This window comes from Notolepis coatsorum (genome assembly GCF_963971535.1).
Source record: "Notolepis coatsorum genome assembly, chromosome: 1".
In the NCBI taxonomy this organism is placed as follows: domain Eukaryota; kingdom Metazoa; phylum Chordata; class Actinopteri; order Aulopiformes; family Paralepididae; genus Notolepis; species Notolepis coatsorum.
This window is the reverse complement of record NC_140165.1, coordinates 153,955,857-154,016,804: the sequence shown is the minus strand read 5'-3', so window position 1 is coordinate 154,016,804 and position 60,948 is coordinate 153,955,857. Positions and strand designations below refer to the sequence as shown.

General features: G+C 44.8%; 1 protein-coding gene across 1 annotated transcript; it reads left to right on the top strand.

Moving 5' to 3' along the window:
- The first annotated feature begins 473 nt into the window (after positions 1-473).
- LOC311244956 (intraflagellar transport protein 81 homolog) lies at positions 474-59,355 on the top strand. Its single transcript, XM_084334670.1, has 18 exons — positions 474-927; positions 1,080-1,183; positions 1,304-1,484; positions 2,600-2,689; positions 3,136-3,201; positions 3,509-3,619; positions 5,064-5,148; positions 25,307-25,470; positions 25,626-25,721; positions 26,793-26,939; positions 43,219-43,368; positions 47,116-47,244; positions 48,902-48,991; positions 49,649-49,735; positions 55,515-55,586; positions 55,669-55,754; positions 55,997-56,042; positions 56,236-59,355. Exons 1-18 carry the CDS (start codon positions 769-771, stop codon positions 56,416-56,418), a joined length of 2,046 nt encoding a protein of 681 aa, XP_084190796.1. The 5' UTR covers positions 474-768; the 3' UTR covers positions 56,419-59,355.
- Positions 59,356-60,948: the final 1,593 nt, after the last annotated feature.

Genomic DNA, 60,948 nt, shown 5'->3' with positions numbered 1-60,948 from the left:
AAATGGGGGACCCTGATGGAAACAAGACAAACGTCTTTCTCAGGTCTGCATCCCCTTAACAATTGTATGTATTGAGCCGTACTGTATTGTACCCATTCTGCAATCTGTTAAATAAAGTTTTCATTCATTCATTCATTCATTCATGCAAGAGTCACTTGAAAGTGTCGCCATCAAGTGGACGACGTCCAAACTGGTACAAAGGGGTGCGAGGAATATACACATCATACATCTATGTGTGTGTGTAGTTGCGCTTTAAAATTCAGTTGGAGATTCATATCGATAGGGCTTGGCTAATGGTTGTGATTTTGTACGTGATTTTACCCCACCCCAGGCCAGAGACCATGTTTTGGCCAATAAATGTGGGAATCTGCGCATCTGTGGCGCAAAAGTGCACCCGTGAAACATATCGACATTTCGGCTATTTCCTGTTAGCAACCAGCGCGCTTGTGTCTGGTTACCAAGACAGACGGAGTTTCACACCAGCGAACCACTCTCCGGTTACAAAATGTTAGTTAGCTAAAGTTATTTTAATATTGTGGTGTATTTTCGTTTGATATACTCCAGCCAGGTGCTTAGTGTACCAAAGTAGAATGCATCCATTTAAACGTATGTCCACATTTGAGCTAACCTTGGCTTAATAACCAACACGGTACTGCTGCCCTGTCAGACGGCTTGCTAGCTAACGTAACGATACCAGTGCTGGCTAATCATCCAACTAGCTAGCACAGAGGAAAACGACAACTATTTACATAAACCGCGCAAGTACATATGAACGTTTCCAAGATGAGTGAACAACTTAAATTTATTGTTGAGCAACTCAACAAAGACCCGTTCAAGAAAAACTTCAACCTCATCACGTTTGACTCCCTCGAACCTATGCAACTGCTGCAGATTCTTAATGATGTCCTGGCTGAAATAGATCCAAAGGTGGGCCAACCTCTTTACCCCTCTAACTAGTGAATATGTAGTCTTACGTGTGATATTCACAATCAATGTCTGATAGCCAAAGTACATGATTCACACTTCTGAAATACAGATACACTACAGTGTGTCCGAATCATTTCCCTATCTCTTTTCAGCAAAGCATTGATATCCGAGAAGAGATGTCTGAGCAGACTGCAAAGAGAATGTTTAATTTGCTGGGGATGCTGAAATATAAACCCCCTGGGAGTCATTCTGATGTGTAAGTATATTGATTAGTAAGTTGTTGAGACCTCAGGCATTCCCAAAGCATTTGATCGTACCCATGCTAAAGCAGAAGCTTATTTTTGTTTTTCTTTCTTTTATCACTCATCTCATACAGGAGCAGTTTCAGACAAGGTTTGGTTATAGGTAATAAACCTGTGATCCACCCTATCCTCCACTGGTTGCTACAGAGGGTCACAGAGCTAAAGAAGAGAGCTTACCTGGCCCGTTTTCTTGTTAAACTGGAGGTGCCTGCAGAGTTCTTACAGGACGATGTCATCATTGACACTCATAACCAGGTTTGTTAGCATCTTACCCGACACTTGCAATGGGCCTGGTCTACAAGATGCACTACACGACCAAGGTACCCATGTACATGTCAAAATACTTCCCAAAGGTCAGTGATTACCACGATGGAGCTCCACAAATCATGTTAAACCCAGATTCGGCTCAAACAAGGGACTAAACACGTTTCGCAATTATGCAACATCAATGTGGAACGCCCTACCTAAAGCTGTAAAGGAATGTGAATCACTACCCACTTTCAAAACCACTCTCAAAGAACACCTACGGGAGACTGCAATTCGAAACTGGCCCCTGTAAATGTCCTAACCCAACCCCCTCCAATGTACTGTAATTTACCTAGTATGGTTTTGTCAATATTCCAATGTACAGTTTTGCTTGTACAGTTGTAAAGTGCCCCCCCCCCCCCAATCCCTCCTACCCACCCAACCCCACCCAACCTCCTCCAATGTACAGTTTTTACGTCAAATGTATATACTCCCTTTTCTGGACTCTTTGTATCACAAACAGTACTGTATTTGCAAATCTGGTATGTCATAAATGTATAGATGTAGCAGTACTGTCTATCTGTATGTCATGTATGTGATATATGTCCTGATGAATTGAAAATGGGGGACCCTGATGTAAACAAGACGAAAGTCTTTCTCTGGTCTGCATCCCCTTAACAATTGTGTGTATTGAGCTGTACTGTATTGTACCCATTCTGCAATCTGTTAATAAAGTTTTCAATCAATCAATCAAACCCATCATGTTGTTTCTCTGCCAATAAATGAATTAGGTATGCACCGACACCAGTACTGGTATATGGGATATTGGGGAGATAATAGGGCGGCTATGCACTTTTGGCACATTGAATCTCTATTTGAGAAACATTTATTAAATCGGAATAATCTCTGTCCAGCGACCCCAAACCAATGGTCTTAAACTGTCCAATAAGAGCATTGGAATGGATCGGCACTTGGTATCACCACGTAAAGTTTAGGATTCACAATCGGTATCGTCAAAAAGTGGTATGGGTGCATCCCTACTTTGAATAGTACATGGTACATTGTAACAACAATATGAAATGGAAATTGTATAACAGACTAAAGAATAATATTGTGCATTACAGTATGAAGAGCTGGTGGATGGATTTAAGACCTATCACAAGGAGTGTGAGCAGCTGAGGACATCAGGCTTCTCCACAGCAGAAATCAGAAGGGTACAAATTAATAGAAGAAGATTACTTTATTGTCAATTAACACCAGGCAGTTGACATTTGGCTTTTCGCATGTCTCCTAGATACACGGCCCCTACACATATATTTACCAAAATGTTTGTGTGAGCTCTTACACCCAAATGAGGTTTATAGTATTACTACAAGGTCTGAACAAGAATTAAAACCAAATTTGGGTGTAAGAGCTCATACAATAATTTTATGGCCTTGTAATGTCCAGAGTCCCATTCATTGTCTATGGTTTAGCCCCAGATTTTACATCCCAGTGACATCATTGATTGGAGGGTTCTCTCTGTTTTCTAGCTTTAGGAGAGAGTGTAATCAATCATCTTTTATATTTTATTTTGTAAGCTAGGTTGTTGCAATACCCAGAAAATGCTCATACCAGCAAAAATGTTCCCTGAAGCTATCCGTCTTCTCCCCAACCATAGGACATAAGTGCAATGGAGGAGGAGAAAGATCAGCTCATCAAACGAGTGGAGAGGCTGAAGAAGAGGGTAAGTCAAACTGTCTGAGACTCTCATAATTCCCGGGAGTCCTTGGGATTCACTGAGGAATGAAAACATGACCTCTAATATATTTTAACAACTTCCTAACGTAATGAGAGCAGCCAGCCATCTGACATACCCAAGGCTTTACCCCTTCTACCAGGGTGTAGAGTGATGGGGTGTTGAATTAGTGGGTCTTACTTTTAGGCCCTGCCAGAAGGGGAAACTTGAGTCGGTCAGAGGTGTTTCGTTATTCCTGCTAACCCTGTGTTGTGCTCTTCTAGAATGCTATCACCTTACCTTGTGTGTCCACTAGGTGGAGACGGTGGCCAACCATCAACGGATGCTGGACATGGCCAGACACCTCCGTGTGGAGAAGGAGAGAGAGGAGTCACTGACTCAGCAGAAGCAAGAACAGAAGAACCAAGTACATTTTCTCAGTTTGTTTGTTATAATTGATCATTTTCTGTCTTTGGTATGTTCTACTGGTCCGTTGGCATTCTATATACCAAACAAACAACTTTCAATCAATCAATCAATCAATCTACTGGAAATGGACCAACACCTGTGCAGCGTCTTGTATTAAATTAGCAGGTTTTTCCCAACCTCTATAGTCTTAACATCACAGTGATGCTCAAAGCATTTACCATCTTCTCTTCATGCTATAACATTGTGCTGGTTTTCCTTTGAGATAATGGAAGCAGGGTAATGTAATTGGAAGTCAGTGCCACGACGCCTTCAATTAATGTTGCAGACCGTGTTGCTGGTGCTGGTTCTGCACCCCGACCTGGAATGATCATAAACACCATTAAGTAGTTTGCAACCGCAAAATCATAGCTTTTTGGTCATGAAAGTGTATGGCGGGCAATAAAATGTTGTTTATAGAGCACCAATATGTGGTGAACAGGTATTAAAAGTCTGTGTTAGATTTTGGCTTTTATTTTTTTTTATCCACTTTTTCTCCCATTTTCTATATTTTCTCCCATCCCAATTTCGTATCATCCAATTCAACCCTCCCCTGTCACGGACGCTGTTTCTTGCCTCCCACAAGCCGGCTGCAATGTGGACTAAGTCATACATAGCACAAGTCCCCTCCGGTACTTGAGGTAACAGCAGTCGCATCTTTTCACCTGCGCAGCTCGATCTCTCAGTGGCGAGGAGTAACGCGTGGGAGGCTCACGCTGCCCCCGACACTTCCTGATTCTACTGCGCAGGCGCACCAACCGACCTGTAGGAGTCGCTGTCCACAACGCCCGATCCCCACCCATCAGTTTCCCACCCCCTAATACGGCCAATGTGTATTAGTATGAACGACCAGCTAAACTGAAAGCAATGTGGAGCGCTGGGCTCGAACAGGCAAGCCCAGCGTCTCCGTCATTCGTGGCGAGCGCCTTGCCCACTACGCCACGTAGCCGCCCGCTCGATATTGGCTTTTTTACCTATACCGATATTGTCCAACTCTTAATTTCCGATACCGATATCAACCGATACCGATATATGCAGGGTTTCCCCCCCAAAAAACTGAATAATTTCAGGTAATTAACATTACATATCTCTTGTTGTGGAATTAACACAACATTATGCATACTTTTGACAATAAATAAAATCTGAATTTGTTCTTACTTGCTTGCCTGGGTAAATAAAGGTTATAGAAATGTAAAAAAATGAAAACCGATACCGATATTTTCCGATATCACATTTTAATGCCGATATCGGCCGATAATATCTGTAGGCCGATAATATCGGACATCCCTAATTAAAACCTTTCAAACACATATTCATAAACTGAAAGTAGTATATAAAATAAATGTAGCTAGCCATTAAGTTTTATGACGCTGCACTAAAGGTGGTTGTCATTTGCATGTGCTCAGCTGTTCCAGGCAGAGCAGAGACTCCAGAGGTCCCAGAAGCAGGTGAAGGATTTGCGGCAGGCAGCAGCAGACGCCAAGCCAGAGAGTGAGTAGCCGTGTTCCACTGTCTCCGTCACTGTCTCCGTCATGGCCACAGCTGGGTGGAGGTTCAAGGACACAGTGAGGTGTTGGAGGCAATAAGCCTCTCGGTTAATTGACTCCCATCTATTAAGGCCCTATGATTATGGTGATACTTTGAAGTGCTCTAATTTTCAATTCATCATATCATCAGATATGATGAATTGAAAATGAGGGACCCTGATGTAAACAAGACGAAAGTCTTTCTCTGGTCTGCATCCCCTTAACAATTGTATGTTTTGAGCTGTACTGTACTGTACCCATTCTGCAATCTGTTAATAAAGTTTTCAATCAATCAATCAATCAGAGCTTATCCGGTGTGGAATCTGCTCTTTGTGTTCTTGTCTGGCAGTGGGCTGAGTCCCCATCCACTGGAGAGATTTACACATTACAGGTTCCAAAATGGCCTATGCTAAACTAATCAGGAGGGGGCTGTGCAAGTGAGCTTGTGTACACAAAAAAAAACTCTTAATAAACTCTGTAAACCTCAGTAAACAATAAAACTCTTAATACAACTCGGTAAAGAAACTTGCAAAGAAAAAACCGCTTTCAACCTCTTATTTATTCTCAAGAATACATTGGTTTGCAATGTTGACGAGATTACAGGTATATTAAAACACAAAATAATAATTAAAGTAGTGTAGGAAAGTAGTGTAGTACATTAACAATTAATGTTGTGCAAATTAATATGGATACATCTTGCAGTCAGTGAGTAATGTACAGGTACTAGTCCTCCTTTAGGATCCAGATGACTTGTGGGTAGTAGCTTCTCTTTAGCCTCTGAAGTGGATTTCCCAAGCTATTTCGGTTCTGCTCTGCCAGAACCGGGTTGCGTTAGTACTCTGCGTTGTGATTCAATACTTTAAAGCTCTGGGAATCACTTCTCTTCAAACTGAGCGGTGCAGGCAGAAGGAATTTAGGAGGAAAGTAGTATAACAGTTGTTTAATCAAAGTTTAAGAGTGTATACAAATTACAATAAGAAAATGCTATAGTTGTGATCACAAACACTATGCCGTGAGTGATACAACCAGACTAATATTACAGTATAAAGAATGATAGTTGATAAGTTGTTGATGGTCTTTGTTGTCTGGCTGACAAAACAAAGCAGTCTGTTTTCCCTCCAAAAGCGATGTCCTTTGTTCTCCTGCTGACCTGCCCGCCTTGAGTGTGGATGGTGGAGAGGTCTTGTCCTGTGGGTTGTTGTTTCAGAGTCCCTCTCCCCCCATCACACCCCATTCTTATAGCCAGACCTGCATAATCTTGTGATGTCATCAGAATGACGTCACCAAATTCTTTACTCCAATCCCAGGCCTGCTAAGCTGGCATTTGAAAATAGGGGTTTGGCTTATAGGCCAAACCCCCTTCACATTTACCCAGAGAATATTTTCCCTATATTTTTACTTAAACACATTACTTGACTTGTTAATACTTTGATGAACCTCAAGATATATTGATTACATAAACACAGATATATTTCTTTATCACTAAGTCTGCTGACTTTCAGAACATATCTAATCATTCTGTTAGCTTAATAGAATACAAATCAATACCATATAGAACAATATAAAACCATCAATTAATCAAATTGAACATAAATTGGAAACAGCACAGACACATTAACTAATTGTAGACATTAAGTATGATTTTAACTTACTTCAATGACTTCAGAATTTAAGAACAATATACCAGGAAATAGTTAGCTTGTTTGGAGATCTTCTCTGTGTGTGTGTGTGTGTGAATGTGTGTGTGTGTGTGTGAATGTGTGTGTGTGTGTGTGACTATGTGTGTGTGTGTGACTATGTGTGTGTGTGTCTATGTGTGTGTGTGTGTGTGTGTGTGTGTGTGTGTGTGTGTGTGTGAATGTGTGTGTGTGTGTGTGAATGTGTGTGTGTGACAGGAAACTCCAGCGAGATAACATGTTTATGTGACCTTTTGGTCTTTTGTTTCGATCTTACAGAGCCCATTGTCTTAACCTCTTCCCAGGCCATGGCAGATGGCCCTTGGGTTCCTGTCGTAGATAGAATCATTTGACCACTCACTTCATATGTAAATCGACCTGTGTGCCCACAATGGCAATCAGTCTATGTAAACACACACACAATCTATGAATTATTGTTTTGAGGGCCTAGTATTTCTACACATTAGTTAATCATGAGATCTATGGTTTGGGAATTTACCACAGTTCCCCACTTGGATAGTTTACCTATCCTTAATATGTCAAACATAGATATCAATCTCTACACACTACTATCTAGATAACACTTAAGACATTTTATTAGGAAATATATATCTGATTTGCCACACTCGGATCCTAAAATTCAAATTATCCATTTCAGTTTGTGATCATGTGCACAGTCTTTAACAACTTGTTCTCGTACCAAGATCAATTTCCATTGGTCTCAACTGTGAGTTGTCAAATTCTGACTTGGAGCATTGAGGAGGGGGGGTCTATGTTTTCTAGATTTGACCCGGCCTCCTCTTTGTTGCTCAGAGCTGATGCAGTATCACGACTGCTGGGTGTAACTCCCCATCTCTGGGAGGTGGAATTTAGAAAGCAAATTGCCTTTCTATTACACCCCATCTTCTGTCAAGAACATCTTGACTCGTGTTGACCTCTATTAGGGGGTAGAGCCCCCTGCTGTATCTTCTATTGCTGTCACAGCGGTGGGGAGGTCGTCGCTGGCTGCTCGACCCTTTCGCTGGTTGACCCCCTGGTCAATGGTTGAGGCCTTGCTTCTGTTGACAACCGGAGTTGTTGCTGAGGTCTAGCCGCCTGTCTCCTCGTTGGTTGTCTGTCGTTTCCCTCTGAAGCCTCAAGACTCGGTCACTGCGTTGGCCAAGACTCTCCCGGCCCGAGAGGTAGGCGTCTCCTGGTTCTCCGCAGTGTTGTGGCTCCCCATGGAACCGCTGGGTAGACACTAGCCAGTGTCCTGGATCAACAGTACCGATGGAGTCCTCTGTCTTCCTTGTACCACTCTCTGATGACTGCGGATCCCCCAATCTCCCATCCGTATCCTGCAGTGAATATATATCGCTTCGGGGGACAGTGCAGGTCACTTCTACCACAACAATTGATTGAGAATCCATAATTTCCATAATTTTCCTCCCTCAGACTCTCTTTACTGGTCTGAGCTTTGACAACTTTCTTTTCCAAATCATTTATCTATATATTTCATGGCTTCTAGATCATAAAATTTCAAAATTCTGAAAAATTCACATGGCTCTCATTATATTATGCTGTCAAAACAGTATACTCCTCCACCTCTCGATGTGGAATACACATTGAAACATCGTTACCGTCGTCCTCTGGACAGCTGCACCCGGACCGGACGGTCAGCACTGACACCTCCACTCTCCCAGTACTCCTGTGTGTATGGCAACAAATCACAGTCCGCCTTAAACACACCTCTTCCACACCACAAGCCAATTATCAATTGCACATGTTCACACCCTACACAAGACTAATTTGGCCAATAGCGACCAAACCTATTGAGCTTCATTAATGTACAGAGAATCATGCCTCCCAACACTTTAACCAATCACGACACACCCCCAGCCCCTAAAACTGGGTATTCAATGGGCGGAGAACAAAAATCCATAACTATCTCATGTTCCTTCACTTTGTTCCCAGTCCATTTTACAGACATATACTACCCCGTCCTGATGTGTCGAGATCACTCCCAGCTTGCCAGGTACCCTAAGAAAAAACACAGAAAGAAAGAAAACAGAAAACAAAACACAAAGAAAACGCTGCCAAACCAATAAATGAAAAAATAAACCAAACTTGTGAGCTTTTTCTTTTTTCTTCTGAGCTCATTTTTTACTAAAAAACAAAAAGGGAAATCAAATGAATAAACAAAATGTACGCTCCCGGCCTAAGTCAGGAATTGCTCGTAACACACTAGAAAAGAGAAGTAAAAATAAAAGTAAATAAACACCTATCCTATTGCTCATAACTGTTAATACGCTTCTATCAATACTATAAAATACTAGAAACAACTATGAGTCTTTTTAATTTCTTAATCATGCAGTCCACCCTTTGATCAATCTGAATGTTGACCAAGCATGGATAATTTACTGATCACTAGCTGCCGCAGTGTCACATCATCACACTGTCTAATATCGATTAACTGTTTAACATAATTTGATCCTCTTGTTAGTCTGATTAGTTCATGCATTTGTCAGTCACTCATACATCCGTTTTTAGTAACTTTCATTCATAATCTAATCACCTAACACCTCTATCCTTTTTTTTTTTTTTTTATTTATTCCTTATTTTTATTCTAATCTAATTAGGAGCATATTTTATCATTCAATATATCCCACCTCTACCCTAGTCAGTTGCATATATTTTTATTCTGCCGGTGGCCTCTGCAGACATGACCCTTGAAAATGACCGTTCACTTGGGGCGGCTAGGTGGTGTAGTGGTCTAAGGCACTCGCCACCAGTGTGGAGACGCTAGGATTCGCGTGTTCGAATCCAGCTCTCCACATTGTTTTTCAGTTTGGCTGGTCGTCCGCAGTAATACACATTGGCCGTATTACGGGGAGGGAAAACTGAAGGGTGGGGATCGAACGTTGTGAACAAGCGACTCCTACAAGTCGGTTGGTGCGCCTGCGCAGTAGAATCAGGAAGTGTCGGGGGCAGCGTGAGCCTCCCACGCGTTACTCCTCGACACTAAGAGATCGAGCTGCGCAGGTGAAAAAGATGCGACTGCTGTTACCTCAAGTACCGGAGGGGACTTGTGCTATGTATGACTTAGTCCACATTGCAGCCGGCTTGTGGGAGGCAAGAAACAGCGTTCGTGACAGGGGAGGGTTGAATTGGATGATACGAAATTGGGATGGGAGAAAATATAGAAAAATGGGAGAAAAAGTGGATCAAAAAAAAGAAAATGACCGTTCACTCCACAGATCCAACAACACTGGCGGTCTCCCCCGGGTTGTGGGACCCGGTGGGTCAGTTGCCTGTGACCGGATGACCCTGGGGTCATCGGGCCCAGAACATGTCCTGGTGGTATGCCATCATCGCCATGGTTCCCTGGAGCCTGTTCGGAGGAGAAAGCCACGTACCTATTTGGTCCAGTCACAGTTCCTTGAGAGGGGCCCGTGGTTGGGAGGGGCCCGCCACCTGTTTCTGCACAAACACGCCCTGTTGTGGATAGATGGTCCCGCTCTGCACAGTCCCGAGAAATGTGTCCGAGGGTCCCACACGTCCAACAATGCACCTGCCGCACACGGTAGCCATTCGGATTCCTGCCTCTGCCTCCACCTTTTCCTCGTGGTTGCCACCTCGTGGGTGGTCTTATTGGGGTTTGTTGTTGTTCCGGCACGGGACCCCCTTGTGGCCCCAACTGGGCCCGTTCTCCATTGGAACCTGTCTCCCCTCCGGGCTGTGTGGACTGGATTAGGCCTTGGAGATAGTCCACTACCCGTCTAGCCTCGGCTAGCTGTTGTTCGAGAGGGAGGCACGTCTTTAACTGGCAGTCATCTGCAACGGACCCTTCAGCGTGGATCGACTCGGTTAATACAGCTGTCTCTGGGTCGCTTGCTGCAACGACTCCCTGTGGCGGAGTAAAAGACATTATTTCCAGTCCCTCCGTCTCACTGGACACTAGAGGGGAGTCGATCAAATTCCAGTCAATCAAGTTAACGTCCAATTCGGTCAATGTAATGTCTGCAGAGGTTATCGGCATTATCTTGATTTGGGTACGCATTCTATACCGGCCTCCTTTAACTACAAGGTTCTGTAATGGCCTGAATATCTTTGGCCATCTTTTCGTCACTTTTATTGTGACATCTCCAGTCGTTGAAATAGACAGATTGTCTACCCTTTCTATGGTCAGTGCATCTAACCCTCCGGTTGCTCCTATCTGTGTATTTTCCATTCTCACCTTTTCTTCAAACACTCGTAACGTCACCGTTTGGAAAGCAAGTTTCTCTGTATTCAAACTATTTTTACCAAACTTGAGTTAATTTCACTCACACTTCTATATTGGTGTAAACAGGAATTGATAATCTCGGTCTTGTGATACTATACCCCCTGACTGTCAACAGTCTCTTTGATTTCCCTGTTGGGGTTCGGAATTGTCAGCGCTGGCCATCCGTCCTGGAGCAGCTGTGAAGAGAGAAGCAAAAAATACACTTAATTATCAGTGACATTTCCCATTCACAATCCATCATTTGTCTTTAAGCATGGAATGTCGGGCATCTCCTATACTAAGATCACATGAGAGCATTTGTGCAATTTTCGTTTTTGATTTATCAATGACACAGCCTTAATCTTTTTCCAGTTGTCTCCATTGGAAACCCAGACTCTCAATCCTGTTGTCAAGATCCTCCTTAATACCACTCCGGGGAACTTATTTTTCATCAGCTGTTTCCTTCTGTTGGTCAATCAGAAATTCGTTATTTACAGCCTATCATTTCTAAACATCTGTATCGGACATGGTAATTTAGGTGAATAATCTCACTTTTACTCTAATTGTTATTTGCAAATGACTATGTGTATGTGTAACTATATTTATTTCTGTCCGTGAAAGCCTAGTATGTATTTCGCTCATATTACATTATACATATCAGTAACACACATATTTTCCATTCATAACCTCTCACACAGTTACTATATATCCCCCGTAACACCTAACCCTTTAGGTGTTAAAATAACGCGCTTCTCACGGGAACAGAAATCAATTTTCAGTGCCTTATGTCACTGAAGTCCCCGTGCATTTTAGAACAGTGTCACACAACCCGTTCATAACCACCGGCGGCGACACCATCCCCACATTGAAAATCCTGCCGACCAATGACATTCCACTGGCCAACTCGTCCTGTGGCCCAAGGCATCACCCCCAGTTTGCAACCTGGAACGCGAAACCCCGGGCCCCCTACTCAAGGATAATCAAAGATCATTCCACTCACAACCACCGCCACACACATACAGCACCTCTGAAATACCCACACACAATATAATTCGACGCGCGTAGTGTGGCAGCGAGCCTTTGACGAGTGCACGCATAGCGCACCCCCGTTAATGCGCGGTGGCAGACAGCGAGCCCACCCCCGCCACGACGTTTAGCAGTCCCCGTACCCCTGGTAAAATGAAAAATGTGCGCAGTGTGACAGCGAGCACCGACGAGTTGCACACATAGCACAAAGCGTGGAGGCAGACAGTGAGCCACGACGAACTGTCTACCCACACCCCCATCGCAGGCGCAGCCGAGTAGAGTAATTATGCTCCGACTTACGGCCCACCAACATGAACTGACACGGAGCCCCTGCCTTACCAGCCGGAGCTTGTCCAAGCGCAAGGAAAGAAGTACGAGCGCCTTGTCGAACAAAGCGTAGCGCCAACGCCAGCCAACACCACTGCCAGCACTAGAAATTCCCTAAAAATAACAATAAAACTGAATTTGGAACAACAACATACGCATAATAAGTCCCAAACTCAACCTACCGCCTTTGAACCCCTACAGTAAACAGCAATAAACAATATACCTAGCACTACACCTGCGTTTGAAACCCATAAAAAAAACCTCTATATACAGGCCCTAAACTAGGAGAGAAAGAGAAAGCGTTTCGGGGGGGCCGAGGGGGGGGGGGGAAACATATGGAAGAGAGGCGGTGTGGGAATGAGGGGAGTGAGTGAGAGGGGGGGGGTAAGAGAGAGAGAGAGAGAGAGGGAGGGAGAGGGAAAGAGGGGGGAGGTGAGAGGGAGAGAGGTGAAAGGGAGAGGGAGGGAGGAGGGTGAGAGAAGGAAAGAGAGGGGGGGGTGAAAGAGAGAGAGGGAGAGGAGGGGAAGAGGGGGGGAGGTGAGAGGGAGAGGGAGAGAGGGGGGAGGTGAAAGGGAGAGGGAGGGAGGAGGGTGAGAGAAGGAAAGAAAGAGAGGGGGGGGTGAAAGAGAAAGAGAGAGAGAGGGAGGGGAGGCGAGAGGGAGAAGGAGAGAGGCGGAAAGGGAGAGGGAGGGAGGAGAGGTGAGAGGGAAAGAAAGAGAGGGGGGGAGAAAGAGAAAGAGAGAGAGAGGGAGGGGAGGTGAGAGGGAGAGAGAGAGAGAGAAAGAGAAAGAGAGAGAGAGAGAAAGAGAGAGAGAGACTGAGGGAGGGAGAGGGAAAGAGGGAGGGAGGTGAGAGGGAGAGGGAGAGAGGAGGGGGAGAGGGGGAGAAAGAGAAGAGAGGGGGAGAGAGAGTGTACAATGAAAGCGTTCTGTGAGCAGAATCCAAACATATTCATCCTGTCCTCTTCCGCCCCCTACTGCATTCCTAAATAAACTCCACCCTCCCCTTAACAATGGACGCTCGCCGCCCCTACCAAGATGGACGCTCGGCGCCCCTACCAAAATGGACGCTCGGTGCCCCTACCAAGATGGACGCACGGCGCCCCTACCAAGATGGCCGTCCCATCGCGAGACATCCCGAGAGCCTCGTCATGCCATGACGTCAGCACAGTTAGCTTAGCTTCGCTAGCCACGTCGCGGGCGCACCCTTACGACGTCACAACCGGCGACCATCTTAGCCGTTAGCGCGGCTAGGTAGCATTAGCTTAGCTTCACCCATGATCCCATAAAAACGTTCCCCAACGACCCGTTTCGCCGCGCGGGCCGACACCTCGCAATGTTAATACAACACCACATTCCCCACAACAGAATCCTATTTCCCTCAAAACGCCAGTGTAGTGATCTAAATAGAAATATAAAAACATAACAGCAAAACACTAGTTTGACCCCTCTGTCGTCTCCACCGGCGAGCTTAGAACGACTTCCGGGTCCCCGTCTAGATAATCCCAATCACCTTAAACATTACACATCTATTTTATCCGCCACGAATATGAAAACTTTTAAGTGCCTTACACATCCCCGTAATCTCAAGACACTATCGATCGACCCTATACATTTGAGTTACGTCTACTTTTCCCCCCGTATCCTCCGGCGCCTCAGAGGCTAATACAACAGCTAACAGCTGCTGCGTTCCACGGGCCTCGGAAAACCGGCGTTATCCTTACATTACCCCACGGCCAATCGGTGACTTAAATTACATAATAACACAACTATACATTCACACGTCCCACCAATCACTCCTAACCATAAACATTCGCCAACTATACATTCATACACGCTTCCTAACAAAAATAAAAAATACAAAATCAGCATTCACGCACATTACCGTCTCTCGAACGCCGCACAGCAGCGCGTAAGTACTATTTTTTGTTACAGCCTATCGCAGTCTAATTTTAACACGCCCGCCGTGCCCAAGGCTAAACCAGACCTACTTGTGCTCAATCTCTACTTTAGAAAATACGACGCACGGCGTGCTTAAGCCTCTACTTTAAGACATACAACGCACACCTGTTTACCTTGGTTTAACTCTGAGCACGAATCTAGACATGTTCCTGTTCCGACTGGCAGCGGCGCTCCGTTTGTTGTGCTAAAATTCTACTTTAAAATGTACCACGCACGGTGTGCTCAATCTCTACTTTAGAAAATACGACGCACGGTGTTTACAGAGCCGCCCTCCCCAGCCAGAACATTCAATTCAATTTTCCCTTACATCATGCTTACATGAGGTTAAATTCTTAGCAACCCCCTCCGTGGTTCGAATAGAGCACCCAAACATCATCACACTCACCTCTTAGTAACTTCCTAGTTACTTGAAGACGATCGATCGATCAGTTGTTCTCCTCGTCGACCGGCGTGTAGAAAAAAAAAAAATTTCCTTTGTTGTGGTGATAACACGAGCGCTCTGATTCACTGAAGTCCGGCACCAAAATGAAGTGGATTTCCCAAGCTATTTCGGTTCTGCTCTGCCAGAACCGGGTTGCGTTAGTACTCTGCGTTGTGATTCAATACTTTAAAGCTCTGGGAATCACTTCTCTTCAAACTGAGCGGTGCAGGCAGAAGGAATTTAGGAGGAAAGTAGTATAACAGTTGTTTAATCAAAGTTTAAGAGTGTATACAAATTACAATAAGAAAATGCTATAGTTGTGATCACAAACACTATGCCGTGAGTGATACAACCAGACTAATATTACAGTATAAAGAATGATAGTTGATAAGTTGTTGATGGTCTTTGTTGTCTGGCTGACAAAACAAAGCAGTCTGTTTTCCCTCCAAAAGCGATGTCCTTTGTTCTCCTGCTGACCTGCCCGCCTTGAGTGTGGATGGTGGAGAGGTCTTGTCCTGTGGGTTGTTGTTTCAGAGTCCCTCTCCCCCCATCACACCCCATTCTTATAGCCAGACCTGCATAATCTTGTGATGTCATCAGAATGACGTCACCAAATTCTTTACTCCAATCCCAGGCCTGCTAAGCTGGCATTTGAAAATAGGGGTTTGGCTTATAGGCCAAACCCCCTTCACATTTACCCAGAGAATATTTTCCCTATATTTTTACTTAAACACATTACTTGACTTGTTAATACTTTGATGAACCTCAAGATATATTGATTACATAAACACAGATATATTTCTTTATCACTAAGTCTGCTGACTTTCAGAACATATCTAATCATTCTGTTAGCTTAATAGAATACAAATCAATACCATATAGAACAATATAAAACCATCAATTAATCAAATTGAACATAAATTGGAAACAGCACAGACACATTAACTAATTGTAGACATTAAGTATGATTTTAACTTACTTCAATGACTTCAGAATTTAAGAACAATATACCAGGAAATAGTTAGCTTGTTTGGAGATCTTCTCTGTGTGTGTGTGTGTGTGAATGTGTGTGTGTGTGTGTGAATGTGTGTGTGTGTGTGTGACTATGTGTGTGTGTGTGACTATGTGTGTGTGTGTCTATGTGTGTGTGTGTGTGTGTGTGTGTGTGTGTGTGTGTGTGTGTGTGTGTGTGAATGTGTGTGTGTGTGTGTGAATGTGTGTGTCTGACAGGAAACTCCAGCGAGATAACATGTTTATGTGACCTTTTGGTCTTTTGTTTCGATCTTACAGAGCCCATTGTCTTAACCTCTTCCCAGGCCATGGCAGATGGCCCTTGGGTTCCTGTCGTAGATAGAATCATTTGACCACTCACTTCATATGTAAATCGACCTGTGTGCCCACAATGGCAATCAGTCTATGTAAACACACACACAATCTATGAATTATTGTTTTGAGGGCCTAGTATTTCTACACATTAGTTAATCATGAGATCTATGGTTTGGGAATTTACCACAGTTCCCCACTTGGATAGTTTACCTATCCTTAATATGTCAAACATAGATATCAATCTCTACACACTACTATCTAGATAACACTTAAGACATTTTATTAGGAAATATATATCTGATTTGCCACACTCGGATCCTAAAATTCAAATTATCCATTTCAGTTTGTGATCATGTGCACAGTCTTTAACAACTTGTTCTCGTACCAAGATCAATTTCCATTGGTCTCAACTGTGAGTTGTCAAATTCTGACTTGGAGCATTGAGGAGGGGGGGTCTATGTTTTCTAGATTTGACCCGGCCTCCTCTTTGTTGCTCAGAGCTGATGCAGTATCACGACTGCTGGGTGTAACTCCCCATCTCTGGGAGGTGGAATTTAGAAAGCAAATTGCCTTTCTATTACACCCCATCTTCTGTCAAGAACATCTTGACTCGTGTTGACCTCTATTAGGGGGTAGAGCCCCCTGCTGTATCTTCTATTGCTGTCACAGCGGTGGGGAGGTCGTCGCTGGCTGCTCGACCCTTTCGCTGGTTGACCCCCTGGTCAATGGTTGAGGCCTTGCTTCTGTTGACAACCGGAGTTGTTGCTGAGGTCTAGCCGCCTGTCTCCTCGTTGGTTGTCTGTCGTTTCCCTCTGAAGCCTCAAGACTCGGTCACTGCGTTGGCCAAGACTCTCCCGGCCCGAGAGGTAGGCGTCTCCTGGTTCTCCGCAGTGTTGTGGCTCCCCATGGAACCGCTGGGTAGACACTAGCCAGTGTCCTGGATCAACAGTACCGATGGAGTCCTCGGTCTTCCTTGTACCACTCTCTGATGACTGCGGATCCCCCAATCTCCCATCCGTATCCTGCAGTGAATATATATCGCTTCGGGGGACAGTGCAGGTCACTTCTACCACAACAATTGATTGAGAATCCATAATTTCCATAATTTTCCTCCCTCAGACTCTCTTTACTGGTCTGAGCTTTGACAACTTTCTTTTCCAAATCATTTATCTATATATTTCATGGCTTCTAGATCATAAAATTTCAAAATTCTGAAAAATTCACATGGCTCTCATTATATTATGCTGTCAAAACAGTATACTCCTCCACCTCTCGATGTGGAATACACATTGAAACATCGTTACCGTCGTCCTCTGGACAGCTGCACCCGGACCGGACGGTCAGCACTGACACCTCCACTCTCCCAGTACTCCTGTGTGTATGGCAACAAATCACAGTCCGCCTTAAACACACCTCTTCCACACCACAAGCCAATTATCAATTGCACATGTTCACACCCTACACAAGACTAATTTGGCCAATAGCGACCAAACCTATTGAGCTTCATTAATGTACAGAGAATCATGCCTCCCAACACTTTAACCAATCACGACACACCCCCAGCCCCTAAAACTGGGTATTCAATGGGCGGAGAACAAAAATCCATAACTATCTCATGTTCCTTCACTTTGTTCCCAGTCCATTTTACAGACATATACTACCCCGTCCTGATGTGTCGAGATCACTCCCAGCTTGCCAGGTACCCTAAGAAAAAACACAGAAAGAAAGAAAACAGAAAACAAAACACAAAGAAAACGCTGCCAAACCAATAAATGAAAAAATAAACCAAACTTGTGAGCTTTTTCTTTTTTCTTCTGAGCTCATTTTTAACTAAAAAACAAAAAGGGAAATCAAATGAATAAACAAAATGTACGCTCCCGGCCTAAGTCAGGAATTGCTCGTAACACACTAGAAAAGAGAAGTAAAAATAAAAGTAAATAAACACCTATCCTATTGCTCATAACTGTTAATACGCTTCTATCAATACTATAAAATACTAGAAACAACTATGAGTCTTTTTAATTTCTTAATCATGCAGTCCACCCTTTGATCAATCTGAATGTTGACCAAGCATGGATAATTTACTGATCACTAGCTGCCGCAGTGTCACATCATCACACTGTCTAATATCGATTAACTGTTTAACATAATTTGATCCTCTTGTTAGTCTGATTAGTTCATGCATTTGTCAGTCACTCATACATCCGTTTTTAGTAACTTTCATTCATAATCTAATCACCTAACACCTCTATCCTTTTTTTTTTTTTTATTTATTCCTTATTTTTATTCTAATCTAATTAGGAGCATATTTTATCATTCAATATATCCCACCTCTACCCTAGTCAGTTGCATATATTTTTATTCTGCCGGTGGCCTCTGCAGACATGACCCTTGAAAATGACCGTTCACTCCACAGATCCAACAACACTGGCGGTCTCCCCCGGGTTGTGGGACCCGGTGGGTCAGTTGCCTGTGACCGGATGACCCTGGGGTCATCGGGCCCAGAACATGTCCTGGTGGTATGCCATCATCGCCATGGTTCCCTGGAGCCTGTTCGGAGGAGAAAGCCACGTACCTATTTGGTCCAGTCACAGTTCCTTGAGAGGGGCCCGTGGTTGGGAGGGGCCCGCCACCTGTTTCTGCACAAACACGCCCTGTTGTGGATAGATGGTCCCGCTCTGCACAGTCCCGAGAAATGTGTCCGAGGGTCCCACACGTCCAACAATGCACCTGCCGCACACGGTAGCCATTCGGATTCCTGCCTCTGCCTCCACCTTTTCCTCGTGGTTGCCACCTCGTGGGTGGTCTTATTGGGGTTTGTTGTTGTTCCGGCACGGGACCCCCTTGTGGCCCCAACTGGGCCCGTTCTCCATTGGAACCTGTCTCCCCTCCGGGCTGTGTGGACTGGATTAGGCCTTGGAGATAGTCCACTACCCGTCTAGCCTCGGCTAGCTGTTGTTCGAGAGGGAGGCACGTCTTTAACTGGCAGTCATCTGCAACGGACCCTTCAGCGTGGATCGACTCGGTTAATACAGCTGTCTCTGGGTCGCTTGCTGCAACGACTCCCTGTGGCGGAGTAAAAGACATTATTTCCAGTCCCTCCGTCTCACTGGACACTAGAGGGGAGTCGATCAAATTCCAGTCAATCAAGTTAACGTCCAATTCGGTCAATGTAATGTCTGCAGAGGTTATCGGCATTATCTTGATTTGGGTACGCATTCTATACCGGCCTCCTTTAACTACAAGGTTCTGTAATGGCCTGAATATCTTTGGCCATCTTTTCGTCACTTTTATTGTGACATCTCCAGTCGTTGAAATAGACAGATTGTCTACCCTTTCTATGGTCAGTGCATCTAACCCTCCGGTTGCTCCTATCTGTGTATTTTCCATTCTCACCTTTTCTTCAAACACTCGTAACGTCACCGTTTGGAAAGCAAGTTTCTCTGTATTCAAACTATTTTTACCAAACTTGAGTTAATTTCACTCACACTTCTATATTGGTGTAAACAGGAATTGATAATCTCGGTCTTGTGATACTATACCCCCTGACTGTCAACAGTCTCTTTGATTTCCCTGTTGGGGTTCGGAATTGTCAGCGCTGGCCATCCGTCCTGGAGCAGCTGTGAAGAGAGAAGCAAAAAATACACTTAATTATCAGTGACATTTCCCATTCACAATCCATCATTTGTCTTTAAGCATGGAATGTCGGGCATCTCCTATACTAAGATCACATGAGAGCATTTGTGCAATTTTCGTTTTTGATTTATCAATGACACAGCCTTAATCTTTTTCCAGTTGTCTCCATTGGAAACCCAGACTCTCAATCCTGTTGTCAAGATCCTCCTTAATACCACTCCGGGGAACTTATTTTTCATCAGCTGTTTCCTTCTGTTGGTCAATCAGAAATTCGTTATTTACAGCCTATCATTTCTAAACATCTGTATCGGACATGGTAATTTAGGTGAATAATCTCACTTTTACTCTAATTGTTATTTGCAAATGACTATGTGTATGTGTAACTATATTTATTTCTGTCCGTGAAAGCCTAGTATGTATTTCGCTCATATTACATTATACATATCAGTAACACACATATTTTCCATTCATAACCTCTCACACAGTTACTATATATCCCCCGTAACACCTAACCCTTTAGGTGTTAAAATAACGCGCTTCTCACGGGAACAGAAATCAATTTTCAGTGCCTTATGTCACTGAAGTCCCCGTGCATTTTAGAACAGTGTCACACAACCCGTTCATAACCACCGGCGGCGACACCATCCCCACATTGAAAATCCTGCCGACCAATGACATTCCACTGGCCAACTCGTCCTGTGGCCCAAGGCATCACCCCCAGTTTGCAACCTGGAACGCGAAACCCCGGGCCCCCTACTCAAGGATAATCAAAGATCATTCCACTCACAACCACCGCCACACACATACAGCACCTCTGAAATACCCACACACAATATAATTCGACGCGCGTAGTGTGGCAGCGAGCCTTTGACGAGTGCACGCATAGCGCACCCCCGTTAATGCGCGGTGGCAGACAGCGAGCCCACCCCCGCCACGACGTTTAGCAGTCCCCGTACCCCTGGTAAAATGAAAAATGTGCGCAGTGTGACAGCGAGCACCGACGAGTTGCACACATAGCACAAAGCGTGGAGGCAGACAGTGAGCCACGACGAACTGTCTACCCACACCCCCATCGCAGGCGCAGCCGAGTAGAGTAATTATGCTCCGACTTACGGCCCACCAACATGAACTGACACGGAGCCCCTGCCTTACCAGCCGGAGCTTGTCCAAACGCAAGGAAAGAAGTACGAGCGCCTTGTCGAACAAAGCGTAGCGCCAACGCCAGCCAACACCACTGCCAGCACTAGAAATTCCCTAAAAATAACAATAAAACTGAATTTGGAACAACAACATACGCATAATAAGTCCCAAACTCAACCTACCGCCTTTGAACCCCTACAGTAAACAGCAATAAACAATATACCTAGCACTACACCTGCGTTTGAAACCCATAAAAAAAACCTCTATATACAGGCCCTAAACTAGGAGAGAAAGAGAAAGCGTTTCGGGGGGGCCGAGGGGGGGGGGGGAAACATATGGAAGAGAGGCGGTGTGGGAATGAGGGGAGTGAGTGAGAGGGGGGGGGTAAGAGAGAGAGAGAGAGAGAGGGAGGGAGAGGGAAAGAGGGGGGAGGTGAGAGGGAGAGGGAGAGAGGTGAAAGGGAGAGGGAGGGAGGAGGGTGAGAGAAGGAAAGAGAGGGGGGGGTGAAAGAGAGAGAGGGAGAGGAGGGGAAGAGGGGGGGAGGTGAGAGGGAGAGGGAGAGAGGGGGGAGGTGAAAGGGAGAGGGAGGGAGGAGGGTGAGAGAAGGAAAGAAAGAGAGGGGGGGGTGAAAGAGAAAGAGAGAGAGAGGGAGGGGAGGCGAGAGGGAGAAGGAGAGAGGCGGAAAGGGAGAGGGAGGGAGGAGAGGTGAGAGGGAAAGAAAGAGAGGGGGGGAGAAAGAGAAAGAGAGAGAGAGGGAGGGGAGGTGAGAGGGAGAGAGAGAGAGAGAAAGAGAAAGAGAGAGAGAGAGAAAGAGAGAGAGAGACTGAGGGAGGGAGAGGGAAAGAGGGAGGGAGGTGAGAGGGAGAGGGAGAGAGGAGGGGGAGAGGGGGAGAAAGAGAAGAGAGGGGGAGAGAGAGTGTACAATGAAAGCGTTCTGTGAGCAGAATCCAAACATATTCATCCTGTCCTCTTCCGCCCCCTACTGCATTCCTAAATAAACTCCACCCTCCCCTTAACAATGGACGCTCGCCGCCCCTACCAAGATGGACGCTCGGCGCCCCTACCAAAATGGACGCTCGGTGCCCCTACCAAGATGGACGCACGGCGCCCCTACCAAGATGGCCGTCCCATCGCGAGACATCCCGAGAGCCTCATCATGCCATGACGTCAGCACAGTTAGCTTAGCTTCGCTAGCCACGTCGCGGGCGCACCCTTACGACGTCACAACCGGCGACCATCTTAGCCGTTAGCGCGGCTAGGTAGCATTAGCTTAGCTTCACCCATGATCCCATAAAAACGTTCCCCAACGACCCGTTTCGCCGCGCGGGCCGACACCTCGCAATGTTAATACAACACCACATTCCCCACAACAGAATCCTATTTCCCTCAAAACGCCAGTGTAGTGATCTAAATAGAAATATAAAAACATAACAGCAAAACACTAGTTTGACCCCTCTGTCGTCTCCACCGGCGAGCTTAGAACGACTTCCGGGTCCCCGTCTAGATAATCCCAATCACCTTAAACATTACACATCTATTTTATCCGCCACGAATATGAAAACTTTTAAGTGCCTTACACATCCCCGTAATCTCAAGACACTATCGATCGACCCTATACATTTGAGTTACGTCTACTTTTCCCCCCGTATCCTCCGGCGCCTCAGAGGCTAATACAACAGCTAACAGCTGCTGCGTTCCACGGGCCTCGGAAAACCGGCGTTATCCTTACATTACCCCACGGCCAATCGGTGACTTAAATTACATAATAACACAACTATACATTCACACGTCCCACCAATCACTCCTAACCATAAACATTTGCCAACTATACATTCATACACGCTTCCTAACAAAAATAAAAAAATACAAAATCAGCATTCACGCACATTACCGTCTCTCGAACGCCGCACAGCAGCGCGTAAGTACTATTTTTTGTTACAGCCTATCGCAGTCTAATTTTAACACGCCCGCCGTGCCCAAGGCTAAACCAGACCTACTTGTGCTCAATCTCTACTTTAGAAAATACGACGCACGGCGTGCTTAAGCCTCTACTTTAAGACATACAACGCACACCTGTTTACCTTGGTTTAACTCTGAGCACGAATCTAGACATGTTCCTGTTCCGACTGGCAGCGGCGCTCCGTTTGTTGTGCTAAAATTCTACTTTAAAATGTACCACGCACGGTGTGCTCAATCTCTACTTTAGAAAATACGACGCACGGTGTTTACAGAGCCGCCCTCCCCAGCCAGAACATTCAATTCAATTTTCCCTTACATCATGCTTACATGAGGTTAAATTCTTAGCAACCCCCTCCGTGGTTCGAATAGAGCACCCAAACATCATCACACTCACCTCTTAGTAACTTCCTAGTTACTTGAAGACGATCGATCGATCAGTTGTTCTCCTCGTCGACCGGCGTGTAGGAAAAAAAAAAAAATTTCCTTTGTTGTGGTGATAACACGAGCGCTCTGATTCACTGAAGTCCGACACCAAAATGAAGTGGATTTCCCAAGCTATTTCGGTTCTGCTCTGCCAGAACCGGGTTGCGTTAGTACTCTGCGTTGTGATTCAATACTTTAAAGCTCTGGGAATCACTTCTCTTCAAACTGAGCGGTGCAGGCAGAAGGAATTTAGGAGGAAAGTAGTATAACAGTTGTTTAATCAAAGTTTAAGAGTGTATACAAATTACAATAAGAAAATGCTATAGTTGTGATCACAAACACTATGCCGTGAGTGATACAACCAGACTAATATTACAGTATAAAGAATGATAGTTGATAAGTTGTTGATGGTCTTTGTTGTCTGGCTGACAAAACAAAGCAGTCTGTTTTCCCTCCAAAAGCGATGTCCTTTGTTCTCCTGCTGACCTGCCCGCCTTGAGTGTGGATGGTGGAGAGGTCTTGTCCTGTGGGTTGTTGTTTCAGAGTCCCTCTCCCCCCATCACACCCCATTCTTATAGCCAGACCTGCATAATCTTGTGATGTCATCAGAATGACGTCACCAAATTCTTTACTCCAATCCCAGGCCTGCTAAGCTGGCATTTGAAAATAGGGGTTTGGCTTATAGGCCAAACCCCCTTCACATTTACCCAGAGAATATTTTCCCTATATTTTTACTTAAACACATTACTTGACTTGTTAATACTTTGATGAACCTCAAGATATATTGATTACATAAACACAGATATATTTCTTTATCACTAAGTCTGCTGACTTTCAGAACATATCTAATCATTCTGTTAGCTTAATAGAATACAAATCAATACCATATAGAACAATATAAAACCATCAATTAATCAAATTGAACATAAATTGGAAACAGCACAGACACATTAACTAATTGTAGACATTAAGTATGATTTTAACTTACTTCAATGACTTCAGAATTTAAGAACAATATACCAGGAAATAGTTAGCTTGTTTGGAGATCTTCTCTGTGTGTGTGTGTGTGTGTGTGTGTGTGAATGTGTGTGTGTGTGTGTGAATGTGTGTGTGTGTGTGTGACTATGTGTGTGTGTGTGACTATGTGTGTGTGTGTCTGTGTGTGTGTGTGTGTGTGTGTGTGTGTGTGTGTGTGAATGTGTGTGTGTGTGTGTGTGAATGTGTGTGTGACAGGAAACTCCAGCGAGATAACATGTTTATGTGACCTTTTGGTCTTTTGTTTCGATCTTACAGAGCCCATTGTCTTAACCTCTTCCCAGGCCATGGCAGATGGCCCTTGGGTTCCTGTCGTAGATAGAATCATTTGACCACTCACTTCATATGTAAATCGACCTGTGTGCCCACAATGGCAATCAGTCTATGTAAACACACACACAATCTATGAATTATTGTTTTGAGGGCCTAGTATTTCTACACATTAGTTAATCATGAGATCTATGGTTTGGGAATTTACCACACCTCTCTGTGTTGTTGGCCTTAAAGCTGCGGTAGTGTTTGCCTGACCTCAGCAGAGAGAAGCGTCCATTGTTCGGATGGCTGGGATCATTTATAATTCTCTTGGCCTCAGTCCTGCACCGCCTGGTATAGATGTCCTGCAGGTTGGGGAGTAGTTCACCTCCGGTGGTACTCTCAGCCGAGAGATGTGTGTAGTCCATGTCGGGTCCTCTGAGATGTGTGTAGTCCATGTCGGGTCCTCTGAGATGTGTGTAGTCCATGTCGGGTCCTCTGAGATGTGTGTAGTCCATGTCGGGTCCTCTGAGATGTGTGTAGTCCATGTCGGGTCCTCTGAGATGTGTGTAGTCCATGTCAGGCCAAGGTACCCAATGTTGCTCACCCTCTCCACTAGTGCCCCATTGATCCTGATCAGTCACTGTTTTTGAGTCGAAACGTATCGGAGAGTGATGACAAAGTTCTCATTCTTTCAGGCTTAATGAAGAGACTAGAAGAGGAGATCAAGATAAACTCTTACATGGTGTTGGATAAAGTCCCCAAGGAGCTGGAGAGTAAGAAGCGCCTGGTGAAGTACCTTCAGAAAGTGGTGTCGGAGCCCGCCATGGGCCAGGCCGATCTCCACCAACTGGACCACAAGGTAAGGAATATATGTGTGATGGTCAACAAAGACTCGATGCACGATGTGTTAATGCCATGTGAGAGAATGTCATACAGCCTTTATTCTGTTTGTAGATGTTTTTATCAGTCACCACCCGTTTGAAACTTTTGGTTTGTTTGTCCCTAACCTTGCAGATTAAAGAGGTCAACGGTCAAATAAATCATCTGATTGAGAAGAGGATGATGAGACATGACCCCATGGATGACAAGCTGACCCTTTTCAGGCAACAGGTGATGCCTTTCTTCCGGCTTTATGTTCCTGTGGTCCTTCTTTGTTTTTTGTGAGCCAGACACTTTAATGTTTTGTCACCAAAAAGTGTATTTATGTTTCTGACAAAAATATTTCAGTGGTTTGATTTGTACCCTTTTTATCTGCTGCTCTAGTGATACTGTTGTTCTGCACAACTGTCATTAGTTCCTGTTTCATTAGTTTATTTCCACATAATTTCTAATTCACAAGCAGCGCTTACTGTACTGCAACAATAACCGCAACATTTGGATGGTGTGGACTCCTGTAATGTTACTTCACTTTTTTTTTTTAAACTTTGACCAGTCAGCTGGTTCTTTTTAGCGTTTATCGCTTTTTTCTGGTCAAGCATGACCGACAGAAACAGGTTGAATGGGATATAGATCGGGGAAAGACACTCTGAGAAAATACGGCGAGTCCGGGAGTCGAACTCGTGTACCCCAGATCCGTGACGCGCACGGTTGTCCCCGACGCCGAAATAGCGCCGAGATACGCGGTGAGCTACTGGAGCTCCCAATGTTACTTCACTTTAAGAGAAAGGATACAATTACCCTATTTTACTCTATGACGTTACTATGTAAATGGTGTATTTAGCAATGGGGGTTAATTAATGGGGATTTAGCATTGTTTTGCTAAGTAAATCACTACACCTGAAATTAAGAAAATCATTGTGACAGTGATTTGGTCATTTATCAAGACCGCTATTGTTGGCTTAATGAGAGTGAGCGGTATTTACCCCCCTTCATCCTCCTCAGACAACAGCAATATGCATTCTGTCAATCATAGTGAAATAGGCCAGTTGATATGAACATATTTAATATGTCCAGATGTTTCAATGACAGAAACTGAAAATTGGTGAGATGTCTGAACTGACTCTAAAAGTAGAAAAAGGAAAAAATGTAAGTGAAATATTGCAAATGGCTACTACACAGATGTCTTACTTACTGCAGTATAGAGAATTCCCTTCTGTAGCAGCACTGACAAATGTTCACCTCCACACAATTTGTAATTTACACTCCTTGATCATATTTTATCCTTTGTAATGTGACTCTCAGGCCTCCATCATCATACGCAAGAAGGAGGCGAAGGTGGAGGAGCTGCAGGAAGTGAGGGAGGAGCTGGCAGCAGCAGATAGGGAGATGGCCCAGAAGACCAGCCAGGCACGAGACCTGGACGGAGGCGAGGTTGTCCGGGGCGACGAGGTATACAGGTGGATCTGTCATACCGCTGAGTTTTGCCGCTTTCATTACCACACTACAGAGAGGGTTAACCTTTTCATTACCACAATACAGAGGGTTAACATTTTCATTACCACAATACAGAGGGTTAACATTTTCATTACCACACTACATAGGGTTAACCCTTTCATTACCGCACTACAGATGGTTAACACTTTCATCAGCAACATACAGTGGGTTAACCCTTTCACTACCATACAACAGGGGGTTAACACTTTCACTACCATACTACAGAGGGTTAACCCTTTCATTACCACACAACAGGGGTTAACCCTTTCACTACCACACTACAGAGGGTTAACCCTTTCATTACCACACCACAGGGGGTTAACCCTTTCACTACCACACTATGGCACTCACTGTCTAATCAGGGGTTCCCAGAGTTTTCAGGCCGCGACCCCCGAAATAACAGTGTCAGAGAGCCGCGACCCCCACTATTATAGGAGGTTAAAAAAAATTACGGTATACAAAAATAAAAAAGCAATTTAATTTTTTATTTTTTTTTAATAAAAGGAAATGTATGGTTGAAACATGCAAACGTTAAAACGCACACACACTAATAAGCATTGGAAGCTTTTAACCAGGGCCGGACTGGGGAAATCATTCAGGCCAGGAAATATAGTGCAAAATATAGCCCCAGTCAGGCCACTTTTTAATTAAGCGGGGGGTCTCGGGGTCCCCCACCAGGACGTTGTTTGTTACAAAGACTTAATTTCCTGCATTCTGGTGCAGGCATTTTTTTATTTGTACCCTTTAAATGCCAGTGTTTGTGATGGCATCACAAATTATTGTTAAAAAACAGGCTAGCATATGTATGATTAGCAACAACACTGATTTTGATGGATTTTCAGTTTTTTTGTAATGTCAGATTGAAAAAAATACTCACTGTTACCATAACGGACTAAATTGTCCTCTTCAAAAACGCCATAAAAATATGACTGTTGAAATAATTTACCACTTTTTCTTTCATAAATCTTTTATTCAACTTCAGCCCTGATCATAACACCACATATCCAATTAATTTTTTTATTCTAACCCTTTAAATGCCAGTGTGTGTGATGGCATATATTTGCAATATATCAAATGTCTTTATTTTTCTGGGGGGGGTTATTACAGGCTAGCATGTGTCATTGATTAGCAACAACACTGATTTTGATGGACTTTTAGTTTTTTGTAAGGGTCCCACCTCCAACTTGTGTGAGTTGCAGTGATCTCTGCAACTAGAAACACTGGCCTGTCTTGCTTCTAAGTTCAGTGGCCTGACTGCATTAACAAATTTTTTTTTTTTTTTTTTTTTTGGAAATCATCTCGCGACCCCCCACTTTGGGAACCACTAATCAAGAGTTATCACCCATTAGTCTCACCTTGGTGTAGACTAATGGGGATCCACAATAAAACAATAAGTTCACTGTATTAACACATTGGGCGCCGGGCATTGTGCCCATCATTATACCCAGTCTGCCAGCGCTGTAAGCCTATGGAGATGTTTACCTTCTTTGCAGGGCTATAACTTTTAAAATATTATAGCTATATCTGCATTACTATGGCCCATTCAACATCGATTATCTATCGTTCCGGATGTGGGAACGTTATATTTTTTCATTCATACATTGTTGCGTTAATACCGTCTAGAACAGTGTTTCTCAACTGGTGGGCCGCGACCCAAAAGTGGATGTGTGAGAATTTTTTTTTATTTTATTATATTTTTTTGGCACTACCTATCTTTGTGAAAGTGGGTTCTCAGCTCTGGTCCAGCTGAAGATAAAGCAGAGGAACAGATTGGACATTGAGCATGACCTCAGAGTTGCTTTGTCTACCATCACCCCAGACTTGGAGACTCTTGTCAGGAGCAAACAACATCCCCAGTTATCCCATTAGTTCCCTGGGATGTTAAGCTAAGTAGTCTGCTAAGAAGGATATATTATTTATTATTATTATTATTTTATTTCATTGTGTTTTTAGCCCTAGTTGCACTTTTGTTGCAACCCCAGTTATCCCATTAGTTCCCCCAAACTTACTGTAGGTCTGTTATGTTAAGCTAAGAAGTCTGCTAAGAAGCATAATTATTTATTATTATTATTATTTTATTTCATCTGGTTTTTAGCCCTAGTTGCACTTTTGTTGCAACCCCAGTTATCCCATTAGTTCGCCCAAAATTAGGTCTGTTATGTTAAGCTAAGAAATCTGCTAAGCTTATATTATTTATTATTATTTTATTTTATTTGGGTTTTTAGCCCTAGTTGCACTTTTGTTGCACTTTTTTGTGTTTATTTCATGTTTTTAACAGTGCATGAAAGATTGTGTATTACTGCAAAAAAAAAAAAAAAAAAGTGGTTAAAACATGTGGGTCGCGACTTAATGACTAAGGAAAATGTTGGGTCCCGAGGCTAGACCAGTTGAGAACTACTGGTCTAGAATATAAGTGTTTTTAAGCTTTTCTGCTGTAATTCCAAAAACGCTAGTTATAGGCCCTGATGCATATGATAGATTATCGATTGGCGTTTCTTTCCTATACACGCTATATTAAAAAATTCAAATGTATATGATCGGTATACATTATGCTTCATCATGCGTGAAGGAAAGGGGGGGGGGGTCGTTTATAATTCCTTGATCGTCAGTAACGGCTTTATTTAGTATGGGTTGATATATTGATCAGACTGATTGCAAACAAATAAATGGACAATCGGGCTGAAAATAACGTTAGTGTCCTCTTACCGTTCGCCGATGAGACTGGAGGAAAAAGATCCCAATTATTTGACGTCGATCTCCTAGATCCATTTCCGGTTTGTATGGCGCAATAAACGCCGAAATCATATAGATTATTGCGTTTCGAAAGCGATCCAAATGCACTCGAGTGTTTGTCTGGACCCACGTAACAAGATATTACTGACGGAGGAATTTCCTCGATGCACAGATCGCCACTTCCGGTTTAGCGTGAGTGTAACTCGCCCGACCATCCACCAGGCGGCGGTATTGCAATCTCAGACAGGGTGCCGCTGCAGTCCGGAGGGAGGCTGGATGAATTATGAATGCCATGGCGGAAAAAAAAAATATTGATCCCAAAAACAATTTACGCCGTTGTTGGCGTTCAACGCATGGCGGGCAATAACGACTTACGCCATTTATGGCGCACAATGTGTTAACCATTACATTTACCGTAACACAAAACATTTTCAGATTAATTTGAGTTTTGCACTAGCATTGGCTCTAAAACTACATAAGTTCTAAGACTTGTGAATCCCAGACGATTTCCGAAGCCCAGTAAGTATGAGAGGCTATTTCTGCTCCTTATGTACACAAAGAAGGGCTTACTGTCTATTCTTTTTCCTCTCTCGCTCTCACATTCCCATGTGAGGCTATAAATAGAACACAACAGTGATTCTCCAGAACAAGCGACGGAACTGGAAAGACTATAAAATGTTAGGCGCCCCCCTCATTTTGAGTGTTAATAAATCTTCTAGTTCAGTTCTGTAAAAACATTCAAGCCAAACTGCTGTGTAAATCCCTTCATTCTAATTCTTTTAAATTTTTTTTTATAAATGTTTTTATTTTCAATTTTCCAACATAGAACAAGACATCACAATACATTAACAATAATAATAATAATAGTAACACTAACAACAATAATAACAGCACAAGACAGGCAAACAAGAAAGTAAAATAATAAAAATTAAATAAAAAATAAGTGTGGCTCTCATGTGTGTGCATTATCTGTGTGCTATATATATGTGTGTTCTACCTACCCATGTGTGCGTGTGCCTTACCTATGTGCGTGTTTTATGTGTGAATGTTTGATATGCCTGTGTAATTTGCGCTTGCATGTGTGTGAGTGACGTGTGTTCTATGTGTGTGCATGCGTGTATGTGTGGTGTGAGCGTGTGCATGTGTATATGTAAGCACCTTCGCATCAGTTACGGTTCCCTCAGCAACAATGCCAGCACAATCAGACAAAACAAGGCAGCATTGGTCTATTGGGAGGTTACGGGTAATGGGGAAATCCGGCGAGTACAGTGGTGGATAGCGCAGGTCCAATATGTGACAGATAAGGGTCCCAGATTTCATAAAAAGTGTCCAACTTGGAATGCAGCATGCATGTGATATACTCACAGGGAATGCATTCCATTATGATATTGTGCCATGACCTCTTTGATGGGACCTCATCCTTGATCCAAAACAATAGGATGTTCTTCCTACCAGCAAATGTCAACAAATTGAACAGTCTCTTATGTTTGAAATTGGCAATATGAATATCTGGGAGGCCCAGTAAAAGGCAGAGGGGATCCAGCTCGATGGGGGTGTGAAATATGTCCGATAGTTCCTCTACGATGTCGAACCAATAGCTCTGAAGCTTTACACAGGTCCAAAAGCAGTGGACGTGGTTTCCAATCTCTATCTTGCATTTAAAGCAAAGTGGGGATGTATTGGGGTCCATTTTACTCTTTTTTTTTTTTTATCCACTTTTTCTCCCATTTTTCTATATTTTTCTCCCATCCCAATTTCGTATCATCCAATTCAACCCTCCCCTGTCACGAACGCTGTTTCTTGCCTCCCACAAGCCGGCTGCAATGTGGACTAAGTCATACATAGCACAAGTCCCCTCCGGTACTTGAGGTAACAGCAGTCGCATCTTTTCACCTGCGCAGCTCGATCTCTCAGTGGCGAGGAGTAACGCGTGGGAGGCTCACGCTGCCCCCGACACTTCCTGATTCTACTGCGCAGGCGCACCAACCGACTTGTAGGAGTCGCTTGTTCACAACGTTCGATCCCCACCCTTCAGTTTTCCCTCCCCGTAATACGGCCAATGTGTATTACTGCGGACGACCAGCTAAACTGAAAACAATGTGGAGAGCTGGATTCGAACACGCGAATCCTAGCGTCTCCACACTGGTGGCGAGTGCCTTGCCCACTACACCACCTAGCCGCCAGGGGTCCATTTTACTCTTAAGGTTGGGGGTAATATGAATGCGGTGCAAGATTCTAACTTGAATAGCCTTGGTGCGGTTGCAAACAGAGATTTATTTTGCGTAGGTCCATGCATCCTGCCAGTCTACATCTGTGATCTCTATGTCCAGGTCTTTTTCCCAGGACTGTTTAGTAACAAGGGAAGATAAAGATGAATTAAGGTTTAGAGTACTATAGAAGATAGATATTTGTTTTTTGGGGATCTGCAAGGAGAGGGCTTTCTCCACCTGTGAGGTGGAGCTGTTAGTTAAAAGTGAGGTGTCCTTGGTGATAAACTGCCTAATTTGTAGGTATCTAAAAAATTCCGCTTTCAATAGGCCATACCGCTGCTGCAGCTGTGTAAAGGACATTAGGGTCTGGCCATCAAACAGGTGGCCAAGATCAGTTATGCCCTGCTTATGCCAGGTCTTGAAGCCGCCGCCAATTTGGTCTGGCTTAAAGTCAGGATTGCCTACGATCGGGGTAAGAGGAGAGGTCAGCTTGGCTCGGCCCTCCACCTTACGGACAGTCTTCCAGGCCTTGACGGAGCATAGTGTGATGGGGTTGGAGCATATTTTCCTAACAGACTTAAAGTGGAGATGAAGCATAGCGATAAATGGAAATGAACCACCTTTCCTCTCTCTTTCATGCGGTAAAATTAGTTCGAACAGCCGGGAGCAATACAAAAAGCACCACCACGATCCCGATGTTTGGTAGGCAACATTTTATTTACAGACTGACCCGACAATCCATGTCCATCCATAGGCATCTAACCAACAGTGTATACTAGGAGCCAGACCCAACCAGCCCCATGACGTCAGCAACAAAAATGGCGGCGCCCATGTTGAAACCAGGGATATTATATTTGATTTTTCAGACAAATAAGCTAGATTTCACATTTGATTATAGGACCCTGTCTTACACAAGGTACACAACAAACAAACTAGGATCACATTGCTCACTGCTTCATCCCCCCTTTAAAGTCTTTGATAAATAGTAGGTTCCATAGGGGGGACTTAGATTGCGAGGATTCAATGTCCAGCCAGATTGACAGTGGGTCTGATCTGAACCAGCCGACAAGTACCCTAGTGTGCTGCTAGTTGGTAATGTCTAATATTAGGTAGGTCTAGACCCCCATCTTCACTATCCATCTGTAATTTGGCCATTTTCAGACGCGGTTTCTTCCCATTCCAAATGAATGAGCTTAGCCAGCCTTCTAGCACCTTGATAACCTTGTTTGTCAGCAGCACTGGCTATCCTACCCAGCCAGGAGATTGGTAAGGGGGCCCATCTAACTAGGTCTGCCCTTATGGTGTCTAAGAGGGGGGGAAAGTTGGCCTTAAACAATGTATCATAGGTGAGTGTCACAAATACTCCTAAGTAAACAAAGCCGGAGGGCGACCAGCGAAATGGGAAGGGCAGGATCGGAATGGATTTAAGTGTCCCAAGTGGCATTGCTTCGGATTTGGAAAAGTTTATTTTGTACCCCGAGAAGGTTCCAAATGTGGAAATCATGCGGGTTAGACATGGAATTGAAGAGTCAGGTTTAGATATAAAGATCAGTACGTCGTCCGCGTAAAGAGTGATTTTGTGTTCCCTCTCGCCCACTCTAATACCTGAGATCTCGGCTGACTGCCTTATGGCCTGCGCGAGTGGTTCTATGGCCATGTCAAATAGTAAAGGGTTAAGAGGGTCCCCCTGGGGGTTCCCCCGTTGTAGAGGAAAGTTGTTAGACCTAAGTCCGTTAGTCAGGACCGCCGACATCCGTGAGTTGTAAAGAACCTTGACCCAATCAATAAAAGTATTTCCTAGGCCAAATTCAGCGAGGGTTAGAAACAAATACGGCCATTCTACACGGTCGAATGCCTTCTCCACGTCGAGAGACAGAACCACCGCAGGGTGGTCTGTCTCACGAGTCATTTGGATGATAGTAAGGAGCCGTCTCATGTTGTCGGTAGAGTTCCTACCCTTAATAAAACCAGTCTGATCTTCGTTAGTAATAAAAGGGAGTACTTTTTCTAGGCGCATGGACAGGATCTTGGAGAGCAATTTTTGGTCCGAATTAAGCAGGGCTATAGGCCTATAGGAGGCGCACTTTTCAGGGCATTTACCCTTCTTAAGGAGAAGGCAAATATTAGCTTCCCGTAGGGACTGGGGTAATATCCCCACCTCAGAGGAGTGATTAAGCATTGCCAGCAGGGGATCCAAAAGAATATGACCGAATTCCTTATAGAACTCGCATCCGAAACCGTCCGGGCCCGGAGCCTTACCAGATGGCATAGCCTTAAGGGCGCCCAGAGCTTCTTCCTTCGTAATTGGGGCGTTAATGAGCAAGTTCTGATCTTTCGATACCTTAGGGAGGTGCAAGTCAGCGAAAAAAGCTTGCATGTCAGAGAGAGCACTGTCGGGTCGTTCGGTCCTATAGAGTTGGGCATAGAAAGAGGCAAACTCTTTATTAATAGTTTTGGTGTCAAAGGACCTGACCCTGTTGGAGTCCGAGATTGAGGCTATTACTTGGGTGTCAGCCTTTTTTTTGCCAAGTTAGATAGGCACCTACCAGGCTAGTCACCGTGTTCGTACATTCTATGTCTGGCAAATTTAAGAGAGTATTCGACGTCCTGGATCAGAAGAGTGTTTAACGCAGTTCTGGTGGCCGTAAGCTCTATAAGCACAGTCGGGGCTGGGTTTGAAACATGTTGATTCTCAAGGTCGGCTAGTTTGGATTCAAGAAGTTTGCATTGTTAATTTTTCTTGCGTTTCTTGGATGATACGTAAGACAGTCTGCGAGAAAAGACCTTGGATGTTTCCCAGAGCAGAGACGGGTTATCCGTAGAATGCGAGTTAATTGAGTAGACAATTTTAAATTCCGATTCGAAATAGGAGACAAACATATCATCCTTGAGGAGGTATGGATTGAGGTGCCAACGCCTCGACAGCGCCCTCTCTTCTGACCGGGAGTAGACCAGATATATAGGGGCGTGATCCGATAAAACAATACTTCCGATTGTGCAGGACGATACTAGAAAGAGCTTAGAGGAAGGGATGAAGAAATAGTCTATTCTACTGTTGCTCTTGTGTGGGCCGCTAAAAAAGGTGAACTTCAGTTCGGATGGGCAAAGGGTTCTCCAGACATCTGAGTCTTTGCATAGGGAGGTGAGCATCTTTGCTTGCCTAGAGGGGGGAGCCAAACTGGGTGGCAGTTTGTCAAGAGACGGTATAAGGTGACAGTTAAAGTCTCCGCCCACAAAAGCATTCTCAGAGGCCAGGCCATTAAATTCAGTAAATATTTTGGATAGAAAGTCAGGGGAGTAGCCTGGGGGACAGTATACATTCATAAATGTCATTTCTTTTACCCTTAAGAACCCTTTGATAATCACATTCACTACATTAAAGTCCACAATGAATGTTCCTGTTCTTTGGGTCCACAATAGGTCATGTTCTCATGGATGTTACATGCATTTATAAATGTCATTGAGTCTAGCATTGTATTATAGTAATAGAGTTAGTATCAGTGTTTTTGGTGTCTAGAATACCATATTGGCGGATTGCTCTCATTCAGCTCAGACCATTTCCTGCTAGATTTAATTACCGGGTAGGTCATTCTGATTTGAGGCGCATGCTGACGTCAGATGGCGCTGGGTAAGCGGACAGTGATCCGATTGGCTCTGTGGTTGTAGCGCACCAAACGGGGTTTGACAGAGCGAGCGAGAGAGAGAGAATCAGATAGACCCTCGCGACAGAGCACACATACACACTGTGCCGCGGCGCTACAGCTGAAGTTATTATGAAACGCACCAAACGGGGTTTGACAGAGCGAGCGAGAGAGAGAGAGAGAGAGAGAGAGAGAGAGAGACCACCGTGCAAACACTCCGCTCACAGGTCCCCCCCCCCCATTCGGGAGCACAAGCTGCAGCGCGGCACAGCAGCAGACCCCCCGAACGGGAGAGGGAGAGAGAGAGAGAGAGAAGGGGACCCGCACGCAGAGTGCCCACACAGTTCTCTCTCCCCCCCCCCCCCCCCCCCCCCTCTCTCTCTCTCTCTCTCTCTCTCTCTCTCTCTCTCTCTCTCTCCTCCACCTTTTGTTTCTCTTCCTCCACTTGTCTATCAGGACTCCCTGGAAGAAGAGATCTTGTATCTCAATGGGACATTCCTGGATAAATAAAAATAAATAAAAATATGTCTATGGGCGGAGCCAGGCCAATAACAGGCTGAAATCTTGAGGCTGGAAAATGATGCTTTTGAGTACTCTATTAGAAATATAAAACAATGATTTAAAAAAAAAAAAAAAAAACCTTACAGATGTCTTCCATAGACTCACAGGAATTGTGTAAAGTTGCCCAAATAGTGCTAGGAATATTGCCACACTGTGGAACAAGAACTTATTTATTTTTGCACAAAGCCAGCACTGTCTTGTGTTAGAGCACACTTAGGCCTTTTGCATACAGTAAGGTCAAGGTTAAATAGTGATTGCTCTTCACATCCTTTATTGTGTTTGAACCAACTATTGGCTATAAACAGGCCTATATTAATAATGGTCACTGATGGACAGAGCCAGACACACGCACGCACTGTGAGCTGGCCAGGCTGCAGAGACCCAGGAGAAATAGCAATTACTTGCTCTCCTCTGTGCCCTGTGTGGGAGTGGGGGGGGGGGGGGGGTCATCACCTCTGGATAGTGTATGTGGGGTTAGGAATGTTGTAAAAGGTGCAGGATGTACATTTGGGGATGCTTCTAAAATGGAATCATGAATTGAGAGAGATTGATAAATATAGTTCCTCAGCGAAATCATGATTGTCAAAGATGATAGACCAGGGACCTTTCTATGGTGCTTTCAAGTGTCTGGATCTGACATCAAAAAGTGTAATTGGTAGCTTGCAACTCAAAGCTAATCTCGATAGCACAGCTTGTGTGTAGCTCTTGTGTAGCTTGGCTGCTTTGAACACATTGATTTTGGTGTCATTGTGAAACATGGATATCTACAGTAACAACAATTTCAGAACCAACAGGTGTTCTCCCAGAGGCAGCAGATTTCCAAATCCACGCATAGACCAGGCATAACTATTTCCATAATATGTCTCCTTCAAACTAAGTTGGGTTCTGAAATGTAAATCGCATGCTCTCCGACAGGTTTGCTGAGAAAGAGGGCAGTCGAGTTTGTAGATTAATGTTGTTAATAGAATGGATTAGTCACTTATCAGTCTCCCCCTTGCTTATGTGGGCTTCTTGGCCACGGTGAAAACGATCACCTTATCAGAGGTATTTTCCACTCTGCTGGTGATGTGTCGTCACATCAGCCTACAACTGCAGGGCCTCTCTGAGAGATGACTGCTCAGCTGGTTACATACATACTGTAGAACAATTGTACAAACTAGTCCATTACTTCAATGTTGGTTTACTTGTCTCGGTTCAGTTATAACCCCATCTTTTGATCTAAATGACAATGAAATACAAGCTTATTTAATTTGTTGTGGAATTGGATCAATCAATTATGCAATTATGCACATGGACAGATCTTCACGGTCAATATATATTTATTAAGATCTAAGATTAAGATTTATTAAGACAGAGGAATCAAAGACAAGTTGAAGAGATCAATAAGCCTGGCTAAGAGGAGTATGCTGTCTGGCCACCGGAAGCACACTAACCCCCCCCCCCTTTCCTACAGGGAATCTAGTAACCTAGGATGGTTTTAATTTTAAATTTTTATTATTTTTAGTGACAACATACAAAAAAAACATTAGTCCCCGAAGAGAAAAGCTTCATTGCACTAGATTATAGATTTAGCTATTTTACATCTCCAGTGGGATGTAAGGTTGGGGGTCATGAGGGCGGAGTCTTACTCGGGCAATGGAATATGGGAGGAGGCAGAAATTCCCTAGAGTAGATTCAGATTTGTCATGTTGCTGCTGTATGGCCTGCATTTAATTATTCACAGCATTTTCAGCCACTGGTGTCGGTGTCTGTCTCTGTGTGTGTGTGTGTCTGACTGTGTGTGTGTGTGCGTGTGCGGCGCGTGTACATGACCTGATCGACCTGCTGGTTGATTTAGCAGCAGTTGTTTTTGAGACATAACTGTAGGTGACAAGGGAACGCTATGCAGCATTATTCTGTCCCGCAAATTCCCCCTCAACCTCGTCTGCCCTTGACGTCCCGAAATATACAAACCACAAACTCTCGGCACACAAGCCTTGTATGTCCCAAGTGATACAGATCCCATTCTCTGGTTTCTGTGACTGTTATTCTCCCATGCCTGTGTGTACATTTATAGCCGTGCCCCACTATGGAGGAGTCTCATTGTGCCACCCACAGAAGAGAGTTGAAGTGAGAGCCGTGTCCAGAGGGACAGCCGTTGGTGCGTCTGCCAGGCGAAGATGTTTGTTCTGTGGTATTTTGTATTTGGCGCGGTGTGCCTGAGTGGATTGCTTTAGCGTTTCAGACCATAGTGATGTCCGTCAGGCATATCAGCTTTAGGCTCCACCCCTAATTATTCCTCAGGCTCCAACCCTGGTTAAAACCTTTTTTCTTCTCCAACTGCCTCTCGCATTGTTCCAGCAGTGCATGTCACCAAATATAAACTAAAGTTTCTTCCCCGCCTTCCCACTTCACTTTGTAAATTAACAGAACCCTGCAAATATCATCATTTTGTACACCACCACAATGGATTTTAAATGAAACAATCAATATGTGCTTCAAGTGTAGACTTTTAACTTTGAGGGTATTTACATCCAAATCAAGTGAACGGTGTAGGAATTACAACAATTACTATATGTGCCTCCTCCTTTTTAAGGGACCACAAGTGATTGGACAATTGGCTGCTCAGCTGTTCAATGGCCATGTGTGTGTTATTCCCTCATAATTTAATTTACAAGGAGCAGATAAAAGGTCTAGAGTTAATTTCAGGTGTGGTATTTGCATTTGGAATCTGTTGCTGTCAACTCTCAATATGAGGTCCAAAGTGCTGTCAGTGAAGCAAGTCATCATTAGGCTGAACAATTGAAACAACCCCATCCCTGGCAGCACATCACCCCCACCCTCCTCCACCTCCACTGGCTCCCTATCAAATCCTGCATCACCTACAAAACCCTCCTGCTCACCTACAAATCCCTTCACGCTCTGGCACCTCAGTACCTCACTGACCTCCTCCACCCCTACACTCAGTCACGGTCCCTATGATCCACGGACACTGGTCAGCTCTCCATCCCCCGAACCAGACTGCGGACCTTCGGGGACAGAGCTTTCAGTGTGGCAGCTCCCACCCTCTGGAACTCCCTCCCTGCAGAACTCTGCACCGCCCCAACTTTGGACTCATTCAAAAAACTGCTCAAAACCCACCTCTTCAACTTGGCCTTTAACCCCTAATCTCTCACTTTATATGTATATGTTGTGTCTGTCCACTGTCTGTTACTTTGTTACTCCCCCCCCCCCCCCTATGTAAAACGACCTTGGGTCCCTTGAAAGGCGCTATATAAAATGAAGTTATTATTCTTATTATCAGAGAGATAGCAAAAACATTAGGTGCGGCCAAATCAACCGTACATTGGTACATTCATAAAAAGAAAGAATGCACCCGGAAGACCACGGAAAACAACTGTTGGCCAGATCAAGAACACTCTCCAGGAAGTAGGCGTATCTGTGTTAAAGTCAACAACCAAGAGAAGACTTCACCAGAGTCAATACAGAGGGTTCACCACAAGATGTAAACCATTGGTGAGCCTCAAAAACAGGAAGACTTTTAGATTAGAGTTAGCCAAAAACATTCACAACAGTTGGCCAGATCAAGAACACTCTCCAGGAAGTAGGCGTATATGTGTTAAAGTCAAAAATCAAGAACAGACTTCACCAGAGTCAATACAGAGGGTTCACCACAAGATGTAAACCATTGGTGAGCCTCAAAAACAGGAAGACCAGATTAGAGTTAGCCAAAATAAAAAGCCTGTACAGTTCTAGAACAACATCCTATGGACAGATGAGACAAAGATCAATTTGTACCAGAATGATGGGAAGAGAAGAGTAAGGAGAAGGAAAGGAACTGTTCATGTTCATGATCCAAAGCATACCACCTCATCAGTGAAGCATGGTGGTGGTAGTGTTATGGCGTGGGCATGTATGGCTGCCAATGGAACTGGTTCCCTGTGTATTTATTGATGATGTGACTGACTGCTAACAAAAGCAGCAGGTTGAATTGTGAAGTGTTTTGGGGAATATGATCTGCTCATATTCAGCCAAATGCTTCAGAAGTCATTGGACACAGTGCAGATGGACAATGACCTGAAGCATACTGCGAAAGCAACCAAAGAGTTTTTAAGGCAAAGAAGTGGAATGTTATGCATCACCTGACCTGAATTGAAATTGAGTATGCATTTCACTTGCTGAAGACAAAACAGAAGGTAAAATGCCCCAAGAACAAGCAGGAACTGAAGACCGTTGCAGTAGAGGCCTGAGAGAGTATCACCAGGGACAAAACCCAGCGTCTGGTGATGTCTATGGGTTCCACACATCAGGCTGTCATTGACTGCAAAGGATTTGCAACTAAGTATTAAAAGTCACAATTAGATTTACGATTGTTAGTTGGTCCTTTAAAAAAAAGGGGGGGGGGGGGGGGGGTACACATGTAGAAACTGTTGTAATTCCTATACCGCTCACCTGATGTAAATACGTTAGCTGATGGTATTGTCCCCACGAAAAAGGTGCAGGTTTTCCTAAACCAGAAACCGTGGGTGGACAATTCCATCCGAGTGGCCCTGAATGCTCGTACCACTGCTTACAACTCGGGCCGAGCATCGGGAAGTATGGAACAGTATAAGGTAGCAGCCTATATGCTACGCAAAGAGGTGCGGGCTGCTAAACGGCGATATGCGAACAAGATGGAGACACAGATGGCACAGAACGACACGAGAGGCTTATGGCGGGGAGTACAAGCGATAACTGATTATAAAGTCAGCCCCCCCTCAATAGTGAGTGCCGATGCCTCTCTCGTGGATTAACTCAATTCCTTTTACGCACGGTTTGGGGCGAGCAGTGGCGACGCTAACTCACCGGCTAACAGCGTCACTTACGCACCGGCTGCAGCGGGGAGGGGGGGGGCACACTCTCTCATTGACGGAACACAGCGTGAGATTAGCATTCATGGGTGTGAATACTCGAAAAGCAGCTGGCCCAGATGGGATAACAGGACGAATACGTAAGTCCTGTGCAAATCAGCTGGCCCCAGTATTTACATCCATATTCAATCTATCCCTGGCTGAGTCCGTGGTCCCTGCCTGCTTCAAAATGTCTACTATAATCCCTGTGCCAAAAACCTCCTCTCCAGCAGGCCTTAATGACTACAGACCGGTAGCACTCACCTCTGTGGTCATGAAATGCTTTGAGAGGCTGGTCAAGGATTACATCTGTGCCTCCCTCCCCAGTAACATGGACCCATTGCAGTTTGCATACAGGACAAACAGGTCCACTGACGATGCGGTCTCCCAAGTACTACACACAACACACTATCTCACCTTGACAGTCTGAAGGGGGGCTATGTGAGATTGCTGTTCATTGACTATAGTTAAGCGTTCAACACCATAGTCCCCACCAGACTGGTTGACAAGCTGATCGATCTGGGTCTGAGCTCCGCCATGAGCGCCTGGATCCTGGATTTTTTTTTTTTTTTTACGGATTTTTTTTTAGTGTTTATCGCTTTTTACTACTGGGCAGTCCAGTAGAGAGAGAGAGAGGAGGAACGGGAGACAGAGTGGGGGGAAGACATTCTGCAAATAACGACGGGTCCGGGAATCGAACCCGGGTCGGCCGTGCCGCAACTCGGCGTGTTATTTGGTTCGCCACTGGGGCGCCCGATCCTGGACTTTCTAAGTGACAGGCCCCAGGCGGTCAGGGTGGGGGGTCATACCTCCAGCAAAATCACCCTGAGTATCGGGTCCCCCCAGGGCTGCGTTCTGAGCCCCCTGATGTATTCACTGTACACACATAACTGTGTGGCCAGGTTCAGCTCCAACTCCATAGTGAAGTTTGTGGACAACACGGTGGTAGTGGGGCAGATCTCTAACAACGACGAGAAGGCCTATCGGGAGGAGGTTGATGAACTGGCACGCTGGTGCCGGGATAACAGCCTACTCCTGAACATTGGTAAAACCAAAGAGCTGATCGTGGATTTTAGGAGAATACAGCAGGGGACACACACGCTACTGTGGATAAACGGGGCTATTGTGGACAGGGTGAGCAGTTTCAAGTACCTGGGAGTCCACATCACAGAGGACCTGACATGGTCTACACACAGATTCTGTGGTGAAAAAGGCGAAACAGCGCCTCTATCACCTGAGACAGCTAAGGAAGTTCAGAGTATCGGGGAAGATATGCCACTCCTTCTATTCCGGGGCTGTAGAGAGCATTCTGACTGGAAACATCACTGCCTGGTTTGGAAACAGCACGGCACAGGACAGGAAGGCACTCCAGAGAATGGTGCGCTCAGCAGAGCGTACTACGGGTATTGCACTACCACCCCTGCAGGATTTCTATAACAGGAGGTGCAAATCCAGAGCCTGCAGAATTATGAAAGACCCCCACCACCCCAACAACAGCCTGTTCAAGCGCCTACGGTCAGTCGGTCACACGCTGCAAGAACAGAGACTCCGGCTAAGCTTCTTCCCCCAGGCCATCAGAACACTGAACACTGAACTCTCCACTCACAAATACACATGAGCACACACAGACACACAGACACACACACACACAACACTCATGCGGCAACCGCTAAAACTATCACTTAAACAAAATGTCACTTTAAAAAATATAAAGTGACTTTAAAGGAAGGAGGTACTAATAGTATAGTTTAGATACATTAAGAGTTACAATTGTAAATTGTATATTGTATAGTAGTGTATATAGGAACCAGTTTCTCAGGAACTCAGCATGTCTTCTTTTTCTTTTTTTACCATGCATATCTTGTGTCTTACCTATTTAATTTTTTCTATGTTTATTTTTTCTATGCCTATTTTATTATTGTATTTTGCACAATCAATGCGGGCATGACCACCCGTATTTCACTGTATGCCCTGGTATGTATGTGACAAATAAACCTCTTGATTCTTGAATACCTTCAAATTAAAGCTGAAAGTCTTGAAATTATCCATTGTGGTGGTCTACAGAGCCAAAATTGTATCGATGTGCAAATATTTATGGACCCGACTGTAGGGCCTCCTGTATGTGGCAAGCCCATTTCTTCTTTCTTAAAACTGTCATTTACTTCAGACAATACTTGCCACAAAATATTTTCTAACCCTATTTTCTAATATTGTCTCTTAGTTCAAGCGCTTGGTGGGGAAATTGCGCAGCAAGGGAACTGTGCACAAGAAGAAGCGCCAGGAGATAGCCGAGCTGAAAGCGGAGTTTGGCGTCCTGCAGCGGACGGAGGAGATCCTTAAACAGAGACATGAAGCCATCCAACAACAACTGGTAATAACAAATAACCATACCCTCTCTATTCTCTACCCCACAGTATATCCATCATACTCTCCCCTACTCTCCATATTCATGTTTCAAGGCCGCTATCAAAAAGGATATATTAGCCTTTTGAGATCTTGTAAATCTCAAGCCACCATTCCTTTTTCTTTACAATTAGCTTAGTTACAAGGACAATGAGCTAGCAGAGTAGATTTAGCTATAGATGCATTATTTATTTGGTTCGTGGCAAATAATCTTTGCCACGAAGTTCAGCGACCAGAAATAAAAATATGACTGCGAAGGTTGGCGGGACGAATAAAGTGAATAGATGAATGCACGTGAGATTTTTCTGTACTGTCCCGACTTGCTGACGCCCTCCTCTGGCACAGGAAAGGATACGTTGTTGCTATTTATGATGGCTGCATCTGCTCCCCTCTCCACTATCCTACACACCGCTATTCCTTTTTCCACCCATGAATGTTTTATCCCTGGTCACAGTGTCTCGCCGCTCGGCACAAGCCCATTCCTGTCCTGGGTAGTACACACATTCCAGTTTATCAGTGGCTGGGCTGTGCATTGTACGTTGGTCATTATAGTGCTTTTTTGGACCGGACAGAAGTTGTAGGTGAAGGGAAGGATTCAGTGGGGAATGTAACTACAGAGGTCATCTACAGTGCAGGCCTGCTCCAGATAGCTGTTCACATGTGGGACAGTGTCGCGTGAACCTTTTAGGATGGGATTAGGTTCTTAGGGCAGCCTTGGGTGACATTACGGTTTGCTTATTTTCATACACACCACAGATTTCTCACCCTTGATGTACTGTAACGGCCAAAATGGATTTAATGTGCAGTGGATTTATGTGACCAGGGGGTGGCGCTTCTTTTATTCAAGTGTCAGGTACACCTGTATGAGGAGGAGTTTTGACCCGGAAAGGGCAATGGTTTTTGACCGCACGCACGAACACGCCACATGGCGAAATGTTTGTAGGCAATTAGGTATTGTATTCATTATTATTTAATCAGTTTAAGGAAAAAAGCCAAGATATTCTGTTTGCACGGTGAAGCAAATAAATATCATTTTCCAAGTAAAGCTGCCTGCATTGTATCATTGGGACAAAGACTGTTTGGTATCAGATCAGACATTTAGAACGGCGTGTCAGCCAAGTCCATCTACGGGATCAAATTGCTCAGTAGCTCCGTATAAGACGGGAGCTCCTTTAATATGTACAATAGACCACACACGAATAGAATATGCTATCTCATCCAGCCTAACCTTGGCTACACAGGGAACAAAGTGGCCTCTAGTCCCAGGTGTCAAGCTGAGCCTGTCCCTGTGAACAAAACCCTTCAGTGACTTCTTCTCAACACTGCAGCGGTGACGGAGCCAAGGGTCAGCTGGGCTCCACACTTAACACTTTCAATGCCCAAAACGTGATAAGACGTTTTATCAGCCCAATGCCTGAATGCCCACGACGACAATTATCGGTTTATTTTTTTATTAGCGATATGAATTCATATTTCATCAACCGAGTCTCCCGTTGGTATGCAGCCCCTGTAGGAGCTCAGATGTGAAAAAACCGCCCCCTATCGTCTCCCAGATGGTAATGCACCCTTTTGGAATGGACTCAATGAAAATAGATGAGAAAAGAAAAATCCGGAATCCACATTTTACTTCTCAGGCATGTAACCCGAGCCGATCGGATTCATTGTGGAGCCTCAGAACAGCGTGGAATACATATGTACAGTATGTAGCGTTGGATAAAAGAGATCGATTTTTGGAATGGCGATCAGGAATTGGAATGATCTTTTTGGAGAACATCTGATCTGAGGTAAGGAATCTATTTTACAAGTCTTGGGATAATCAGAGTTGTATTCGCTGAGATCTCAGCGTTCGCCCTATGTGTGTGTGTGTGGGCGATCGCTTTAAGGAAATCAGAGAATCGATTTTTCAGATCGCCTATAGCGTGCATACGTACACATATACTATCGATAATCTAGCGTTTATTTGAAAACGATTCATAAATAGGCCGAAAAATGACAAAGTTTTTGTGTATTCTAGAATATTCCGGTAAAGGGCGATTATCATGGAATATTTATATTTTCCTTGAAATCGAGGGCTTTTCAAAATGCTATAAAACGATAATGAACCGATAAAAAAACAATCCGCTTCGACAATGTTGACTGGAAAACGAGTCATTGATAAGCGACGGGCAGATTAGACACATAGCCATAATTTAAAACATAGATTAGGCGCTAACATTGAAGTGGATGGTGGGCATTCAAACTGTAAATCAAGATTAATCTTGGGCTCTGAAAGTGTTAATGGAGCACTTCACCGACTTTTAACCTTAATCCTATTGTTCTGTTGTGAGGAGGACATGTGATCATCTGACACGTCCAACGTTCTGTGTCTCAAGAGCTCTACTGCATTGGTACCCCCGAGAAATTCCTCTGGGTGGCATCACTGAGAGGAGAGCGGACCTCTAGCGAACTGCAGACACTATTTCCTCAACTATTTTCAACTGTAGTAGAACCAACTGGAGGAAGGTTGAAGAAATGGTTGAGGAAATAGTGTCTGCAGTTCTCTAGAAGTCTGCTCTCCTCTCTGTGACGTCACCGGGAGGAATTTCTCTAGGTGCTGATGCGGCTGAGCTCTCGTAGACGACACGGAACACGTTGGTCAGTTACATGTCCGATTATCACATGTTCTCCTCACAACAGAAGCATAGGATTAAGGTTGAAAATTAAAAGTGCTCTTTTAACTGTGTACACACTACACAGCGGCACGGTGGTGTAGTGGTTAAACACTGTCGCCTCACAGCAAGAAGGTCCAGGGTTCGATTCCCGCTTGGGGACCAGGTTTCCATGATGCCAGTTACCCAGGTGGGGTATCTCCCAGGCCTTTCTGTGTGGAGTTTGCATGTTCTCCCCGTGCTCGCAAGGGTTCCCCCCCCCAGATAAAATAAACCCAATGGAAAAACATGCACAACAACAAGATCGCTAACGCTGTGGCGTCCTTGACGAAGACGGACAGGAGCACTTGGATTGGTCCCCTGGCGCGGCTCACGTTGCGCCTGTCTGCTCCCGGCTGCCCTTGGGGGGGGGGGGGGGGGGGAGGACGACGGGGTGGGTTAATCGCAGAGACGAATCGCATACATGCCGATTAATGACACCTGAGCAGGTCCTAAATTATTATTATTATTATTATAATGCTAAGGGTTTCACTTTGGAGATGTTTTAGTTTGTAGTGGTTTTTGCAACTTGGGAGTGTTTGACTGTACAGATTCACAAGCTACGAAAACCATAAAAATGTTTGATGGTCAGTGTTTTGTGGCGGAAAAAAACGATTAATATAAGAATTAGGATTCTATCTTGTTTTTACATTTTAACGATTGTTAAAATAGTTAATTTTCTTTTTTTTTACTAACCTCAGTCAAATGGGAAAAGTAACTAAAATCTGCATCTAGAATCAAATCTATGCATGTATTGAATCGAGAATCTAATGGTTACACCAATAATCTAATTGTGAGATTCCGGATTCGGTGCACCTCTAGTACTTTTGAGTTATGAAGGTTAGAAAAGGATTATTTTCCACTTGCAAGTCAAATGTTTCAAGAATCGTATCTGCATAGTGTGATTGTTTGGGGCATGGATCTCTCTCTCTCTCTCTCCCTCTCCCTCTCCCTCTCCCTCTCCCTCTCTCTCTCTTTCTCTCTCTTCTCTCTTTCTCTCTCTCTTCTCTCTCTCTCTGTGTTTGAAGCAATCCATGGAGGCACAGAAGGGGATCTCTGGGTACAGTGACACCCAGGAGGAGCTGGAGAGGGTGTCGGCCATCAAGAGTGAGCTGGACGAGATGAAGGGCCGCACACTGGACGACATGTCTGAAATGGTGACTAACTCAAAATACACACACACACACACACAAATAAATCTTATACTACTTAAAGGTGCACTATGCCGTTTCAGAGGAGGGGGATTCGTTTGCAGAGCCTGCAAAAGACATGTACTGTAATTCGTAGAATAATTCTATCTTGTGTTCTCATAAATGAAAACAAAATATAATTTTTAGGCACTGTGACCTAAACGTAAGCCTAGAATATGTTTGTTGCCCTGCCTTGTAAATGACAGCAGTGAAATAGTAATTTCTCAGGTAGCTTTCTAGTTTCAAACGGTGTTCCAGGGATCCAATTTTCCTCTGAGATGTATCCAGTTTAAAAATTTACTCTCACAAAATTACATAGTGCACCTTTAACAGGTGCTAGGCACATCAACACAAAGCTCCCAAGTAAAATCAATAGAGCCTGTGATCCTGGGTTTATTTTAGATTTGTATTTACTATTATTATTTTAGTATGTATGCATGCATGTATATCATGCCATGGTTGCATATGCACACTTTCACACACAATGTATATATATCCCGAAATTCTCCAGGGATATGAGAACCATTTTTGTTTTCAGGACTGCTCTTCTGTAAAATACAGCTCAAATTAGTTTAAAAGCTCAGAGCACATTATGAGTCCAAATTCAGACCACTATTCATTGTCGATAGAGGAGCTACATAAAGTGATACATGATGACATCACTGATTTGATCTTTGTTTTAGCTGTGAAAGAGAGGTTTTACGGGCTGTTTGCACATTGATTGAATGGTCCAAGGTCATAGGCCTAGCACACTGTATCTTAATTACACCCACACAAAGCGCAAGAGGGTATTTTAATCACGTGTGTGGGTGTGTGTCCATAACCATGATATCTTTTTCCTATTCGATTTGGCTCAAACTTGGTGGGTAAGTTGAGCCAACAACCTGCACTATTTGATTTATCATTTATCATTCATAGGAACAAGATACAAGATACAAGAGTTTTATTTGTCACGGCATACAGGTATACAGTGAAATGCGGGGGGTCTTGCCCGCAACGATGTGCATAATACAATAGTAATAATATATAATAAGAATCCAACCAATAGAGCGACATTGTGCAATAAACAAGTAAACAAAGTAGGGCATATCGGTGTACCCCTTAAAAATGTCCAATACATTTAGATTTTGAACTGCGCCCTCCAATGTGTGGGTACTTTATGTCAATAAAACTTCAATCAAATCGGCCTCCCACCCCACCCCAAAAGTCTGTTGCATTTGGAAATACGTCAAATTTCAGAAGCTCATAGTACCATAAATGCAGTTTCTGTAGATCTTTAATTAGCTCAAAATATGAACCTACTTTATTATTCTGTCACCCTGTTGCACTGAGGCCCAAATGGAAGCCAGTTGCGGCCGATTAGGCCGTGGTCCAAGATGTTTCAGAGTTCCTTAAACAGTAGTCAGGGTCTGTGATTCGGTTGTTCTTTTAGGCTGGCGGTTTACACATTTGGCAAAAAGCAGGCTGTTCTTAATAATGGATTCCAACATTTCTGGCTGGAAGTAGATTTCCACTCTCCTCTAGAGTGGCTGGATACTTCTTGTTCAGCTCAGCCACATTCCTTTTGGTAGACACAGGGCAGGATAAATCAGTGAGGTTTGATGTTCTATTTGTTCTTTTTCAGGTTAAGAAATTGAACTCAATGATAGTAGAGAAGAAGTCTGCACTGGCCCCGATGATCAAGGAGCTGAGGCCTCTGAGACAGGAGTGTCAGGTGAGATTACTGTAAAACTGCAATGTCACATTAAAGAATCATCACAATCTATGAATTCACACGCTATTACTAGTAGTAAGTCAAACCATCATATGAAAAGGAGCTTTCAAAAGCCATTACAAAAGATAATTTCAACACATAAGGGGGAAACCCGTACAGGGTCTCTGTGAGTCAGCGGATGATGACTTTGTGTGTAATCATGGCAGAATCCATTAACAGTGATTTGCACACAGTCCATAAATAACATGTATTGTAGGGCTTGGGAAAGCCCCCCACATTGCTTAGTTAAAGCAGGGGGCTTATATTTTCCAACATGTGCTGCCAGAGTTGTTCAGCCATCTTACTGGCTAATATGCTGATGTCTATGTGAATCAGTTTACATTAAGTTAGGGGTCGTCTTTTTGTTTATGAGAGTTTCTTTTGAAAAATGTAAGTTAATGTTATGTATTATCTAAATGGTAAATGTATGGGGTCTAATCTGAGCTAATGGGTTAAAAGCAGGCAGTGAGCTCCCGGTAGTTTGCAATCTACTGGTTGGAGACTTCTGCATTAAGTACAGAATGTAAATTATTGGATAGGTGGACACACTATGTATATTTCTTTGTATTTTTATTCATCTGTTCTTTTGTATGTCAATGGGCATTCCTATCGCAACAGGAGCTAACTCAGGAATATGAGGCAAAGAAGACTCACTATGACAGCTGTGCTGCAGGTCTGGAGAGCGACCGATCGAAATTGGAACAGGTATGACTTTTGTCTTCAAATCGATTTATAGGGTCAATCCGGTATTTATAAACTGGGACCCTATTTTTTCCATAATTTGGGATCTAAATACGTAGGTCTAATAGGGACAACAATTTTGGAATTGGTCCAGTATTGAGTGAGATTGCTTCAGCCGGCAGCTGCTAAACGGGCTGCAATGTAATCCCTGGGGGCATTTGTGTATGTCAAAGTACGGCCACTAAAAGTGCATGTTTTTGCCACTGACAGGCTCAGGCTATGCTAAGTGTCTTCTATTTTTTTTTATTACCAAAAACATAAATCTTGCTCAAAGAGAAGTCTCACTCTGAAATCACGAGAGGAGTTTGTTGTTGCAGGAAGACTGGAAACGTGAGTGCGAGTTGGAGAGGAAGAGTTTGTTGTGTTGGAGAACAGAAAGTGTAGCGTTATCTAAAAGATATAAAACTATACGTTTGCACATATCCTAATTGTATCAACAGAATGTCATGCCAGTTTTCATACACTGCCTTTGTTGGATAGGGACACGCTGAAGTTGTGGCTAGTTGTGCTACAAATGGATGAAAACACTCCTGTCCGTACACTGCACCTTACAGACCATCGAGTCTAGTGACCAGTTTGACCGGAGAAGAAATCCTATACTGTAATATTCATGCCTTGAATATATCATTTTACGACAGGCGCGCCAGGCGCACCTCCCTGTTATGTATACCTGCACAAGGGGTCCTGACAGTCAGTTGGCTGCCAGCCGTGGATGGAGTTACACTCATGCTTACCTTTGCAATAAACCTCTTAATGTACGGTAATCTCCTCGTCCTGAATGATTATTCTCTTTAAATCGAATACGACATGGTGTCAGAAGCGGAGTGAACATGGATATCAACAGAGTCCCGTCGCCACGGATGAATTGGGATTCTCTGGACTTACCGGGAGAATGGAAGAAGTTCAGACAGCACGCAGAGCTAATGTTTTCGGGCCCACTTAAGAAGAAAGGAGAGGACGAGAAATGTAGCTACCTGCTACTGTGGAGCGGAGAAAAAGGGAGAGACATTCACAACACATGGACTCTCAGTGCAGATGAAGCAAAGGTATTGAAGAGCTACTATGACAATTTCGAAGCATACGTACTTCCAAGGAGGAATACGATTTTCGCTAGGTATAAATTCCATGAAAAAACCCAGCAACCTAGCGAGTCATTTGAACAATTTGTCACTGCATTGAAACTACTCGTGAAGGACTGTGCATATGTGAACAATGATGAGATGGTTAGAGACCGTATAGTGTTTGGCATACACTCAGCAAAAGTAAGAGAGAAACTATTAAACGTTGGATCAGACTTGTCATTAGACAAAGCGATAGATATAGCTAGAGCCCACGAGCTAGCACAATCTCAGATAAAGAGCTTTACTGGCGCCACAAGCAGCACGCAGGAGCAGCTCGTGCACGAGGTGCACAGACATGAACAGAAGAATACCGCACAGAGGTACCGCCCCAGAGCAGAGTGGACAGAGAGAGCGAACAGAGCGAGCGACACAGACACACAAAGGAACTGTGGATACTGTGGGAGCAGAGCTCACAAGGAAGGAGATAACTGTGCAGCTAGAGGGAAACGATGCACGAAGTGTGGAAAATGGAACCACTTTGCTAAAGTTTGCAGGGCCGGTAGTTTCAAGAAAAGGTCAGTACACGAGATTAGCATGCGCTCTGAGTCAGGTGAAGAGTCAGATGAACTATATGTAGACACCGTGACAGACAGACGGTTTGATGAAACAGAACAAGCTTTCGCAGACATACAAATAGGAAAACAGGGCACAGAGCTTAAATTTAAGCTAGACACAGGTGCACAAGTAAATGTAATTCCTTTGAGAGAGTATCACAGTTTGCAAGATAAACGCAAAATACAGCCTACTTCACGCAGACTGACAGGATATGGTGGAGAGAAACTAGTAGTAAAGGGCACGTTAAAGTGTAAATACAAAGAGCGTGACATGCTGTTAGACTTTTACATAGTAGACACTCAGGCACCCCCAGTTCTAGGTTTACAGGCATGCCTGAATATGGACCTCATTAAACTAGTGTTGTCAGTCACTGCATACACAGATAAGCAGACCATCATGGAAGAATACCACGATGTGTTTAAAGGGATCGGACTATTCCCAGGAGAGTGTCACATCCATATAGACCCAGACGCCACGCCAGTAGTCTGCCCACTGAGAAGGACACCGATCGCCCTGCGTGGCCGACTGAAAAAGGAGCTACAGAATATGGAAGACACACAGATCATCGCTAAAGTCATCGAACCAACGGAGTGGGTCAGTGCACTGGTCATTGTTGAGAAACCACGCACAGGCAAGCTCAGAATATGTTTGGACCCTAAGGAGCTAAACAAGGCTATCAAGCGCCCGCACTACCCTCTGTCGACACTAGAGGACATCACACCCAGACTAACAGGCGCACGCTATTTCAGCGTACTGGATGCAAGGTCGGGATACTGGTCCATCAAGCTCTCAACCGTTTGGACGATACAGATTCCTACGATTACCGTTTGGGCTAACTTCTGCCCAGGACGAATTACAACGGAAAATCGACGAGACATACGAGGGACTGAACGGAGTAGCAGCTATAGTAGACGACATCCTTGTCTATGGCGCGACCAGAGAGGAACACGACAAGAATCTACATGCAATGTTGGAGAGATCACGGGAGAGAGGCGTTCGGCTCAACGCAGACAAGTGCACCATCGGAGCCAACGAAGTGAGCTACTTCGGGCACGTCCTTTCAGCTGACGGCATGAAGCCTGACCCAGGCAAGATAGCTGCCATCAAGGAGATGGAGGCGCCAAAGAGCCGTGCAGAACTGGAGACCGTGCTAGGTATGGTCAACTACCTGGCGAAATCCGCCCCGAGTCTCTCCGAGATCAACGCACACATGAGACAGCTGCTTAAACAATCGAATGAGTTCCTGTGGGACGCGCAGCACGACGCTGCATTCAAAAAGATGAAAGACATACTTACCAGTGAACCGGGGCCAGTCCTCATTTACTTTGACCCAGATAAGGAGCTCAGCTTGCAAGTGGACGCATCAAAGTATGGTCTGGGTGCTGTGCTGATGCAGGAAGGAAGGCCCATTAGCTACGCATCCAGATCACTCACAGACAGCGAGGTCAACTACGCACAAATCGAAAATGAGATGTACGCAGTCCTTTATGGATTCAAACGCTTCCACCAATATGCCTACGGTCGCCATGTTGTGGTGCAATCTGACCATAAGCCCCTGGAGTCGATCATGAAGAAGCCGATCGCCGCAGCCCCACCGCGGTTACAGAGGATGATACTACAACTACACAAGTACAACTTCACGATCGTGCACCGCCCTGGGAAAGACATCCCAGTTGCAGACACGCTGTCCAGGAAATCACTCACCTCTCACGACGACGGACTCAGTGAAGGGATGGACCTTCAGGTACACATGGTGTACAACAGCCTACCTGTACACGACGACAGGTTACAGGAGATCAGAGAAACAACAGACAATGACACACAGCTAAAGCTGCTCAGCCAGGCTATCCTGGAGGGATGGCCTGAGGAAAGAAAACAATGCCCCCAGAACATCACCGAATACTGGAACCACCGAGATGAACTATCCAAAACGAATGGAATCATTTCCAAAGGGGAGAAAATAGTCATCCCTACCAGCCTCAGAGGAGAGATGCTGATCAAGATCCATGCAGGCCACATGGGCATGGAAAATGCAAACTGAGAGCACGAGACATTATGTTCTGGCCTGGAATGGGTAAACATATAGAGCAAGTCGTGGAAAAGTGCTCAATATGCCAAGAGCGCCGCCCATCAAACACCAAGGAGCCCATGATGCCTCATCGTATCCCAGACCGTCCCTGGCAGGTGGTAGGAACAGATCTCTTCAACTGGAACAACCAGGACTACGTCGTGACCGTCGACTATTACAGCAGGTTCTTCGAACTAGACAGACTTCACAGCACCACATCGGCAGCTGTAGTCCACAAGCTAAAGGCAGCCTGTGCCAGGCATGGCGTCCCAGAGACTATTGTCTCAGACAATGGACCACAATACAAGTCTAAAGAGTTCGAGGCATTCGCCAAGTCGTGGGAGTTTACACACGTCACGTCAAGCCCACATTATCCGCAGAGCAACGGACTAGCGGAGAGAACTGTGAAGACGGCAAAATCACTCATGGACAAGGCTAAGGCAGACGGAAGAGACCCGTACCTAAGCCTCCTGGAGTATCGTAACACCCCAGTCGACAACTTCAAATCGCCGGCACAGCTGTTGATGAGCCGCAGGCTACGCTCAACCCTCCCGAGCACCAACCAACAGCTGCGGCCAGGGGTAGTAAGCCCCAAAGATGGACATGACAAGCGAGTGCAGAGACAACAGCACCAGAAGAAATACTATGACAGGTCAGCTAGACCACTGCCCCCACTACATTGTGGTGAATCTGTCAGGCTCCAAGAGTATGGACGCTGGAGGACAGCAGTAGTCATACAACCAGCCGACACTGCACGGTCATACCACGTTCGCACCCAAGATGGACGCGAATACCGCCGCAACCGCAGGCACCTGAGGGACACAAAAGAGGAACATTTCCAGGACAGCGACGGTATGCCAAGTCCAGAGAGCGTCGATCAACCGCCGGAGACCAACGACCCTGAACTGTCAGGGGACTCAGAAGCGAACTCAGCTTCATACTACACCAGATCCGGCCGAGCAGTGAAGCCTCGGGACGTCTTGGACCTATGAATGTACAGGGTGTAGGCGGATCGCTGCCCTAAAGAAAAATGCTATTCCAACATTTTTTTTCCCGGGCGCCCTTGTGGCGCACCACGTTAGTGCATCGCACACCTACGTGGCCGTCCCGGGTTCGCTTCCTGCTCCCGGTGACATTTGTCGCATGTCTTCCCCGCCTCTTATCCCGTTCATCCTCTCCTCATCTGTCGGTCATGTCTGACCATGAAAAGCAATAAATGCTAAAAAATTTATATTTTTTTTATCCACTTTTTCTCCCATTTTCTATTTTTCTCCCATCCCAATTTCGTATCATCCAATTCAACCCTCCCCTGTCTCGAACGCTGTTTCTTGCCTCCCACAAGCCGGCTGCAATGTGGACTAAGTCATACATAGCATGAGTCCCCTCCGATACTCGAGGTAACAGCACCTGCGCGGCGCGATCTTTCAGCGTCAGGGGTCTGCGCTTTGGAGGGGCGCCGCCCCCTTCGCTTCCTGATTCTACTGCGCAGGCGCACCAACCGACCTGTAGGAGTCGCTGTCCACAACGCCCGATCCCCACCCATCAGTTTCCCACCCCCTAATACTGCCAATGTGTATTAGTACGAACGACCAGCTAAACTGAAAGCAATGTGGAGCGCTGGGCTCGAACAGGCGAACCCAGCGTCTCCAGTATTCGTGGTGAGCGCCTTGCCCACTGCACCACGTAGCCGCCCCTAAAAGATAAATCTTTAAAAAAGAAAATGTGTCCCTATCGGCCATTAAGACCCCAAATGATGGAAGAATAGGGTCCAGGTTTAAAAATACTGGAATTACCCTTTAACATATATATCAATATGTAGGAAAAATGCTGTATTGATTCATTCAAATTAATTTATATTGATTTACCCTACATTCTCACCTTCTGAAATTTCCCACATGTATCTTCTTTTCCGAACCAATCAAATAGAATAGGCTCTTTGAGCCCAAAAGACATTAAGTCCTTGTGTGTATTCACTACCAGACTACCTTTTCCTTTACAGGAGGTGAAAGCACTGAGGGATGAGGTGGCCCAGGAGGAAAATCGATACCATTACATCAATGGCATGAAGGAGGTAAGCAGATTGAGAAACAAACTACCTCTACCCCCCTAACAGCTCACCTGTAAACCTGAACCCATGTATCCATTCTCCACAGATCGTTGAGACGCAAATGCAGCGTGCGGTGGATGAGACGAAAGCCTACGTGTCCTCCGATCCGCAAGAGAGGAGAAAGGCCATCAGGTGAGCATGCGGAGCCCAGTCTGCCAGCTGCTGTGGAGATGACACCTTGTTCATCCTCACACGCTCCTGTTACAACACAATCAGGCTTGTGCTACTGTCACTTAACACCGATCTACATGTTTGGTATTACACCTCATGAAATCCAGATAACGCTTTGGACATTTATCAAATCTTTGATTCATCCTGATCCATTCTGATTTCATTTACACTGGCAAACATCTGAAATGTGTTTGTTTTTTTAGGGAAGTTTACATGAAGAACATTGCAGAGCAGGAGTCACTGGGCAAGGTGAGCAGAGTGTGGCTGTTCCTATGAAACATGGTTGTAAGTTGGAGAAAACATGTAAAAGGACTTGGTCATCAAAAACAAAGGACAATCTGAAAAAAATTAATTCTTTCTTTTAAATAGTAAATCCAAGATGGTGATGTAGTCCTTGCTGTGTAAGGTTTTCATGTCTGCTCTCTTTCTCTCTGGACCACAGAAGCTGCGTGAGAAGCAGAAGGCGGTGAGAGAGAGCCACGGCTCTAACATGAAGCAGATGAAGATGTGGCGCGACCTGGAGAAGCTGATGGAGTGCAAACGGCAGTGCTTCATAAGAGCCCAGAGCCAGGCCTCCATTGGCCAGGTCATCCAGGAGGAGGGAGAAGATAGGCTGGTGCTGTGAGGATGCTCCCTGCTAGACAGTCATCTCCTGGGGTACCTTTAGTTCACCAAAGACTTTTCAGTCATCTCACTATTGTATGCCGTTATCCAAACTATTACAAGACACAACTGATTATATTATATTGATAGGTATTTTCAGTTCATTAAGGTCTAATATTTTACATCCAGCTCCTCTGGGTGCATAGGTCTCTGGAATGTGGCCAGGGGGTCCGGTGACGAAGCCAGCCAGGAGGAACCCAGGCCAGGCACCCAGAAATACTTTGACCTGATGACCTGTGTGACCTAATGTGCATGCATGGCTCTATCGGTCCTCCGGCCACAGGCCAGTGAGAGGAGCAAACCAGATTCATCCTTAGACTACCATATACGACCAAGCCTGTCTGATCATCTATTTATTAACCAGTGGCTTGCTAAATTTGGAACCCACATGGTATAAAAGCATGGTTGTGTCATCATTCTGGAGCCTTGCAGCCCCCATGGAGGGCTGTGGTCTCCAGGACTGTTCCTCGTTCTCCGTGTGTTCCTGTCAATAAATACCATCGATTGACTTCACATTTGCTTCCTGACTCTCTGTCCAGCTGGCTCATACATATCAATCCAAAGAACTCAGTTTTATACTATCAAATGGAGGCGCTGCTGAGATTGATTTGGGCCAGCTGGCAGGCACCAAGAACGGCCGCTGGTGCTTTTTCTTCAGTGACAGAACGAGAACTCCTGACATTAGAAGGAAACATGGAGAATGGCAAGGAAGACGTTGCAAGAAGATCCAGACATTCAGCAGCTGTCTGTGGCACGTCTTCAGAATCAGCTGTGGCAGAGAGGGAGGTCGGCAGACAGCAGTCTGTGCTGGTCAGGAAGGGGCTCTCTCAGGGGAGAGATGCCAGCAGCAGCCCCTGAGACCCAGACCACCAGACTGCCCTCGCCGTCCTCCGTGGAGACCAACCTACAGGCTGGAGGAGGAGGCAGCTAAAGCCGCAGGGGCCAGCTAAGCCCCATATTTCCTCCACCCAGCAAGGCCAAGCACCACAGCCTGGTAGAGATCATCTACGACGAGAAGGAAAAGACAGCAGCAGGAGAGACACTGCGGCAGAGCTGAAGAAACAGGGTATCAGTTGGGGAGAGGCGGAGAAGACAGCCCAAAAACACTGAGGCAGACCACCAGAAGAGACACCCTGCCTTGGAACCGCACTCTGGAACCTCTCGTTCATAAAGGGGACCTCTCGTTCATAAAGGAGACCTTAGCCTGGGAAGGGAGACCTGCATGCACCTCTGTTGGGGGAAGGGGGTCCGTGGGCGAATGCAAGGCAGCCAAGGCTGGTTGGTTCGACGTAGGATCTACCTGAACCTTTTGGGGGGAGGTGTATCCTAAGTAAGGGAAGGAATGCATCCGAACGGAAGGGGTGTACCTGAGTAAGGGGGGTTCAGGGTCAGGTGTAGTTATTTTGGAGGTTGCAAATCTGTGTCTCTCTTTTCTCTCTCCCTCTCTCGCTCCCCCCCTCTTCTCTCTCTCTCACCTCTCTAACTGTTGTTTAGTTTTCTTATGTGTTTAATGGTTGATAATCGGCAAGTATGGTCCATTAATGAACTGTTGTGTTGACATATTTAATTAATGTCAAAAGAGGGGTTGATAGGTATTTTCAGTTCATTAAGGTCTAATATTTTACATCCAGCTCCTCTGGGTGCATAGGTCTCTGGAATGTGGCCAGGGGGTCCGGTGACGAAGCCAGCCAGGAGGCACCCAGGCCAGGCACCCAGAAATACTTTGACCTGATAATAATAATAATAATAATAATAATAATAATAATAATAATAATAATAATAATAATAATAATAATAATAATAATAATAATAATAATAATAATAATAATAATAATAGATTGAATTTGTAATGCGCTTTTTGTTCGCTGGGATCCCAAAGTGCTATACTACAGGGTTAAAACTGTTTTTTTTTTATCCACTTTTTCTCCCATTTTCTATATTTTTCTCCCATCCCAATTTCGTATCATCCAATTCAACCCTCCCCTGTCACGGACGCTGTTTCTTGCCTCCCACAAGCCGGCTGCAATGTGGACTAAGTCATACATAGCACAAGTCCCCTCCGGTACTTGAGGTAACAGCAGTCGCATCTTTTCACCTGCGCAGCTCGATCTCTCAGTGGCGAGGAGTAACGCGTGGGAGGCTCACGCTGCCCCCGACACTTCCTGATTCTACTGCGCAGGCGCACCAACCGACCTGTAGGAGTCGCTGTCCACAACGCCCGATCCCCACCCATCAGTTTCCCACCCCCTAATACGGCCAATGTGTATTAGTACGGACGACCAGCTAAACTGAAAGCAAATGTGGAGCGCTGGGCTCGAACTGACGAGCCCAGCGTCTCCAGCATTTCGTGGCGAGCGCCTTGCCCACTACGCCACGTAGCCGCCCTGCAGGGTTAAAACAGTTAAAAAATAAAATAGTTATTAGTAAAACAAATAAAATATAGAATAAAAATAAGATAAAAATAGAACATAGTTAATTAAAAACATAGTATAAACAGAAAATTTAAAAACAACGTCCAGATTTTCAGGCCTGCTTTAAAATAGTCCAGGCTCTGTGGTGCCCGCAGCTGGATGGGGAGGCTGTTCCACAGGCGTGGTGCAGCCGTGCAGAAGGCTCGGTCACCCATGGTGCAGAGCCGGATGACCTGTGTGACCTAATGTGCATGCATGGCTCTATCGGTCCTCCGGTCACAGGCCAGTGAGAGGAGCAAGCCAGATTCATCCTTAGACTACCATATACGACCAAGCCTGTCTGATCATTTATTTATTAACCAGTGGCTCGCTAAATTTGGAACCCACATGGTATAAAAGCATGGTTGTGTCATCATTCTGGAGCCTTGCATGGAGGGCTGTGGTCTCCAGGACTGTTCCTCGTTCTCTGTGTGTTCCTGTCAATAAATACCATCGATTGACTTCACATTTGCTTCCTGAATCTCTGTCCAGCTGGCTCATACATATCAATCCAAAGAACTCAGTTTTATACTATCAATATAGTAAACAATGTGTATTTATTTTCAATAAAAGTTGGTGGTCGTTTTTGGTTACACACTATGAAACCTTTTGTGTTGCACCTCAATTATACTAAGATCTATGGTATGTATGTACATCTGGTCACCACATTAGTAGAACACGTTAATGAGAAAATCTAGTCCTTAGTTTGTAAATGGTTTTGTCACATTACATGGGTACAAAGCAACTTAACCTGTTGTGTTTTTGGTACATGTGTCCTACGACTCTACGAGTGACACTGTTCCAATTGTTTGAGTATCTCCCATCAGAAGCAACCTTCCTTCCAAGTTTCAAGTTTCTTTAATAGTTGTCATACAGAATACTTTTATACAAAATGCTTCTTACTGTTACGCTCCAGAGACTGTGCTAGACAAGATAGTATGAAATAAAATAGTATAGCATGTAAAATAGAAGTAAAAAAAAAAAAGTCACAGTGTTCAGTATAGACATATGTACAATGTTCGATGCAGAATAGAAGTAACTGAGTTACCATACAATATACAATATACTATGCAATGTACTAATACAATACTATATAGTGCAGAGCAGAAATGGGATGAGGTACAATTTAGGTACAATTTACAGTAAGGTGTACGAGTTGTAGTGCAAATCCTTTACCAATAAATGTAAAGTGTGTTTAGGTGATCTAAAGTGTGGAGAGTGGGTGCTGCAGTGTGTTGTTTGTTTAAGTGAGTGTGTGCGTGTGGGTGTGTGTGCTGTGTGCATTTGATGGTTGTTGCATAGTGTTTATTGTTCGTTGAGCAGCCTGATGGCCTGGGGATAGAAGCTTCTTCTGAGTCTTTCTGTGCTCGCCTTAAGACTCCGGTATCGCTTGCCTGACCGCAGCAGTTCAAAGAGGCAGTTGTTTGGGTGGCTGGAGTCCTTGATGATTCTCTTAGCCTTACCCCTGCACCGCTTGTTGTAAATGTTCTGGAGGGTGGGAAGCCCCCCTCCAATTGTGTGTTCGGCTGAACGTGTCACTCTTTGTAGTCTGCTACGGTCTTGTGCAGTGCTATTCCCAAACCAGGAGGTGATGTTGCCAGTCAGGATGCTCTCTATTGTACATGAGTAGAAGTTCTTAAGGATCTTCTGACTGACTTGGAACTTCCGTAGGCGCCTGAGGAAGTAGAGGCGTTGTCGTGCCTTCTTCACAACACTGTCAATGTGTGTGGTCCATGTCAAGTCCTCGGATATGTGGGCTCCGAGGTACTTGAAACTGTTCACTCTCTCAACCGGTGCCCCGTCGATGCTGAGGGGGCTGTAGTCCTTGACCCCCGACCTCCTGAAGTCCACAATCATCTCTTTTGTTTTGCTGACGTTCAGGGAGAGGCAGTTCTCCTGACACCACTGTGACAGATTCTCTACCTCTTCCAGGTAGGCCCTCTCGTCGTTGGCAGAGATCAGGCTTACCACTACTGTGTCATCAGCAAATTTGATGATAGTGTTGTTGTTCCGCTGTGCCACGCAGTCATGTGTGTACAGGG

Bases quoted from the DNA above. Each gene is read 5' to 3' on its own strand.
- LOC311244956 (XM_084334670.1), top strand. From the start codon at position 769: ATGAACGTTTCCAAGATGAGTGAACAACTTAAATTTATTGTTGAGCAA. The intron at 928-1,079 runs GTGGGCCAACCT...ATCTCTTTTCAG, and splicing joins TGGCTGAAATAGATCCAAAG to CAAAGCATTGATATCCGAGA. The intron at 47,245-48,901 runs GTGACTAACTCA...GTTCTTTTTCAG, and splicing joins TGGACGACATGTCTGAAATG to GTTAAGAAATTGAACTCAAT.